At 48.6% G+C, this 71,830-nt stretch overlaps 1 protein-coding gene across 1 annotated transcript; it reads right to left on the reverse strand.

Annotated features, from left to right (window-relative positions):
• Positions 1-27,941: 27,941 nt before the first annotated feature.
• LOC149363069 (cytochrome P450 18a1-like) lies at positions 27,942-38,304 on the reverse strand. The gene is made up of 6 exons (XM_089569873.1): positions 37,750-38,304; positions 36,018-36,139; positions 34,379-34,802; positions 32,573-32,843; positions 31,642-31,814; positions 27,942-28,156 (listed from the first exon to the last, which is right to left on the reverse strand). Exons 1-6 carry the CDS (start codon positions 38,096-38,098, stop codon positions 27,942-27,944), a joined length of 1,554 nt encoding a protein of 517 aa, XP_089425999.1. The 5' UTR covers positions 38,099-38,304.
• Between the last annotated feature and the right edge of the window lie 33,526 nt (positions 38,305-71,830).

A 71,830-nucleotide genomic window follows, 5' to 3' on the forward strand; every position in this document is an offset into this window, starting at 1 on the left:
GCCCTCTTACGCTTCGTAAGAGGGCAGCCTTGTTCTAGCCCTTCAACTAGTGTTCCCAAGAATAGTTACTGAGGTGGACAGGAGCCATTTGCCAGAGCCAAATTGTTACTGAACAGCCGTTGCATTCGGTGCTTATGTGCTAGCCCTTCTGCAGGCTTGTGTGCACCCATGGGCCCTTGCTAAGCTACACTAATATTGCCCTATATATGTCTCTGGCTGATGTGGCATCATCTTTTCTTGTACTACCACTCATGAACAACTTGTATTGAATACTCTGCATTTTGCAAGCGTTGAAGTGCGGGCTAGTTGGTTGCTCATTAGAAAAACAGCGCGAAGGACACAGACGAAGAAGAGAAGACAAGACACAAACACAGCACTGACTGACAACTGATATTTATTTGCAGAAGTGTACAGATATATATACATGGCTTGATGCGCGACAGAAAAACAAAAACAGATGTGATGCGCATGCTGAAGATGAAGCAAATCATCTAGTCTTTCGCCTTGCCAAGAACGCCAGCTCTTTGTCAGATAACGCGAGGGAAGGAGTGGTAACGCAACTGTCCCCAAGCTCCAATATTCTTTTAGCTTCTAGTATCTCCCTTGTGATGCGGTCTTTGTTTCTCTTATAAGTAATACATTTATCGAAAAGCGGTTTGCATTCTATTTCGCATTCTTTAGTGCATTCAAGGCAGTGAGGAGGCAGGTTACGGTCGTTGGAATTTTCGACATCCTTATTATGCTCTCTTAATCGATCGTTAAGGCATCGTCCCGTTTGCCCTGCATACACTTTCCCGCATGAAAGAGGAATCTCATATACTAGTCCCTCAGTGCAGTCAACGAACTTATTTTTATGTCTTGTCTTGCAAGCAAGAGTTGGCTCAGTACCGGGATTACTGACGCGACCAAGCATTGACAGTTTACACTGAGCGGAGTAGGCTACTCGTACATCAGAACGTTGTGCTGTCTTCTGTAGATTGTGAGATAGGGTGTGAATGTAAGGAATGACAACTGTCTTTTTCGGCTTGTTCGAGATATCAGGTTGTCGGTTTTTTCCGTTGTTAAGTTCGTGCCTGAGCAAGCCTTCCGCAACAGAAACCAGCCCATGGATCGGGTAGCCTGCGGCAGCTAATCTAGATGCTTGCTGGGCAAAACTGATGTTGAGTAGGTGCTCACAGGATTTCTTAAGGGCATTCTTAAAACACGAGGTGACTACAGCTCTTTTCACTAGTTTGGAATGCGCCGAGTGAACTTGCAAGTAGTGGCTTCTTGGAACGGGGCTCATACGCCCAGCACACATGTTTGTCAGAAAATGTAATATTTAAGTCTAAAAACCGAATCGATCCACCTTCTGGAAGTTCGGGAGTCAAGGTTAGTGGATTAAGACACTCACGAAAAATGGTGAGTGTGTTAATAACATCACGCTCGTAAAATCCAGAGCTGATGTCTAAAACCAGTAAAAAGTCGTCTACGAATCTGAAAACTTTAAAAACACTAGATCCCTCAAGACGGTCTTGCAGAAGCCGGTCGTATTTAGCTAGTAGTAAGTCACTAAGAATAGGAGCTATGCATGAACCAATACATATGCCCTCTTTTTGAAGATAAAAGTTGTCTTTCCATTTAGCGAAAGTTGAATTAAGATAAAAAGGTAAAAGTTCTAAAAACCCACTAGCAGTTATTCCCGCGGAATTTTGAAAGGCCCCCACTCCGAGTTCATCAATGCTTTCCTCAACACACTCTAACAACTTATCTTGAGGCAAGGAGTAGTACAAATCTTTGATGTCAATTGACATTGCACTGAGACGGTTCTTGTGGCAGGCGTTCAGAAAGTTGACGACATCGTCGGCCTTCATTACCAAGAACGAATCATTCACACGCAAAAGGGCCAGTTTATCTTGCAAAAATTGGGCTATTGATTTCTGCCAGGAACCATTTTCCAAGATGATAACACACAACGGGCATTCTGGCTTGTGAGTTTTTGCGGAGAAGAACACTTCTAAATGACTTTTGTTGCTTTTTTCAATAGACTTTACAAGGTGTTCCAGGTTCAATCTGGCACATAGTTTCTTTGCTTTAGCTTTGAGCTTAGACAGGTTAACATCATCCCGGAGTTGAAAAACTTTCGAAATGACATCACCTGCTTTGGAATTAAATGAACCAAAAGATAAAACCGTGAACCCACCCTCTTTGTCCTCGGGAATAACACATAAGGAATGCTCCTTAAGAAAGTTCACGACATGTTGAACAGGAGGGCGTGACATACCAGGCTTGCATTTGACCACAGTGTCGACTCCTTGAGATATGCACCACTCCTTTTCTTCTTCCCGAACTTTACTTGAAACCTGTCTCACAAGTGACAGGAGCTCAGGCGCTGTTTTCTTCGGTTGGACAGCAAATTTCGGTCCAAGGGCAAGAACCTCAACGACGTCCTTGGGAAGCTGCAGGTTTTCAGGGTTGTGCACCTGCCCACTCACAGTATGAGTCTTCAGGGGTTGGCATGCCCTCAGGTACGCCAAGGTCTGTTGCCACAAGAATTCCTCAGTGCGGTCCGCGGTGAGCATGAACTCCCGTAGTCGACGCGTTGCGGTTGCGGGTTCCAGGTAACTGCGTAGCTGGACGGAGAGTGACGTTCTGTGCAGGCGAGCTAGTCTTTTCATTTCTTCTTTACAGTTTTCGCAATCTGCATTTTGGTTTATTAATGGTATCAAATGGAGATGCAGGGATGGTGTTTCAGGCTAGTATTGTTTGTATTCAAGACTTAGTATTATATTCAAAGCTAGGCACTGTTTGGTTTTATCTGAGGGTCCAATACCTGTTCCAACAGTGGTGTAACATCTGAGTGAGTGTAGTTCGAGTGGTCAGATCTCTCGTTCCAAAATGTCGAAAAATTGTTTAGCAGATGGCCATTATCTGTCTTCAGCGAACTTAATTCAAAGCCTAGTGGGTTGCCTTCTCCAGTTTCTAGAGAGGGTTCAATGTCCCACCATCAAAGCACGTATCTCAGAGGATTCAGGATGCTATTCACTAGCATCACCCGATGGTACTGCTCTAGGCACAGCTTATTTTCATGCGTTCTTTGACCCTTGCCTACTGTCATCACTTGAATGAAGTAGCGCATTTCATTGCTTTGATGCATTGGGATGCACAGCTAATGACATGCCTTGTTCGCTGTTGCGCTTAGGGCGCTGTTTTAATGCTTGCAGCATTGTCATGCCAGACAGGATCGATGCATGTTAATAGAATGTCAAGTAGGTTTGGACGAGTGGTTGGAGTTTGGGTGGATGCATTGCTGTATTCACATGTCCAAGAAGGCAGTGTTGATTGTTTGTATTGCACTTTGGACATTATTTGCATTATTTATTCGCATCAGTTGTCCTGTCTGGGAGTTTTATAGGCATGACATTGAATAGCTTATGAACTGGTGGTGAGTGTTAAGTTGTTGCTATGAGCTGTTATCTGCACCTTAGCTTGAGATAGGCGTCTTGGTGTTCTGTGCCTTAAGAGGCATGCTTACTGCATGATGGGGTTGCGGGGCATGTGACTGCTTGCACGGGTCACAGCAACACAGTCTGATGCAAAAAAAAATTGACACACATACCCTGTTCTCACTTTAGAATTTCCCCACATCCTGGAAGGAACAGTCAGTTGGTTCTGCAGCAAATAATTCTTGTCTGGTCAAAGAGCACCACGAGGTGCTCTAATCTTGATGCCTTGTCTTGGGCTAGACTAGACCGGACACTGACATTCTACATATGCGCACACCTGTTGCCGCAGGAGAAGCAGTTGGCAATTTTACTGTCCAAGTACATCCTCTGAAAAGTGTGAACGTCTGTGCAGGAGCTGCAAAATCGCTACTTTAAACGTCTGCAACACTGTGGGTTTCACTACAAGGCCATATTTTTAAGGCTTTGATGTTGCATTGATGCGTTTGTGGATCGAGCAGCATGCTTGGAGATTCTCAGGTGACTCTTCACGGCTGATTTTCAGCGTTATGTCTTGGGAATACAAATAGGTGATAGGTGTTCGTGATTGGACGATCCGAAGTGGTTGGGGGTTCATTCCGGCGAGAGGTCCCAATGGACCCTCTGTGTGGGATCTCCCAGGTCGCGGAACTGGCTGTCCCCCCAATTCCTGGCGTTGCTGGTCGCAAAAGTGGATGAGGTGTTCCTGCCTCTTCATCGTGGTCTGTATCCATGGGGTGGGGTGTTCTGTTGTCTCTTGGTCTACGTGCGGAGGGCGCTCCTCTTCTTCCCTTCTTGGATCCCTTTTGTCCAGGAGGCGGTTTCTTTGGATGTTGAGACCCTTCTTTATCCCTGTGGGACATACCGAACGTGCTTTGTTAGGTGGCTTCACAATTAAATCGCTTGATGTCTGAACAGTTGTTCCGGGCGGGATTGGGTGTCATTTGGTGAACACCTCAATGCCTAGAGGAATTGGTTTCCTCCATATTTTAGGGTCTGAGCGCCCGTCTCGGCTGTGGGAGGTGGGTGGTTCGAAACCCACCGCCCGGCACCCACCGGTACAAAAGGGTACAAGCGTCCCCCGGCCTGGCGCTCAGCTCTCTTTAGGGGTGTACGTTTGGGAGAAGCCTACGTTTCAGTTTGTAATGTTGAGTAATTTCCCCATATTTTGCCATGCATTCACCGCTCCCTTGCCTGAAGGAGTCCTCACTAGCCCGGTGGTAGAAACCTCGAGCTAGCTCATGAGCCGCCTCGTTTCCAGAGACCGCGGCATGCGCCGGTGTCCAGATCAATGTAATTTTCCTCGCAGTTTGTCGCTGGTAGCGAATCTTCACCGCCGTGGATGAGATTCTGCCTGCACTAAAATTTTGGATGGCAGTTTTACTGTGGCTTATGATGAAATTCGCTTCCATGCTGATGCGAGCCAATGCTACTGCAACTTCCTCCACCAGTGCAGTAAAGCGTGTCCTTAGGGAGGCTGCCATAACGTCATTGGCTATCTACTACTGCGGCTACCGCTCATTCTTGATGGCCACTCGCGGCATCTACATACGCTACCTGCTCCCTATGCATCTCTCATATACCGGAGACTAAAGGCCTCCGCTCTTTTCTCTCTTCTGACCTTATTATGCTCAGGGTGCATATTCTTAGGTAAAGGGGATGGTTAGCCACCTCCTGATTCCCTCCTTAATTTCTGCCTTCAAGGGTGAGGCCACTGTCTGGATTGATTCCTACATTAGCTAGGATAGTCCTGCCTGTATTTTTGGCGCACAATCTCTCAATCTGAGATTGAGAGAGAGACCACTTCCGCCAGTTCCACCCGCGTGTTGTGCATCCCGAGCGACAGAGGTCCCTCCGTGGATGTGCACATGCGGAGGCCCAGCGCACGTTTGACGCATCTGTCTGCGTATTAATCCGTCAATTTTCATCTTTTCCGCCGACTTCAAGTCAAGATAGGGCGTGGAATAGCGAACTCTGCTAAATATGAAAGCTTGTACCAGCCTCGTTAAATTCGTTTCTTTTAATCCCCGCCCTTTGCTCGCAAGCTGTCTAATGAGGCTCAGTGTCTGCATCGGGTGGCTTTGTTTCTAGTGATACATAGTGGATATATACACTAACAAAATAAGACAATGATATTCTGAAATCTTGTAAGAAATAAACAATTATCCAAAGACGTCGCTAAGCGTCAGGTACTGTGTCACGATACACCATCAGTCAGCATTGGGTTCATCCAGCTGTGTACCGCGGACACAAGGCTTTGCAGTTTATTTATTTATTTATTATTGATACCCTCAGGGCCAAAGGCATTTCAGAGGGGAGTGGTTACAAATTACAGAAAGTGAACAAAAACAAAAATTCAACATACAAGCGTCATGTTCCTGGTTATACAATTCAGTAAAAGAAGTAAGCATAATATGTAAGTGCAAGGTAAGAGAACAAACAAAGGAAACTAAAGTAAACAAAGGAAATGGAGAATGATAAGTACATTTGTTGTGAGCCTTAGTATACAATGTTAGCTAAATTGTTACGGAAGCGCAGGGTGTCTTGAATGCAGGCTGTCGATCCGGGAAGGTGGTTCCAATCTGCTGATGTACGGGGAATGAACGACTGAGAACAAGCTTTTGTTTCGTGCGACGTTATACCGACCTTGTGAACGTGATCTAGCCGTGGAGAGATGAAAGACGGAGGAGATATCAATTCATCGCGTAGATTGGGACAGTTGTAAAAAATTTTATGAAATAAACATAACCGTGAAAATTTTCGACGGGAGGCTAAGGGTGGGAGGTTGAGCGTATTTTTCATGGAGGTGACACTTGCAGTACGATTGAAGTTAAGTAGGATGAAACGGGAGGCGTTATTTTGTACAAGCTCGAGTGCATTAATTGAATTTGCGTAACTGGGGTCCCAAATTGCAGATGCGTATTCTAGTTTACTACGGACAAGGGTTTTATATAACATGAGTTTTAGGGAGGTAGGGGAATTGGAGAAATTCCGGCGTAGGTAGCCTAGCATGCTGTTAGCGTTGTTAATTATGACGTTAATATGGAGCGACCAATTTAGAGTGGAAGATATATGAACTCCGAGGTAGCGATATGACGTGACGGCCTCCAGTATGGTATTATTTAGACAATATGCACCTGTGGTAGATGATGTGCGGGAGACACGTAAAACTTTGCATTTAGAAGAATTAAGTTGCATTAACCATAAGTTGCACCATGCAGATATAGCAGATAGATCATTCTGTAGAGCGCATACGTCGTTAGTGTCGTTAATTTCGCGAAAAATTACGCAGTCATCAGCGAATAAGTGTATGTTAGAGGTTACGCAAGAAGGTAGGTCATTAATGTAAATAAGAAATAAAAGAGGGCCTAAGACGGATCCCTGTGGCACTCCAGAATGGACGGGGGTTGATGGAGAGGTGGCATTGTTAGCAGTTACGAACTGAGTGCGGTTGCAAAGGAAATATTCGAGCCAGGAAAAAAGCCTCGGATCAAGGTTTAGTTTGCTTAGCTTAAAAAGTAGTAATTTGTGGCATACCTTTTCGAAGGCTTTTGCGAAGTCGAGGAAGACGCAGTCAGCTGTTGAGCGGCGATCAAGGATGAGATTAAGTTTATGCGTAAATGATGCTAACTGAGTTTCGCAAGACAGTCGCTTACGAAAACCGTGCTGCATATCTGTAAAAAATGAATTTGACTCCAGGAAGTTCGCGATACCTGTGTATAATATGTGCTCCAATACTTTACATGGAATGCTTGTCAAAGATATGGGGCGGTAGTTAAGGGGTGAATTCTTGTTACCTGATTTATGGATTGGGACCACCTTCCCGACCGTCCAGTCAGCAGGCAGAGCACCGGTGTCGAGGGACTGTTGAAATATCTTGCAAAGCAGCAATGAACAGTAAGTTTGAGAACCCTTAAGAAATTTCGCGTTGATTAAGTCAGTACCTGGACTGGAGCATGGTTTAAGGGATTCAATAATCTTCTCAATACCGCAAGCTTCAATGCAAATGGGATCCATAGTTATGTAGTTGTAAGTCTGCGCTTGTGGAAAAATGGTGTTAGTACAATGAACAAAGTTATTACAGAATGTGGAGTTCAGTACCGCTGGGCATTCTGTATCTGGGATGGCAAGGCCGTTCTCGTCTAATAAGTTAATGGTATCGCTGTGGCTGGGGTTGACAATGCGCCAGAACTTTTTAGGATCAGTGGAAAGAATGCTAGGAAGTGTATTGTGAAGAAAATTATTTTTTGAGCTTTTAAGTGCAGTTACGTAAATGTCATTAGCTTCGCGGTACGCCTCCCATTTTGCGTTACTACCAGACCTTTTCGCAACTTTGTTAGCAAGAAGTTAGCAAGTTGTTAGCAAGAAGTGGCCGGATTCTTTTCGAATAAAGAAAACTGATTTATTTTAATACTTAAGGATACAAGAATGAGATAACTGGATTATTGATACGTACGAGGTTCGGCGGATCTGCAGAGTTGGGAGGGCCTTGCCGACGCGTCTCGTATCGTCGGCGCCTCTCGGTCATCTCTCCTCCCAAGCTGCAGTGGTGGGGCTTATATAGCCTGAGGAACGGTGGCCCCTCAGAACTGGCCGATCCAAAGGCAGCCCTCGACGGCAGTCCGAAAGGACCAACCAGCGACCGCGCGGGCCAACCGCTTCAAATTTTGCGGTGCTCGTTGGCGTCCGGGAGAGAAGGAAATCGGCGCCTCGCTGTCTGGCCTCTTGTGACAAGTCCAGGCGTGTTGCTTGAAGATGCTTCTCCTTAGGACTCCGCTGCCGTAAGGCGCAGCATCGTGGATTGTCAAGGGACGCTAGTAGGAGAAAGTTAGCGGCATGCAGAATTGGAATCGGGGGGGGTTTCCAGGCATGACAGCGTGTAAGTTATGTGAGTGCTAACACAGTCAACCACACAATGATACCAAAGAACAAGTGCTTCCCCTGCAGATAATGCCTCGCCATATTTAACGTCCAAAGAATCCTGGAGCTAGGATTTTCCAAACAGCGCCATCAATTGTTCCCATAGTGATGCCGTGCCATACAATTCACTGAACGTGGCAGCGCAGTGGTGTCTTTCAGAAGTTGCTGGCCCTCTGTTGATTGTCGTCACGAACAGCACTGCCTTGCTAAACAGGCCCTGATGCTGCTGTTCAGCATTGTCCACGGCTGCGCGATTCTGCATGGTTTCTGCCATCAAACGCATGTCGAGCTTTGGCCAGTCTGATTCCCGATTGGGCTTGTGACTTTTCCAGGTCGAACAAATAGCTCTGTTTCTAGTGATACGTAGTGGATATATACACTATCAAAATAAGATAAAGATATTCTCATCTCTTGTAACAAGTAAGCAATTATCCAAAGATGTCCTTTAGAGTCGGGTACTGCGTCATGGTACACAATCAGTCAGCATTGGGTTCATCCAGCTGTGTACTGCTGACACAAGACCGCAGTCGCACCGAAGCGTGGCCTTGTGGCAGAGCATCGGTCTCACATTCGGGAGGTGCTGGGTTCGATACCCAGTGCTGCTGGGTACCCACCAGTTTCTTTAATGGGTACAAGATTTCCCCTAGCCTGGTGCTCGGCTCTTCTAGGTTGAGATGCTTGGGAAAAGGGTCCTATATCAAAGTTGCCGCGACGGATCAGAGATAAGTTCCGATGCCAAGCAACCCTAAATCCGCCTCGTGCGGTGGAAGCCCAACTTGTGGCCCTTTTTATTCGCTTCTGCCCGCCACTGATGGCCACTGATGGTGGGTTGCTTAATTACAGCGCACTTTCCCAGATACAGCTTAGATGTGGGAAATGCATCCAAGCAGCAATTTAGGAGATTTTGCACTCCATCATGTTATTGGTTGTCACAGTGTGAAAAGCTCAAGGTTTCACCCTTGTGGATTTTTCTGTTTCTATGCTTTGTAGTGGATTAAACTGAGCCTGCCTGCCCTCTTACTCTTCGTGAATGTAGCCTTGTTCTAGCCCTTCAACTAGTGTTTCCAAGAATAGTTACTGAGGTGGACAGGAGCCATTTGCCAGAGCCAAATTGTTACTGAACAGCCGTCGCATTCGGTCCTGATGTGTTAGCCCTTCTGCAGGCTTGTGTGCAACCATGGGCCCTTGCTAAGCTACACTAATATTGCCCTGTATATGTCTCTGGCTGATGTGGCATCATCTTTTCTTGTACTACCACTCATGAACGACTTGTATTGAATACTCTGCATTTTGGTTTATTAATGGTATCAAATGGCAATGCACAGATGGTTTTTCAGGCTAATATTGTTTGTATTCAAAACTTAGTATTATATTCAAAGCTAGGCACTGCTTGGTTTTATCTAAGGATCCAATATCTGTTCCAACAGTGGTACAACATCTGAGTGAGTGTAGTTCGAGTGGTCAGATCTCTCGTTCCCAGTTGTGAGGTAAAGGTTTATCTTGCTCCAAAGTATTGTTCTCAAGGCATAAAGGTACGAGGCAAATGCAGGGGTCTACTTGCAGCTTCTATGAGGTGTCGAAAAGCTGCCTAAGCATCATGCTGGGAGATCCTTGTCATAGAGCTTAAAAGCTAGTTTTTTTTATATCTGTTAATGTTCCCATGTTCCTCACTCCCTATCTTTCCAGCTATCAGCAACCACTTTTCTTCCCAGTTTTCTCCAAAATGTCCAAAAATTGTTTAGCAGATGGCCATTATCTGTCTTCAGCAAACCTAATTCAAGGCCTAGTGGGTTGCCCTCTCCAGTTTCTAGAGAAGGGTTCATTGTCCCTCAATCAAAGCATGTACTTCAGAGGATTCAGTTTGCTATTCACTAGCATCACTTGACGGTACTGCTCTAGGCACAGCTTATTTTCATGCGTTCTTTGACTCTTGCCTACTGTCATCACTTGAATGAAGTAGCGCATTCCATTGCTTTGATGCATTGGGATGCACAGCTAATGACATGCCTTGTTCGCTGTTGCGCTTAGGGCGCTGTTTTAATGCTTACAGCATTGCCATGCCCGACAGGCCGCAATGCAAGTTGATAGAAAGAAGGTCAAATAGGTTTGGACGAGTGGCTGGAGTTAAGGTGGATGCATTGCTGTATTCGCATGTCCAAGAAGGCAGTGTTGATTGTTTGTATTGCGCTTTGGAGATTATTTGCATTATTTATTCGCATCAGTAGTCCTGTCTGGGATGTTTATAGCCATGACATTGAATAGCTTATGAACTGATGGTGAGTGTTAAGTTGTTGCTATGAGCTGTTATCTGCACTTTAGCTTGAGATAGGCGTCTCGGTGTTCTGTGCCTTAAGAGGCATGCTTACTGCATGATGGGGTTGCGGGGCATGTGACTGCTACTTTACTTTAAAATCGCTACTTTAAACGTCTGCAACACTGTGGATTTCACTACAAGGCCATATTTAGGCTTTGATGTTGCATTGCTGCGTTTGTTGATCGGGCAGCATGCTTGGAGATTCTCAGGTGACTCTTCACGGCTGATTTATCCATTCCAGCGTTATGTCTTGGGAATACAAAATGAGCTTTAATTAGCTAGGGTTACAAAGCTCGGTGCATGAAAGCATGTTGTTGCGGTTCCGTGTCCGAACACGGGCTGGTCGAGACCATGAAGAGTTAATATAGGTGGCATTGGTAATAATGAGATACATGCCCGAGTCTCCCCCTTTTTTTTTGTTTGCTAGGTCTGTACAATTCAGGTCTTGCATAAACGTGACATCTTTAGTTATATCTTCCAGGTTACACTATTCGCCTTCCTGTGCGCATGGTGACAACTTCACTGGGTACATTGGTATGATGCTGCTCGTGTTGGTTTCTGGAGGTGTAGTTCTCTGAGCGAAGATAGTAGTAGTCGTCAGGTGTTGTGCTACTTGACGTCCCAAAAGTCAGGTCTGACATGAAAACAGTTTCTTCTATATTGCCTGCAGTGTGCACTTCCACAGTCCGACCAAATATATAAAAGTGAAAGTGTTCACAAGCAAACACAATTGCTAGAAGTTCTTTCTATGTCTATGGGTAGTTTTTTTAGCTGATGTCAGTGATGCAGAGGCATTTGCAACTGGCTGTTTGATTTTGTAGCAGCACTGCACTGCATCCCAGTATCATGCTTCATCATTCCTTTGGAGCGCGCTGAGCTGTGCTGTTTTTGTGGATGCAGAATGAACAAACTTTACTAAAAACATGAGTTGTTGCCTTCATAGAAGTGATGGCTTGTGGCTTATCTGGATCCGGTTTCAAGCCACCTGGTGTAAGTAGATGTCCTAGGTAGGCAATGTTTAGAACAGCAGCCTTTGTCTCTGATGCGTTCAGCTTCAAGTTATGCTGTCGTGTTACCTCTAGGACTTCATGAAGCTTTACATTGTACATCTCAGTGTTCCTGGATGCATTGAGTATGTCATCAGAGTAGTGTTGAACATTCTCAATTCCTCAAATGATGCTGTCCATGGTTTGCTGAAATAGCTCTGGGGCCCTCCTAAGTCCAAAGGAAAGTTTAAGAAATCTGTACCGTCTCCAAGGTGTGATGAACATACAAAGCTTGGAGCTGCACTCATCGAGTGTTAGCTGCCCGAAAGCTTACTTAGCATCGAGCACTGTGAACACTGTTCAGTTGCTCAAGTTGGCAAGAAGCTCATCCTGGGTTAGTATGCGGTAGTACTTACATTTGATTGCATCATTTGGTTGTCTTCGATCTAAACAGAATCGCAGGGTGCCATCTTTTTTCGTGACGGTGACAAGTGGAAGAGCCCTAGGTTCCATCCTAGGTTCCAGTCTGTAATGTTAAGTACTTTCCCCATATTTTGCCATGCATTCACCGCTCCCTTGCCTGAAGGAGTCCTCACTAGCCCGGTGGTAGAAACCTCGAGCTAGCTCATGAGCCGCCTCGTTTCCAGAGACCGCGGCATGCGCCGGTGTCCAGATCAATGTAATTTTCCTCGCAGTTTGTCGCTGGTAGCGAATCTTCACCGCCGTGGATGAGATTCTGCCTGCACTAAAATTTTGGATGGCAGTTTTACTGTGGCTTATGATGAAATTCGCTTCCATGCTGATGCGAGCCAATGCTACTGCAACTTCCTCCACCAGTGCAGTAAAGCGTGTCCTTAGGGAGGCTGCCATAACGTCATTGGCTATCTACTACTGCGGCTACCGCTCATTCTTGATGGCCACTCGCAACGTCCACATACGCTACCTGCTCCCGATGCATCTCTCATATACCGGAGACTAAAGGCCTCCGCTCTTTTCTCTCTTCTGACCTTATTATGCTCAGGGTGCATATTCTTAGGTAAAGGGGATGGTTAGCCCTCCTTAATTTCTACCTTCAGGGTGAGGCCCCTGTCTGGATTGATTCCTACATTAGCTAGGATAGTCCTGCCTGTATTTTTGGCGCACAATCTCTCAATCTGAGATTGAGACGGAGAGCACTTCCGCCAGTTCCACCCACGTGTTGTGAATCCTGAGCGACAGACGTCCCTCCGTGGATGTGCACGTGCGGAGGCCCAGCGCACGTTTGACGCATCTATGTCTACGTATTAATCCGTCAATTTTCATCTTTTCCGCCGACTTCAAGTCAAGATAGGGCGTGTAATAGCTAACTCTGCTGAATATGAAAGCTTGTACGAGCCTTGTTAAATTCGTTTCTTTTAATCCCCGCCCTTTGCTCGCAAGCTGTCTAATGAGGCTCAGTGTCTGCATCGGGTGGCTTTGTTTCTAGTGATACATAGTGGATATATACGCTAACAAAATAAGACAATGATATTCTCAAATCTTGTAAGAAGTAAACAATTATCCAAAGACGTCGCTAAGCGTCAGGTACTGTGTCACGATACACCATCAGTCAGCATTGGGTTCATCCAGCTGTGTACCGCAGACACAAGTCTTTGCAGTCAACCACACAATGACACCAAAGAGCAAGTGGTTCCCCTGCAGATAGTGCCTCGCCATATTTAATGTCCAAAGAATCCTGGAGCTAGGATTTTCCAAACAGCGCCATCAGGTGTTCCTGTAGTGATACCGTGCCATTCAGTTCATCGACCGTGGCAGCGCAGTGATGTCTTTCAGAAGTTGCTGGCCCTCTGTTGATTGTCATCACGAACAGCGCTGCCTTGGTAAACAGGCTCTGATTCTGCTCTTTAGCATTGTCCATGGCTGCACGATTCTGCATAGATTCTGCCGTCAAACAACTGTCGAGCGTTGGCGAGTCTGATTCCCGGTTGGGTTTTCGACTTTTCCGGGTTGAGCAAATGGTTTTATTTCTAGTGATACATAGTAGATATATACACTAACAACATAAGACATTGATATTCTCAAATCTTGTTCGAAGTCAGCAATTATCCTAGGGTGTCGGTGAACGTCAGGTACTGTGTCATGTTATGCAATCAGTCAACATTGAGTTCATCCAGGTGTGTACCCCTGACACAAGACATTTCAGACAACCTCACAGTGATACCACAGAGTAAGTGGCTCTTCTACAGATAGTGTCTCACCTTCTTTACGTTCAAAGAATCCTGGAGCTAGGATTTTTCGAACACTGCCACCAAGTGTTCCTGTAGTGATGCCGTGCCACACATTTCTTCGAACGAGGGTGCAAAGTGATGTTCCGCAGAAGCTGCTGGCCCTCCATCGAGGCTTGTGATGAAGCGTGCTGCTTTGGTGAATGGGCCCTGGTTGTGTTCCTTAGCATTTTCTATGGCTGCACGTTTCTGCATGGGTTCTGCCGTCAAACGCCTGTCAAGCTTTGGTCAGTGTGGTTCCGATTAGGTTTTTGACTTCTCCGGGTCGAGCAAATGGTTTTATTTCTAGTGATACATAGTAGATATGTACACTAACAACATAAGACATTGATATTCTCAAATCTTGTTAGAAGTCAGCAATTATCCTAGGGTGTCGGTGAACGTCAGGTTCTGCATCATGATATGCAATCAGTCAACATTGAGTTCATCCAGGTGTGTACCCCTGACACAAGACATTTCAGACAACCTCACAGTGATACCACAGAGTAAGTGGCTCTTCTACAGATAGTGCCTCACCTTCTTTACGTTCAAAGAATCCTGGAGCTAGGATTTTTCGAACACTGCCACCAAGTGTTCCTGTAGTGATGCCGTGCCACACATTTCTTCGAACGAGGGTGCAAAGTGATGTTCCGCAGAAGCTGCTGGCCCTCCATCGAGGCTTGTGATGAAGCGTGCTGCTTTGGTGAATGGGCCCTGGTTGTGTTCCTTAGCATTTTCTATGGCTGCACGTTTCTGCATGGGTTCTGCCGTCAAACGCCTGTCAAGCTTTGGTCAGTGTGGTTCCGATTAGGTTTGTGACTTCTCCGGGTCGAGCAAATGGTTTTATTTCTAGTGATACATAGTAGATATGTACACTAACAACATAAGACATTGATATTCTCAAATCTTGTTAGAAGTCAGCAATTATCCTAGGGTGTCGGTGAACGTCAGGTACTGTGTCATGTTATGCAATCAGTCAACATTGAGTTCATCCAGGTGTGTACCCCTGACACAAGACATTTCAGACAACCTCACAGTGATACCACAGAGTAAGTGGCTCTTCTACAGATAGTGCCTCACCTTCTTTACGTTCAAAGAATCCTGGAGCTAGGATTTTTCGAACACTGCCACCAAGTGTTCCTGTAGTGATGCCGTGCCACACATTTCTTCGAACGAGGGTGCAAAGTGATGTTCCGCAGAAGCTGCTGGCCCTCCATCGAGGCTTGTGATGAAGCGTGCTGCTTTGGTGAATGGGCCCTGGTTGTGTTCCTTAGCATTTTCTATGGCTGCACGTTTCTGCATGGGTTCTGCCGTCAAACGCCTATCAAGCTTTGGTCAGTGTGGTTCCGATTAGGTTTTTGACTTCTTCGGGTCGAGCAAATGGTTTTATTTCTAGTGATACATAGTGGATATGTACACTAACAACATAAGACATTGATATTCTCAAATCTTGTTAGAAGTCAGCAATTATCCTAGGGTGTCGGTGAACGTCAGGTTCTGCATCATGATATGCAATCAGTCAACATTGAGTTCATCCAGGTGTGTACCCCTGACACAAGACATTTCAGACAACCTCACAGTGATACCACAGAGTAAGTGGCTCTTCTACAGATAGTGCCTCACCTTCTTTACGTTCAAAGAATCCTGGAGCTAGGATTTTTCGAACACTGCCACCAAGTGTTCCTGTAGTGATGCCGTGCCACACATTTCTTCGAACGAGGGTGCAAAGTGATGTTCCGCAGAAGCTGCTGGCCCTCCATCGAGGGTTGTGATGAAGCGTGCTGCTTTGGTGAATGGGCCCTGGTTGTGTTCCTTAGCATTTTCTATGGCTGCACGTTTCTGCATGGGTTCTGCCGTCAAACGCCTGTCAAGCTTTGGTCAGTGTGGTTCCGATTAGGTTTTTGACTTCTTCGGGTCGAGCAAATGGTTTTATTTCTAGTGATACATAGTGGATATGTACACTAACAACATAAGACATTGATATTCTCAAATCTTGTTAGAAGTCAGCAATTATCCTAGGGTGTCGGTGAACGTCAGGTTCTGCATCATGATATGCAATCAGTCAACATTGAGTTCATCCAGGTGTGTACCCTTGACACAAGACATTTCAGACAACCTCACAGTGATACCACAGAGTAAGTGGCTCTTCTACAGATAGTGCCTCACCTTCTTTACGTTCAAAGAATCCTGGAGCTAGGATTTTTCGAACACTGCCACCAAGTGTTCCTGTAGTGATGCCGTGCCACACATTTCTTCGAACGAGGGTGCAAAGTGATGTTCCGCAGAAGCTGCTGGCCCTCCATCGAGGGTTGTGATGAAGCGTGCTGCTTTGGTGAATGGGCCCTGGTTGTGTTCCTTAGCATTTTCTATGGCTGCACGTTTCTGCATGGGTTCTGCCGTCAAACGCCTGTCAAGCTTTGGTCAGTGTGGTTCCGATTAGGTTTTTGACTTCTCCGGGTCGAGCAAATGGTTTTATTTCTAGTGATACATAGTAGATATATACACTAACAACATAAGACATTGATATTCTCAAATCTTGTTAGAAGTCAGCAATTATCCTAGGGTGTCGGTGAACGTCAGGTTCTGCATCATGATATGCAATCAGTCAACATTGAGTTCATCCAGGTGTGTACCCCTGACACAAGACATTTCAGACAACCTCACAGTGATACCACAGAGTAAGTGGCTCTTCTACAGATAGTGCCTCACCTTCTTTACGTTCAAAGAATCCTGGAGCTAGGATTTTTCGAACACTGCCACCAAGTGTTCCTGTAGTGATGCCGTGCCACACATTTCTTCGAACGAGGGTGCAAAGTGATGTTCCGCAGAAGCTGCTGGCCCTCCATCGAGGGTTGTGATGAAGCGTGCTGCTTTAGTGAATGGGCCCTGGTTGTGTTCCTTAGCATTTTCTATGGCTGCACGTTTCTGCATGGGTTCTGCCGTCAAACGCCTATCAAGCTTTGGTCAGTGTGGTTCCGATTAGGTTTTTGACTTCTTCGGGTCGAGCAAATGGTTTTATTTCTAGTGATACATAGTGGATATGTACACTAACAACATAAGACATTGATATTCTCAAATCTTGTTAGAAGTCAGCAATTATCCTAGGGTGTCGGTGAACGTCAGGTACTGTGTCATGTTATGCAATCAGTCAACATTGAGTTCATCCAGGTGTGTACCCCTGACACAAGACATTTCAGACAACCTCACAGTGATACCACAGAGTAAGTGGCTCTTCTACAGATAGTGCCTCACCTTCTTTACGTTCAAAGAATCCTGGAGCTAGGATTTTTCGAACACTGCCACCAAGTGTTCCTGTAGTGATGCCGTGCCACACATTTCTTCGAACGAGGGTGCAAAGTGATGTTCCGCAGAAGCTGCTGGCCCTCCATCGAGGCTTGTGGTGAAGCGTGCTGCTTTGGTGAATGGGCCCTGGTTGTGTTCCTTAGCATTTTCTATGGCTGCACGTTTCTGCATGGGTTCTGCCGTCAAATGCCTGTCAAGCTTTGGTCAGTGTGGTTCCGATTAGGTTTTTGACTTCTCCGGGTCGAGCAAATGGCTTTATTTCTAGTGATACATAGTAGATATATACACTAACAACATAAGACATTGATATTCTCAAATCTTGTTAGAAGTCAGCAATTATCCTAGGGTGTCGGTGAACGTCAGGTTCTGCATCATGATATGCAATCAATCAACGTTAGCTTCATCCATGACTCAAGGCTTTGCAGTCAACCACTCAATGATACTAAAGAATAAGTGGCTTTCCTGCAGATAGTGCCTCGCTCTATTTATGTACAAAGAATCCTGGATATAGCATTTTCTAAACAGCGCCGTCAAATGTTCCCGTAGTGATGCCGTGCCATACAATTCATCGACCGTGGCAGTTCAGTGGTGTCCGGCAGAAGCTGCTGGCCCTCCATCGATTCTTGTCACAAAGTGCGCTGCCTTAGTGAACAGGCATTGTCCATGGCTGCACGATTCTGCATTTATTCTGTCATCAAACGCGTGTCGAGCTTTGGAGAGTCGGATTCTCGATTGAGTTTTCATTTTTTGCAGGTCGAGCAAATGGCTTTATTTGTTGTGCTACATAGCGGATATATACACTAACAAAATAAGACGATGATATGCGGTCACAAAATAAGACAATTATATTCTCATGTCTGGTATGAAATAAGCAATTATCTAAAGACATTATTGAGCGTCACGTACCGTGTCATGGTACGCCATCAGTCAACACCGCTCACACAATGCCTTACAGTCAACCGCGTAATGATACCAAGCAACAAATGGCTCTCCTGCAGATAGCGCCTCCCCTGTATACATCCAAAGAATCCTGGAGCTAGTATTTTCCAAGCAGCGCCACCAAGTGTTCCTGTAGTGATGCCATGCCACACATTTCATAGAACGTGGGTGCGAAGTGATGTTCCGCAGAAGCTGCTGGCCCTTCATCGAGGCTTGTGATGAAGCGTGCTGCTTTGGTGAACAGGCCCTCATTGTGTTTCTTAGCATAGTCCACAGCTGCACAATTCTGCATGGGTTCTGCCGTCAAACGCCTGTCGAGCTTTGGCCAGTCTGGTTCCCGATTGGGTTTTTGGCTTTTCCATGTCGAGCAAATGGCTTTATTTCTAGTGGTACATAGTGGATATGTACACCAACAAAATAAGACAATGGTATTCTCAAATCTTGTAAGAAGTAAGCTATTATCCAAAGATGTCGCTGAGCGTCAGGTAATGTGTCACGATACGCCATCAGTCAGCATTGGGTTTATCCAGCTGTGTACCCCTGACACAAGGCTTTGGAGTCAACCGCACAACGATACCAAAGAATAAGGGGCTCTCCTGCAGGTTGCTCCTCGCCCTATTTTCGTCCAAAGGATCCTGGAGCTAGGATTTTCCAAACAGCGCCATCAAGTGATGCCGTGCCATACAATTTGATGACCGTGGCAACGCAGTGATGTCTTTCAGAACTGCCGGCCCTCTGTTGATTCTCGTCATAACAGCGCTGCCTTGGTAAATAGGCCCTGAATTTGCTCGTAAGCATCATCCACGGCTGCACGATTCTGCACGGATTCTGCCGTCAAACACGTATTAAGCTTTGGCAAGTCTGATTCCCGATTGGGTTTTCGACTTTTTCGGATGGAGCAAATGGCGGAGGATACCCCATGTTCTAGCGAGGTTCATCGCTCCCTCCATCTGGTCACATTTGCTGCCCCAATTTCGTTCGCATAATTTAAAGGAGTAATCTGCAATTTCCTTTGTGTGACGCCAACCTTCTCCGGATGGCGCTGTTTCATTTCTTTTTGTTTAGACGTCTTTCCATGCTTTGCTTAGCCTCCTACATAAGCAGGAGGCGACTATCGGCAATCTCAGGGGCGTTTTCCCCTTCTAAGGTTTTGGTAACTTCCCCGACGTTCGATTTTAACTGTTCTACCCATTCCCTGATGTCACGAATGGGCGCCCCTTCCTGGTTGTATCTGGTTGTTCCAGATTGGTCGCTTTCGACTGTGGCCGACGCGTTTGCACTGCGCATCTTAAGGCCTGCTTTGAGGATGGATACCAGTATAGAGTGGTCACTCCCGAAATTTAACTGTGAATTGTGCCATTCGAACCTGCAGACGTTTTTGGTGAGGGTGACATCCAGGGACATATTCATACCAACGTTGTTGCCGTTCTCGGGGGGTGTTGGTGTCAATTGTAATGCAAGCCCCTGGTTGTGCATGTCCTCCCATAATTGTCTACCCTGTGGGCACTAGTACCCCCAGGCCTGATGATGCGCGTTGAAACCCCCCTGCCACGAGTGGCGGGTTGCTGCTAATTTTGAGAGCATTGCGGAGCAGGGCTCTGAACCTTACCTTCCGTTGTTTAGTCGAGCTGTATATATTCAACAGAAAGAAGCTGGGTTCCGTTTTCTTGCCCGTTAAAATTTCGACGAAGACTTTCTCGATCTTTCACAAATCAGCTCGTGTTCTTTTGCCACGATGTTCTGTTTCACTAGTGTCATGACCGTCGATTTCTCGCTCCAGTTTCTATGGAACGCCTGATATCGTCACATTTTGCCAGGTCCCCCAGTCTCCTGAAGTACAACTGTGAGTGGCGTGATGGTCAGTAGCGGAAAATGTCATTACAGAATCAGCCGCTTACGGCGAACGCCGCTACAGTTCCACTGCCAAATTTGGTTCTCAGCGAGACTGGCCGTTTTGCAGTTTGACGCAACTTGCTCCATATTTTTCTGCCATATGTTAATGGCAAGGTGATACAAAGTGCAAAAGGGACAGGGCGAACGAAGAAACCACACTGACAAGGCGCTTACTGCAACTGTAATCTTTTAATGCACGATCTTGCCTTAATAGCATGGTGCAAGGAAAAAAAACGCAACAGGCACACAATCAAAACACACGACAATTGTGACGATAGCTAATATCGGTGCACACTCTCGCCCAAGTACACAAGTTCCTTTCTTGTCAATGCCACAGAGGTAACCAGCTCGCAATGGCAACCAGCTCAGTACAATGGCAACTAGCTCGGTACGCAATATCTGGGACTGCTCGGCTTGTTTCTGAATAGCCTCCGCCTGCTTCTGGATAGCGCCCATAATGGCCTGAACGTGGGTGTTCGTGTGATTAGTGAACTCGTCTAATTGTTTTCCACTTTTATCATTCTTACTTCCATTGCCTCAATAGGGTCGGTGTCCATAATTTGTGCTTCATGGGGGTGGGAGGCTCGCCTCGGTAACCATTTTGTCCTCACTCAACAGCGGCTACAGAGCCGCGGGCAGAGGCTGAAGCGGGGAAGAGGCCAATGGCCCCTGGAGTTTCTTTAAATTTTGAATCTCTACCCTGTGAGATTCCACGATCCTGCTTAATATTTCAACCATTTTTTTTAACTAATGAATCTGTTCATCTTTCTTAGCCTGGTAGACCTCCTTTGCGAAGCTCACACACTTATGCTCCTGGCTCCTACCTTGTTTCCATGGTTTGGCCGGGTACCTGGAACTAGAAAGTCCCCTGAGCTTCCTTTTTCCCCTGAAGTTGGCCTGGGAGCCAGATCAGCGTCTGTTCCACTGGCTTCTTGGTATCCAATCTTGAGAAGGGCTCGTCTTGGACCTTGAAGTCCTTCTCCTGCTTCGGCTCTCTCGGTCGGCTCTGGCGTTTCGATGAGTCGGCCTTACCTTGTTTCCGCTCCCACCGCTTCTTTACGATGTAGGGAGTCTGGAAAATCACCCGGCATTTCTTGTTGCCCAGCATATGACCTTTGCCGCAGAGCTGGCACTTGGGCTCGCATCTGTAGTCCTTCGGTGGTCTTTCGAGACCGCACCAGCAACACCTGACGTTCTTCCGGTCGGGGCATACGTCGTCCCAATGGTCCAGGCATCCGTATGCGGCACAGGTCTCAAATTTCTTCTTATAAAGCTGGCATCTCAATGGGATGCCTCTGAAAAAGATCCATCTTCATACCATGTCCTCTTCAAATAGCAGCATCATGTCCTTCAACTCCTTGCCCAATCTTCTGACTCCCAGAATCTTGGGGTTGTCGCGGCGATCGAGTTTGATCTTGATGTCTTCTATCGTGCAGAAGAGCAGGATGTTGTGTATCACCCCCTTGCCATAATCTTCCCAGGTGGCCACGTAGGCAAAGGTTTCGACATGCTCCCCGTTGAGCATTACCTCCTTGATGCAGTGTACTTGAGCTGGCGCTTCTCGCACGTGGTCCCAATGAGAATGGAGTATTGCTTCAAGTTGGCGAGAATATATCGTTGCCTCCTTCCTTGGAATCGATCCCAGTTGCGGGTTTGATGACGTCACCCAGGTGGGCCATGCCATGTTGGGTGAGCTTCGTCAGGCCTCCGCGCGGCCTAAGCACAATCTTCACCGCCTCCATCGGTATGTGCTTCTGTCTATGCTTCTGTCTATGCTCTTTTGACTTCAGCACCATCTTCGTGCCCGTTACTTTCGTCGGGGCGCGGTTTTTGTCACTTCCCCGTGTAATACTCTCCATCGAGACAATCTTAGATTTTTGGCTGATAAACAGTTAGTTTGGTACTTCCACCTCCGCAGGTTGAATGGGCTCACCTTTAACAATGACCTCCGTATTTAAATTCTTCGACAGTGAGCGCCGATCGACCCTCGGCAGGGCCACCGCGGACTTTGTCGGCTCGGTAAGCTTAGCGCTGCGAAGCGTTCGACATGCGACGTGGATCTTGAAAAGCCGAAATTGGCGAAAAAGAGGTCCACTTGCCCAAAATTTGGTGTCTCCGTTGTCTTTGCGTATACCTCTGCTTGATTCACAGAAAATCCAGGGTGAAAACTTCAAAAAGCTGCCGAAATCACTGAAAAATCGCAGAGCCCATGTAAAAAGCCATCCACTCTCTTCGGCCTCTCGCAGCGCCCCTCCTTGAAACCAGTGAATTTTTCCTAAGGCATCACCGATGGAACTTGAACGTAGGGAGGACAATGCCTGTAACATGAACCACAAAACTAATTTTGTGGATTGTGTAAAAGATGTGGTGTACAGAATTCGCCTGATGTGCGGACATCATTGCATGGGCTAGACTTCAGAGTGCTTGAATGAGAGCCTCAGGCGGCAGCGTTGCTTGCTAGGAACCGACATTGGAAATCTAACAAAGCACTGTAGTCAATGCATAGATTGCCAGCCATTGTTCCACGTTACGGCTGTGCCAGAAGATAGTCCTAACCAGTCGGAGAGATTGGTCTTGGAAGTGGAATGCATAAGTGAATACTATGAGAAGGGCATCAGCGAATCTCCAGCTCTGCATTGTAATGCATGAATTGTGGCATGCCTTGCAAGCTGAATGTGCTACCCCGCAACTAGCAAATCTTATACAAATAGGCTATCCTTGGGGCGCAGCTGTGTACGCCTCCATGCGTCGGCTGGTACAAGGAGGCCACCACCTCAGTCCACCCAAAAGGAAAAGGCATGAGTGCACTTTGAAAATGAGGTTCAGATGCAGCTTGCAAAATGTTGCTTGTGGGGCAGATGATTTTCAGTCCTCTCAGGCAAAAACTATTCTGCACAAAATTCTTTACATGAACTCTAGGGGTCTTGTCTTGTCGGTGTGTTTTCAGGCACTTCAGGCAGATGCGCAGTTCCAGTTTCCGAAGCCTGTGTGCTGGCGTTTGAAGTGCCCTTTTCTTTTTGGTAGAAGTGCGGGTAGGCCATCCCTGTATTTTTTTTTTCTTGGGTGGCTGGAGTGCAGTAGACAGAAGCAAGAATTTTGGTCCAATATCTTACGAGAAAATAAATGGCAGGCACATGCAGATGCAAAATTATACCCTTTCAGGGGCACATTCTCTTCATTGTTTGGCTCGTCCGTGTCAATGATGCACTGCACCCTGACTGGGCGAGCCATTTTCTTCTGCTGCGCATAGTCTGCAGAGTCTGAAAAGAAAGTTAAGTTGGAGTGCCCCACTAGGAACGAATGCATAATATTAGGTCAACCACTTATCTTAATTACCCAAACTTCATGCAGGATATTGTGTAAATGCAGCCAGGGTTCAGTGCGTTTTTTATTCTGTGCTGCATTGACTGCTTGTAATGATCAAGTCGAGACACCTCATAAGGGACAATTGCATAAAGACCTTCTGCCCAAAATATTTTTAGGGGGAGCTTTCTGGCAAAAATTAAGTTCAGAGTCAAAATACATCAGGTAAAGTAGAAAAGGAGGCGGGACACTTAGTAGGCAACATATCAAAAAGATCAGACGTAATTATAATGTGCAGGTGCGGCCAAAATGCAGAACACACTTCTTCGCTTGGAACTTTTTTTGCAAGTCCTGTGAACAAAAAATATGACGGTTTTTTTTTTCCACGCGAGTGCACCTGCAGCATTTCCTGTGGAATACGTGTGAGAGGACAGAGAGCTTCATCGCCGAAGCATGCTGTGCTACATATGCGGCACGTGTATAAAGGGACTCTCCGTTTTCTACAGCGTTTGCGCAGCTGCTTTCGGAGAATTTCGCTGTTTTAATGCTGTCCAGCTGCAGCACAGGCATTCCCAATTTCTCGGGCACATCGTGTAACTGAAATGATCTTTTCCGTCGCCAGTTTGGACTCTTTGTAGAGTCGTTCCTGCAAGGCGCTGGCCTCAATCCCTACAATGGTACAGACATCGTTCCAGTTTCGGTGGTGGCATGGTTCGTTGTTTTGTCCCGTTTAGTGGTTATGGTGCTGAATGGGGAGTTTATGCAATGTCACTTGGATGCAGGATTACTTCTTTCATCCTCACTGCAAGTGTACTTTTTTAAATCGAATTATTTCAATGATTGCTATTGATCACATTGCTCAGAGTTGCATAACCATTGCCGCACACATGTTCAAATGCAGCTCCCAGCATTCCTTACTGTGGATGTCTGCGATGTCTGTCTGGCTGAGTTAGAACCGAAACTGGGCACTACAGAGTGTACTGCATCGTGGCTTAGCACACTAGAATGGCTAGCAAATTGTGAATGAAGTGAGGCCAAAGGTTCTTTTTGACCATAACGCTGCACTTTAATTGGTGAAGCTGAAGGCGTTTTGTCCCCTCGTTGTTAAACTGGTGTCTAAAGTTCACCAAAGTTGTTGAGTGCATGCATACCAGTGTTACGGGAAACCTTTTGGCAGTTGTCATTGTGCAACTTGACAGACTCGCAACTTGCGGATTTGCAGTAACAGCTTTGAAGCTGTCTTACTTTTTAACTGTAGAGCGTGCACTCTGCAGCTCTGGTTTTGCTCCACAGATCTGAGAAATGGATTAAAAACTGTTGCATAAATGAAGTCGGGCTGTGTCAGGCATGGGGCCAAAATTTTTTAACGACATCATATGACAGTCTGTTTCTCCACAGCTTGTACCTTTCGCAGAGTCAAATTGCTACCATTTTGTCTTGACTTCAATCAGAGGTGTACAAATTTATTAGGTATTACTTCATGACTGATTTTACACATAGGAAAGTTGTTTTGATGCAAAGCTGGTATTTTCAATCTTTGTTACACTTGCTTTTAATAACAGCACATCAGCATTGGGTGCAACCTTTTCAGTAGGAGTGTGTGAATTGCATTAGAAAGACCTTTTGAGGGCACTTGTCTAGGAGAGCAAGCCTGAAAGAGAGCATAGAGTATGGCAAGAATGCATTTATTAAGGCATAAATCTGCCTTAGAGCACACTCCTTTATTTGTTTCCCTTGTTTCTGTCAAGTGCAGTGTCACGAAACATGTGAAGTCATTGAATTAGGAAGCCTTTATTGTATGCATGAGCTGTGTGCAAGCTTCTGGACCATCCTGTGGCCCGAGATGTTGCTGGTCTCATTTATCATCCAAACCTGCACTTTTCTTAGCAGTGGACTGTTTATTGGGGCTTGGTAAATGTTGAGGCAGAATTTAATTGATTGTAGTGCTAAATTTTGTGTCTGTGCCTTGTATGTGAACTTGCACAAGTGCGAACTGGTGCCTGTGAATATTTGTTTGCTTTAGTGAAGCTGTGTGATGGAGTTTTTCCACCCCACTAGTTTTGTACGGTGAGGTACTCATGCAAGTGCATTACACAATAATTCTACCTGCCTGTGTGTACACTGATTTAACAGTACCGTATTTAAACACCTTTGTTGTTTGTGTTTATTTTTTTGTGGAATAATTCAGATGAAAACATTTCCATATTTAAATTTGTAGTATGCTTACTTTTATTGTGATGTTAGCTACCTTTTTGTTGTTTTGCATGGCTATTCATTATATTTCAAATTGCTTTTTGGAAAAATATCTTGTGTATGTGTGTGTGTATATGGATTGCAATACCCCCTTATTACAGTATGTCTTTTTTTTTTTATGCTTCCTTTTGTCTCTTTGCGAATAAGTGCTTTACGAGAAAACGAGTCTAGTGATCACTACCATTTAACTTTTTATAGGTGGTTTAGAATAGATCTTTCTTTCAAGTGCATATTCCTGTGGCCTGAATTATTAGTATTAAACAGACATCTCTTGATCATAATGTTTCTAAAATTGTACAATCTTGTGCAGTGGTCATTCGAGTCCGGTGTGAAAGCAATGCTCCAAAGATTTTTCGGAATTTCATATGGTCCAAAACAATATTAATATGTTGACTTTGTGGTGTCTCTGTCCAGTATAGTGCAAGCCCACTAGTATGATGCAGTGTTCTCTGTTAATGCATATAGTGGGCAAGCGTTTTGGTTGAAACACCGGTTAGGAACACAGAAACACAGATTTGGTTGAAACAAACTTTTTTTTGATCATTCTTGTACTTTACAGATGCCAGGAAAAAAGATGAAAACAAGATGGAGATGCTTTCTATGTACATTGGAAAATGGCACAATGTTTGCATAGATGTGGAATCTTGACAAAGGAGACAATGAGTGAACAATGTAACAGTTCTAACCTGTGTAAACAACTATGTACACGAGATCCTTCAGTTTGCAGAAATGTCTATGAGATCCTCATGGGACTTGCATATTGAGAGATCTGGATTCCTCTTAGACGCTGTATTGAGCAAACTGCATGAATGTGACAGAGTAGCGTTGAAAGGTTGTAGTTTTGTGGATGTCAAGCTCTGAGAATACATAAACAAAATAAACAGCACTATTGCTGAAAGCATGACGCACGACTGTTTTTTTTTTTATTGCTTGCCTGAGCTGCGTGCTGTGTTTAACAGTGAATGTATAGTTGCCATTGGTATGGCACTACCAAGCAAGCCTGTCTTGTTGAGACTGCATTGAAAAGCTTCGTATTTCAAGTTTATGTGCATTATATTTTACACCTCCTTAATCGCAGTTCGCTGTGTGTTCTTGCCTGTTCTGTGATTCACTCATTGATGAGGTATCGTGGTGGCAGATTACTGTTTCTTGCAATTGACTAGGTGACTTTTGGCAGGTAAGGGGCTACAGCTTAAACACAGTTATGTAGGCAAACAAAGGCAATGTTCTTGTGAACTTAACAGCGGAATCTGACCAAGCTCGTAATAAAAGTTACTGGTAGGCATTCACAGACTGGGGGCTTGAGGTGTATCATTTATGACTTGTGCACAAAGCTTGCAAATTCAAAACATAAGTAAGGAACAAGCCTATCTAAGCACGACCTAGCCTTTCCTGTTGTGCATTGGGTACCCTGAATTTTTGGTTTAGAGAGCACGCCTTTGAGCTGCTGTCTGATACAGCAAGTTGCAGTGATACAAATGTTCATTAAATGTGATGATTCACGGCAGAACTGGTAATTCTTTCATGTTGGTCTGTGTATGGTGAACTGATTGGACCTCTCAACCTGCTGAAGTGTTTCTTGCTTGAGAGCATTTTCATATCTAGGAATCTTGATGACAACGATCTCCTTAATAAAGCGGGACGAGCCTACTGCAGGTATCTCCATTGTTGGAGCCTGACATGTGCTGACCACATTTCCTTTCGTTGCACACATCAAGCACGTAGTCCTTCAGTACAGAACACTGGACAAGGCCTCTGTCCCATCCGTTTTTCAAGCGATGTTGCAGTGCTGTCTATGGCAAGAAGGAAATAACTATCTGCAAGCTTAATTTTGGCGACGCGGGTTGCGTGTTAGCATTTGGACTGACATCAGGATCATTGCTTCTCCTCGCTAGAAGTTGGCTTATCAGCGGCCTTTCAAGCCTGACACCGGGCTGATAACAGACGCTGTGTCTTTTGGTTATTCAGAGGCCGAAGTTTTCGGAATGGGATGGTGTCGCTTCACATTCCTGAGGGAAGCGGGCCGTACGGCGCGCCCATGCGAGCTGTGCGCGAGGACACTAGAATGCACAACACCTCATGGCATCATGCCGGCTCTGATCTGTGGGCGTCGTTAAATGGCTGGATGGGCGTAACGTTTTTGAGGAATACGTCGCTCGGGGTTGGCTGCGCATGACGTAGATAGCGACAGTTACTGTGTGCGTATTGTCCATTGCTCACAGTCACAGTCGATCACCGGTGGTCCCAGGAACAGCCATGGCCGCAGAGGCGAGCTCACGACGAGGAACTTTGGAGGCAGGTAGTGGCAGGGGGCGTTTGACTTGTATCAACCCAGGTCGCTGCATGGCTGCTCGGCCGAGGCATTCCTGGGCGTGATCTTAACCCGGAAGGGTCGGGGTGTGTGCGATACAGCAACCTGACCGTCCATGGAAGGCAGCTCTTCACCGTCGGGCAGTTCTAGCGTGTATCGCTGCAGCAGGTTGCTGAGAAAGAGGAAGACTTCGGTCTGCGTCAGGTGGTTGCCCAGGCACATGCGTCGACCTGCACAATAAAGATCTCTTCAGGATACTGGCAAAGCTGTGGCAGATTAAGTGCCTGTAGTCAAAAAAAAGATTGTCAAAAAAAGCCTGCGGATCCAAAGGTCGCCGGTTCGACCGAGTTGCATTGTGATGGAAAATCATTTGTCTACTAAATGTTTGGTGCACGTTAAAAACCTTGGCAAAATAATGTGGTGTGCCTCATGGACCTCGGAAGTGCTTCTATGAATGAACAAACGAGTAGTTTGCCATGGTTCCATTAAAGCTGTAGAACTGCATAGTTCTGGGCTCGTTGGTTCGATTCCCTTTTGTAGAGGCTAGCTTGAACGACTGTACAGACGGCAGCGGAGAAAATTTCACATCAATTGTTATGGGGTCTGCACCGACGGATATCCGTTTGGGCTGGACGCGCTACAAGCACGCCACAATGCAGTTTTGTGGGCTATAGTGTCATTTTATCAATGCCCATGACAGTCCGCCTTTTCACAAGGCCGCTCTGCACATGCGCGCATCTTCTCCTCCAGCTCCACTGGTTGAAAATTAAACGCTTGCTCCTGCTGCGCATGCGCAGTTCATGTTAGTGACAAGCGCATGCGACAGGTGGCGGCAGCAGTCTAGCACACGCATGCCACTCCGCAGGCGCAACTGGCTGCTCGTGGAGCCAGATGGTGCCTGCGCCTCCCACGTGCGTTTGTTTTCAATCAGTAGGTGACGAATTTTCGCCACTCCCTAGAAGGCGCGACATCTTGTCAAAAAGGCCGATTACTGCTCTCCACAAGATGCCGTTGTCATGCGGCCAAGAATAAGCCGGACAGACAGGCCGATGCGTAAAAGAAATAGTAGAAGAACACATGGGAAACGATTCCAGTATCGGGAAACTTGACTGCACACTGTTCGAGGTGCTCATCCTAGACGAAAATAAAGTACGGTTTTATCGTAGTCAAAACCAACTGGATGTGCGAAAGCATATGTTTAGCCTGGTTGGCTCATCATTTTACTTTGCTGGGGCGTCGGCACGTCTGGCGACGATATTAGACTCAGATTAAGCTCTGAACGAGGTTAAGCTGATCTGATCTGTTCGCGCCGCAGATGGAAGTTGATGCAGACGACGAAGTAATGCTTTCACATCCGTGAAGAAATGTTTTCACACCAAAATTCCATCTCAAGTTAACACGAACCGCATTCCTCAGAAGAGAAAGGAAAGCAGAGCCTATCACGTGGCGTGGAGCCCATGGTACGTGCGTCAACGCGCCTACCGTTGCCCTCAGCGGAAAAGGAGAATGGCCATATGATTAGAGAAGATATCGCGTGAAGCTTCCCTACACACCAGCCTTCAAGATGTTTGTTGCTTTTCGTGGCCATGTGTTTTCTGCTTAACCACGTTTCCAAAATTAATCAGTTGCTTGTCTGTGCCAGTCTCGTGTTTGTGTGTCCTTATTCTTGTTCCCGTAGCAACGCTTGTTTTGAACGTTGTAACAAAATAAGTCGCTCTGCAATTCATAGAAAAAGTTCTCTTCGCCTTTTACGGAAAAGGCTTCATATATCATCTCCTGCACTGCAGAGGACTCCTAAAAGTTTCATGTGCCAGCTGTGGACATACTATCGCAGCAAATTTTCTTTAAAGTGTCCTTTGTTATGACCTTGAGATTATTGGCTTATTACACTTCATTACAGGGTCCAATTAAAAGGACGACGACTGCACACTGGCGTGCCTGTTTCCCTCTCGAGCCTAAGTGTCCTTTGATATGACCTTGAGATTTTTGGCTTATTACACTTTATTACAGGGTCCAATTAAAAGGACGACTGCACACTGGCGTGCCTCAGTTTCCCTCTCGAGCCTTGTGCCGACAAGATCGGCGCCATCGGTTGGCGAATATATATATATATATATATATATATAATATGCCACAGGAAGCGCCGGTGGCATTGCAGATACCTTCCTTTACGGGCAGATGCTAACTTATAATTTGCTGCATAGGCCAGTTTCTCCGCTCTGGAACTCATGCAGGACAGAAGTTCTTTTTTTATTGATTTCAACGGAACAAAGGTATTAAGTGGCGCTATAGAAAATTACAATTGTTTTTTAAGGAAAATCAATGGCGCAGTAATTGTCTCACATTTTGGTGGACACGTCGTGGCTGAGTGATTAGGGCGCTCGGCTACTGAGCCGGAGTACCCGGTTCGGAAGTGGCCACAGCTCCCGCGTTTCGATGGAGACTAAACACAGAAAGGCGCCCGTGTACTGTGCGATGTCAGTGCACGTTAAAGATCTCCAGGTTTCGCTGTAGACGCACTGTTAGGTAAAACGTGCTGCAAAGCGTTACCCTTGTACAAAGTTAAAGTGCCAGCCACGGATGCACCTAAAGGAACTGTTGTCTCCAGTATTGCCTCTTGAAATACTTCTCGAGCTACCGTAAAATATCGAGCAAGTGGCCACCTAAAATTTGAAGGTAGTTCCGCGAAATACTCGGGTATGGCCGATGGCCACTTGTTAGGTCCAGACGTGAAAATCCACGTGACGGGTGGGCCCTCGCTTGGTCCGAATATGGTACGACGGCAGGTTTTAAATTCAATATGGCTGCCACCAGGCGGGAGGAGGGCAGAGGCTCGGTACCGCGTAAACGCAGAAATGTCAGAAGAATACGAACAACAATACGCCGTCAAGGCAGCGCTCGTCCAGTCTACCCCAGACTATTGCGCTAGTCGTTTTAATCAATGAATTTGTTAGGAGACATGAAAAACCGGGTGATTAAAGCGCGGCTAATCTTCGTCGCTGAATCCGTCGAACGACACTCCCTCTGCGATAAGCGTCACGGAGATAGCGAACAATGAGCGTGTGATGTATCTGTCTTTGCCGTGTTTTTTTTTTTTAATTTCTCCCGGGCGTGAGACATAATCGCGCAGTCGCTTGCTCGTTTTGTAGGAAAATTCAAAATCTCAAGGAAGAGGGTGCTGAGCGCTTACTGGAACATGAGCGGATGCTCAGTATTTTACGTGGTCAAAACTGCGCTAAAATGTACTCGGACGAACGGAGAAATTAATATACGGCACTGGCAGACATTCAACCCCTTTTAAAGTTGTTGGCTTCATGCCTCCAAGCAGCACATAGGGGCAAGGGCGTCCGCAGAACTTTTTCCAGGGGGGGGGGGGGGGGGGGGGGGGGGGGGGGAACCCGATGTCCGGGGATGTGGGGGCGGCGGTAGGTTAGCACCAAAAGGAACTAGTGCATAAAAAATATCCGTAATTCGAGGGTGGGGCAACCGCCCTCCCTTGCCCCCCCTTCCGGACGCCCATGGATATGGGTATAAAGTCATGCTTGCTGCAGAAGCCACTGTGAACGTGCATAGTACCTGTAGCTAGCCCAAGCGAACAGCGGGCGAAGCAAGCAAGAAACTACTGCGGAAACTACCGTTCTGTGTAGGCTACCCGGGCGAATGCTTAGACTGTGCCACCGTGAATGGTTTCAGCTGCATATAATTGTTAACTCACCGACTGAGAAGGGCATGAAGTAATCTGGCTTGTGGACGCGTCCGTTGACCAGGAAGCGCTCCGGCCGAAATTCTTCCGGATCCTCCCACAGATCAGCATCCATGTGGATGGCCCACAGGTTGGAGATGACGTGCGTTCCCGCCGGGATGAGATAGCCGGCCAACTCCGCGTCGCTGCACATAATACAGACCAGCCTTAAGCCTCGTCTGCGTCCTTGTTCACTTAGACCAAACAGTTTCTCCTTGTTATACGACAGAGGCTGGCTTATTGCGCACATACGAAGTGAATAAATCTGTTCCTGGACAAGACCTGGACAAGAAAAGTACTAACTTAGGCTGTTCAGTTATGATTCGCTGATCAGAGCTGCGCGAAACACAAGGAAAAGTGTAGACGGCAAGAGCCAGCGCTCGTGTTGTCTGCTGGTTGTCATCCCTGTCCCGCACATATCACGGTGACATCTCGGGAGGTTAATCGCTCCACCAGGTGTGTGATCCTTCTTTAGGCACGCCATCATGTGGGACCTCTTTCACAACCACGTCACAGGGCCAACGCGGTCCAAACTCCACGCACAACAGTCGGCGGCGGCATCGACAAAAACGCAGGTCTATTCAGCACTGTTCCACATTTTCGAACGTCTTGCTAAGTGTTGTATGTGCGGCTTATACTGAAACATGGGGTCGACCGCAGCCACCTTGCTTGCAACGTCGTGCAACGGCGTACGCTTCCGGTAGGAGACAGTGAACTTGAACTTTGCTGTCCCTTGGAACATTTCTATGCGTTGGTAGTACTAAATGGAAAGACTTGCTGCTTTCTCGCCTCACTACCGCTCTGTGGTCCCGCTCCCACTCCTCCGGCTCTCCTGTTCTTTTTTATAATTTTCTCAAAGCATGCTTGTCGCTAAATATGCCCTACGTAGTCTGTCTGGGCTCACCAGGTTGTGGCGTGGGCGTTTCCAAGCGCTATGACGTTGGCGCGTCGCAGCACCTCGAGGATGGTGGCCTGAGCGTAAGGTAGGGCGGGCAGGTCTGCCATGCTGGCGGGTCTGCCGTCTTCGTGCTCAAGGTGGGCGTCCATCTCTTCCTGGAGGCGCCTCTGGACGTGAGGATGCCGCACCAGAAAGAGGATGGCCCACTCGAGCGTTGAGGTCACGGTCTCCAGGCCAGCGCTGAAGATGTCCATCAGGACTTGCACCAACTGTTCCTCTGCGGGCCGCCACACGGGAAAGGAAAGAGTATACTACTGTGAAGGGCAGCTGTCGACACGAAGGCGACTTGTACACTGAACTCTGGCGGAAGACTCACTAGTACTATACACAGTGCAATGGGTGGCATGGGTGCTCGGCGCCGACCCTAAAAAATAGCAGTCTTTGTTGAGGCTTTCCCAGGGGCCGACGCATAACGCATGCAATTAAAACATTAAACTACCACGTGTTTTGGAAAAGAAGAAACAACGCACAAACACGGCGAAAGAAAGTATGGTACTGCTGTTCAGCGGAGTACGGCGACAACGTTGGCGGCAAAGCAGACGCGAGCGAAAGAATTAACCGCGGACGCGAAAAACAAAAATAACTGAAGAACAAATGAAATGCAAGCGAAGTTAGAGAAAATGAGCGGCTCATTTTTGGACTACATATGGGGGAATCCGGCGGTCATTAAAGCCATGGAAAGCAGAGCGGAATGTTTTTTTTTTTTAATTTTAAACTGCGGTGTTGATAAATGGCAAATTAGTGGTGGAGTGATTATTTATCGGAAAGATAACCTATTAGAAAGCAGAATAAAGGTCAATTATAAACCGCTGGTGATGGGATCCGCGAACCCGCGTCCTCCGTATGTTGCGTAATTAGCAATGTTCGCGGCAAACAGGTCGGGGGTTCAGATTCCACCGGCGGCATAGTGTTGACCTTTATTCTGCCTTCTAACAGGTCATCTTTCTGGCAAAAAAATTGTTACAGTATTAATTCTCCATTTATCAGCATCACAATTTGAAAGAAAGAATGCATTCCGCTTCGCTTTCCTTGGTTTTAAAGACTGTTGACTCCCTTCGAATAGCAACAGAGTTCCTTATCACTCCCAAAGCGTGGTCATCGCGTTTTAGAGGTCATGACTAACAATGCATGCAAGCATTAAATTTCCTTCAAATGGAATCTTCACGTCCTGGTGCTCGCCTTTCAGTTTGCCAGTTCGCGTTGCATTTGACGCTAGCAGTAGAAGAAATGTACTGCAGAAGGAAGGTTCGCTCCTTTCGTGGCATTATGCGCGCTGTTTCTTCGAATCCAAATGGTGCACCAACCCGCCCACATGAACATTTTTGTCCTGTAGAATGTATTTCAGTGGCTAGAGCGGAATTGAGCAAGACGTGCTACGAAACGGAGAAGGGCGCTATTCTGCACTAGTCAGCGATCAGGTCAAGGGACCGAGCGTGATGGGCCAGTGCCCCCTCGAAAGAAAAGACCTCTGCACTCCTCCTGTGTCGTCACGCTCCTTGCCCGGTTGACCATATCACGATGTGGATTTAGAACACCAAGCTCAAGAAGCTACAGCTGCCAAGATGTTGGCGGCCGTCGCCTCTTGAGCTTTGCGTTCTGAATGCATGCCTAGCTATAGTCACCGGACAATGCGCGTGGCGTCACAGGAAGAGTGCAGAGGCCTTTCCTTTCTTCTAGGAGGCAATGGGTAGACGCGAACCGGCTACACGAAGCTCTTGCGCATGCGGCGGCCGCAGTGGCATATTTGCTCACCGGAGAAGAACGTGTCCTCCCGCTGGATGCCCCTGGCCTTGTCCCTTCGCAGCTGGACGAGGTACGCGTCAACGATGTCGCGCACGGTGCCCTCGACGTAGGACGAGCGGTGCGCGTCGGCGATGCGCCGGAAGTAGTCGGCCGTCTGGCACCGGTTGCGCTTGATGCGCCGGTAGGCCCAGTTGGAGCCCGGGACGTAGCGCAGCGCCGGAATGAAGTTTACGGGCACGGCGAGCGTGAGGAGCCGGAAGCCTTCCTCGAACAGCGCGAGCAGCTGCTCGAACTTGGAGTCGTGCGACGAGTACGTGACGCTCATGAGGAACGAACCGAGGATGTTGCTGACGGCGCGCGCGAGCGACCGGCGCACGTGCAGCGAGCTGCCTTCGAAGGGCCCCAGCGAGGACAGGAACTCGCCGATGTGCACCTGCGATGTGGCGGATTACTCACCTAGAGGCGACTGCATGCTTACTTGCATGTACAGTATATCGAACAGCGTGCAGAATGGTCAGTGTTTAAGAAAAATCACTTTGCACTGGCCCCCTGTAGCGCGACACGTAATGATTTTTCAGCGCAACATAAGATCTTTGTCATCCCTGAGCATTCTGAGCCGGCCAGTAAAGTTCGCTGATAATTTTATTTTTGTGTGCACTGTTGTACTACTCCATCTCTGAGCCATGCAGTTAGTCGTTAAAGGGAGACCTGTCGATATGCATGGTTTTGTATCAAGAAATTACTATAGTAGGATAAACTTTAAGAAAGAGCAGTTGCTAACACGGGGCCGCGGTCCGCGGCGTCCTGTATTACTCCGCTGGCCAATCGCAACAGTAAAAGAAATCGGACTTTTAATCTTTGACTATATCAAACAATCCACGGATCAAAATGCTAGAGCTCATGTTTTTTTTTTTTTTTGTGATAAGCTTCGTTTAGCTTAGAAGAAACGTGTAAGCAGCGGACTACTTTTTTGTCGTGGGGGAATTCTGTGTACAGAGGCAGAATGGGTGCGGAGCGTCACACTGGAGATGCTGCTATAGATTCTGCGTATGTCTTCTCACAGACCTCTCGCTATTGGTTATCGTGAACGCTGACACAACGGCGTTCTATGGGATGCGTGGTAGAAGTGACAAGATGCCATGGTTATTACAGCGGTGGCTTTTTTTTTTTTTCGGGTGAAAAACGGAATGTTGACAACTGCAACGGCTAGCCCAGAGTGAACATTTTAACATGACATATATAGCAATTAATTGCGCCCGTCTCCCGTCACATGCTTCGTCGACCTCAACCACCTAGCCGCCGCAGGAAACATTAGGGAGTTATAGCATGCAGTCATCCGCGATCCGCTACCGTGATCCACTTCCGCGGGCATCAGTGAGTACGCGCTGATTGGTCCCGACGTGACAGGCGCGCACGCAGATGACGGGTACGTGACGTCATCTGGCGCCCTTATGGCGTTCTGCGCATGCGCGTTAGCGCCTCGGGAAGCGGATCACGGTAGCGGATCGCGCTAAGCTATAACCCTCTATTATGATCACGGCTATTGCGGGCAAGTAAGGTAAGGCCGCTGTCACAAACGTGCTACCTAATAGCGGTGGACGTCACGTCATCATAAGGGCGTCTAAAAATAGCAGCTCACGAGGCGTACCTGCATCTTCTGCTCCAAGGCCACACTGCCGGGTCTGCCGTGTCGAGGCACGAAGTCCCTGAACACACGGTGCAGGAAGGCGCGCTGCTCACGCCACAGTGCGCCCGCCGAGTTGATGATTCCTGCGAAACAAGAGTGGAAAAGGATCCATAAAAATTCTGTACGGGAGCAAATGGGCGCTGTAACACGTTGCAATATAGCTTTGCGACTACGAAATAAGCCGGGAGGACACATCTGATTTCCCGATAACCGTAAGGCCATCGTAATGGAAGCGAGCCACCTTGGTTGGTTCCTGAAACCCAACCCCACACGTTCTTCCTGGGAAGCTGCTCTGGCCTGCACCAACCCGCAAGAACCCAACCACCACACCCCACATCAAGCGGGCCGTGGGGGTTAATGGGGCCCTGGACTGAGGGCTCCTCTCAGGGAAGAAGATACTCGGCGAACTTGTTGTTGGCCTTACAAAAGATGGCATATAGCCACACTGGGGGATCAGCCAAGGATCGGGAGGCATAGACTGCTATTCATTTTTACGTTAATATTTCGTATTCAATTGCAGTTTTTGCTACCTTCTACTCCTTCCTGGTTCTACCCTTAGAGGTAATTGGAACGCTAGCAGATATGCCAGAATGGGGATAATCCTCTCGACCCCTTGAAGCGCTGGAAGAGATGCCGAAGACAGTGAGAGAGGGAGGAGAACATATGTTTTCGCTGGGGTTTATGAAGCGTGGGAAAGAAAGGATATACACTTAATTTCATGCCGGTTTACATCTTTGACATTTTCATGTCAAATGAAGGCGCCTAGGCCACATGAGTGCTAGTTCGAACGCATGCATCTCAGCACGAGAACACAAACGTACAGATATGAGACAGCGTGATATAATGGACGCGGAGCAAAGTGAACCTCGTTATTGGCGGCTAAGCTTAGAGATGAAGGTGAACAAGGACGACTACATACTGTGTTTTCGTCTGGTTCATGTCTTCTAAAACGCTGCAGTTAATTGTAAGAGTGGTTCAACAATCTAACTTCTTTAACATAAATTATTTCAATACCGCGAAGGTGGCTGAATGTGCACAGGAACCTCATTACAGGCAGGCTGGCTTTCCTTTCCTGACCAGAGCGCTTGTGTACGCTCATCCGTTGACATCCTTTATATATGTTCACGGAAGTTTTCGAAGCGCGGAACGCGAGCAAAGTATGCGGCCGCCAACTTAATAATCGCATGTGTGACCGGCAGTTTCTTGCTCGATTTATACACAGTGCTCTCGTCAATGTCAGGCTGCGCGGTCAGGCAACGAGACGATCCATATTTTCCGTTGCTTGCGTGCGCCGAAAAAAAAAAAAGAACAGTTGTTCGTGACACGGTCCAACATATCTACTGCGGTCACTCCGTTCTCAGCCTGCACTGCGAACTGGACGGGAAATCATGCGGCCCCATAGCGTTGCTCGGTCATTTAAGTTACGTGCCCTGTTCACGTTACCAAGACATCGTGGTCTGGCGGTGTGGTTTTGTTCATACCAGTGAGACAGCGGCTATCGGACTTGGTCACAGGGCGTCACGGGACCAAGTGCAGCATGCTCTGCTGCGATCATGGACGCGGAACAGCGGTCTCGTCCATGTCTCTCGACATCGGCAGCAGCCACGCCCCCCGCGTCAGCTCTCGCTCGCCGCCTTCCGATCGGTATCGCGCGAGGACCCCCGGCGGCGCGACGTCCAGTCCAAGTCCTCACCGTATCCCTGCAGGAGCTTGGTGAGTTCCGTGTCCGGCCTTCCGGAGAACGCGGCCTGGCTGAAGGCCTGCCGCACCAGCTTGGGGTCGCTGATGACGACGACCCGCTTGGAGCCCAGGAATATCTGGTAGATGGGTCCGTAGGTGTGGGCCAGCGCCTGCAGGGTGCGGTGGAAGTCCTTGCCCAAGAAAGGCAAAAAGCCGACCAAGGGCAGACCCCAGGGCCCTGGGGGCAGGGGCAGACCGCCTCCGGCTAAGAACCGGCGGCTCAGCAGAAACACGGCGACGAACACGGCCAGCCAGGTGGGCAGCGCGGGGGCCTCGGGCCATGGAGAGAGCAGGAGGGACATGCTCTTCGCTGTGTACGTGCTACGGCTACCGGCCTGCTTGTGCAGTTGTGCTCGGGTGCCGCTCGCTTCTGAAGACACGCGGCTGCTGCTGCTGGTCGAGCTTCCGAATGGGGAGGCGGGCCCCCTTTTATACGAGCGGGACCCCCCGTCCGAGGGGAGGGCGAGGGGGGAAGTCGATGCCCCCCTGCCCGCACACCCCCCGGGGGTCGCCCTCCCATCGCACCGGTCTCCGTCGGCGGCCGCCCGAGTGCCCGCCTTGTTTCCGTTTCTGTGCCGCCGCCTTCCGCCGCTGCAACAAGTGCCACCGGCTTTGGCAGCCCGTCTGCACGGGGGGGCGAGGGTGGTCGCCGGTCGTTCGTTGGCGGTGAGTGTGCGTCTGTGTATGCACGCGAATCTCTTGGCTCGCGCCGCTATCTGATTTCCCTCGGCGGTTCAATCGGCGCGCAGCCGTGGGAAGAGGAGAGTGGCGTTGGGTGACTCCTCCTGGTCGTCTTTGCTTTTCCTCGCAGTTGCTTTTTTTCCCGCTCTTCAGAGCGCGCACAGAGTGAGCCAGGGAAACTGCACGCACACGCCGATCATGAAACTGCATTGCGCCGCTAGATTTTTCCTTCGGAAGCATGACGTTCTATGTGGCTCTAGCTGATGAATGCACTAGACCGACTTGATGGGGACCACTGGCACAGTTCTTGAGTGCTAAGCGTGGCCTTGTGAGCCGCACTTGACCATGGTTCTCTTTCTCCAGAGAATAGTGGCAGCCAGGGGCAAGATCACGTTGGAAAGTAGTTCAGAATGTTCGAAAAATAATTTTGAAAGCGTAGGCCAAAACTTCAGATGCTGTTTTCAGTTAGGAGATTTCATGCTGTGGTTACCTCTTCTACCATGGACTGTGCACGCGCGTCGTACGTGTTTAACGGGTGTCGAGCCGCTCATTGCTCTGCTTAACATCTCTCTTGCGTCTGAGAAGCTTCAATTACGTGTGCGTATTTTGATGCTACTCACTGTTCTCTGAAAAGTAAGGCTACGAATGCAATGGCATTTCTATTCCTCCATTCAGTGGGCATAAAAGATTACCCCTTATAGCTGGAACAGGGCGCGTTCATTGTTGCAGTGCGAGGACATGAAAGCAACCAGAAGGAGCAATCGAACAGGAATCTTCAGAAGGGCATGTTCTGTCTCGACGCCGCAAATCCCTGCGCCTTGCCCAGAGCTATAGTTGACTAGTTTTATGCAAGATAGTTGGGTAACTAAAGACACTCATTCCCTTCAGTACTTTGCACAGGTGGTATTCTGCGCTGTGCTCTGTGAGGTCAAACTGTTGATACACAAGACAACGTGAACGATTTGGTTTTCTTCTGGACTGATGGCCAAATCGGCTATAGTCGGATACAAGTCAAGAAAAAACTGGCTTTTTCCCATCAAATGACTCCCTTTCAGCCAATGAGGTCGGCCTATTCTCATTAACCTGCTAACCTGACAATGTAGGGAGCGACATATGAAATGGGATAGTCAACTCCCTCCATGGTCACGCTAGTAGGTTCATGAGAATCGGCCGATGCCATTGGCTGACAGACGGTCGTTTGATGGGGAAAAGCCGCTTCGTTCTTGACTTGTATGCGACTATAGTCATAGGTTCCTGAGAAGTGGCAGCGACGATTTTTTTTTTTTTTTTTTTGCTGTGAGACGCCAGTCCGGTGAAGGATTTCGGAAGGAGCTTACCGTTGTCGTGTAGCCTCTCTTGTCAGCATCCAGTGACAAACCGCGGCTTACCTCCATAATGTCCAACAAGGGCATCCCTTCCGCGATGGTTCGTCTTGAATTTGAGCAGCTGCGAAGGTTGGGGCGGCCTGTCTGTCCACTTTCACTTGCTTTTTGGAGGGCACAAAATAAAAGTATCGACAAACGTTTGTCTGCGGGCGCGCGTGGCGGTTATCACTGTAAGGAAAATAGCCAGGATGGCTGTCCCGAGCCATTAGCATAAGTGCGGCCTAGCGCGGCTGAAGAAGTAACGTCTTGGCGCTGAAGCGTGTCACTCTTATTACGTACTGTTGGGTTTTGGGTGTCCGAGCCAGGAAACGGTCGAGGCGACGGTGAGTAAAAGGACGTTTATGTACAGTATGTACAAGGGCTTTCACATGATACAAGGGACAAGAGCACCACGGGCTAGCACAAAGAAGAAGGGCGGCCCCGGCGGCGAGCGTAGCTCCGGCGTGATGGCTCTTCTGCTGCCCGTCTGCTGCACGGGTTCAGCGCGGCTCCGTTTTTATAGCCGCTGGTAACGGTTACGGCAGCCAGCCGTTCAAATCCTCCAATCACTGGCCACCGTTCAAATTAGACCAATGGTCGAGAGCCGGCGAGCGTCGGAGGAGTTAGCACCGACGGATAGGAGGAGAGGAGGAAGGGTCCGTGTCGGCGCCGCGGCGGCGGGATGAGTCACGCTGCATGTCGCGACTTGTCCGAGAAAGTCTGGGCCTGCTTTGAGCGCCGGCGGGCGCGCAGCGCTGGTTTAGACAGGCCCGCCAGCGAAATGTGGGCTCCGGCACTACAGCACCACCGCCGCCAGACAATGCGCCACGAAGACGAGCTACTTCCGCGTGGCTCGGATGCGGGGCGCGCTCGTACGCCAGGCTCCTCCAAGTTCTCGTCCGGTGTTCAGCCGCAGGTAGCTCCAGGCTCCTTTCCATGAACAGGTCCGGCTCGTCAGGACAGGATCACTGCTCCGCAGCTTTGTCCGAGAAAGTCTGGGCCTGCTTTGAGCGCCGGCGGGCGCGCAGCGCTGGTTTAGACAGGCCCGCCAGCGAAATGTGGGCTCCGGCACTACAGTACGCCCTCCGCTTTTTCTTCACCCCGTTTTCGTCCTAGCTTTTTTTTTTTTTTACGTTCCTACCAGCAGAGCGTTTCGTACTTTGTAGGGCGCGCCGCTGCTCACCAGAGGAGTCGCTGTTGCTGCACCGGTGTCGATGCGTGAGCCTGGTCGCGTACTTCCCTGGAAAAGTACCGTGCGGCCAGTGGAAAGTAAGCCTGGCCCCGGGGAGGTGGGCGCAGCAACCTTGGAGCGACGGACGCACTTTCGTTCTCGATCCGGGCCGCCTAAAGAGCTGCGGCTGGCTGCATCCATCTCCTCTCTTCGCTTTTACTTTGTGTTGTCTTGTTTACCCCGCTGACGCCCCCGGCGCTTCCTTCCGTGCGTAGCCAGGGTGATTCCTTGTTGGGTGCTGCAGCGGCAGATCCTATCTTTGGTCCTGCTGCCGCGCGTACGCAGTCCTCGCATGGGGTGTCGTTTGAGTAGCAGATCAGTGGGTCTGGGGCATCCGCAACACTGTTCTACGAGAAGCCACCGGCCATCTGCAAGCGCTGACCTGTCGTATTCCGTTCATATGCGGGACGATGCCCTTCAAAAGGTGACTAGATTTATTTGCAGATGCCTGTCGAAGATGGGCACAGCTTTGGAATTATGAAATAGCGTTTGTGCAAGTACGTAGCAGGTGAACGAACATTTTTTTCATTACTTGTGAAGGTGTGTGCTTTGAGATAAGCTGCTGCGACATGACCTTAGAAGTCTTTCCTGGACTTCAAAGCCAATTGAGGTTTGGGGTGTGCTCATAATCATAGCGTCCCTCTTCATGCATGAAAACAGGATTAACTCAGTGATTTGTTCAGTGAATATTTATGGATATGGAATACGTTGTAAAACATAGGCAGAAAGTAAACAAATTTTTGCCAGATATCGAATTAAATGGCAGGTGAGATAATGACTCCACTGTAATCACGGTGTGCACTGAGCTTATTAATGGAGGAACGTAAAATGTAACCGAATAAAGAACTACTGACTGAACTCCAACGAACAAGCTTTAGAAGCTGTCATGTTGAGTGGTTAGATTCTATTTTACAGCGTCAGCTGGTAATGGCTTGTGCGGATATCATGTCATCTGCCTTCAATGTCTTCGTCACGTGGCCATAATCAATGACATCATTAGAAGTAGTGTGAATCATGTTCGTATTAATTGGTCATGTCACATTGTCACTGGGTCGTGGACCTTAATAAGCCCCGTACACATACATGGCCACCATGACCCCATGACCGCTGACGATGACTCATGTCACATTACGGGAACGCCCTTTCGATTTTTCGTTATTAGTATCACAGTGCGTTTCAACCTTCTTAGCCACTGTTTTGCGCAACGTTCTTAGGCCGTAGCCCTAACACAGCGTCTTGTTTCGCCATCTTCGTACTGTGCATGGTATGGCGTTCTCCTCGCTTGAAATAGTGAAGCGTGTATCGCCGGCTGTATGGTAATAGTGGACAGGCGTCTTCAACAGCTGGAAACCTTTCGATTATCGCTTGCAAACCGTGACATCAAATAACGTCGACTCTCGGCCAACCTTGCTGCACATGTGCAATTTCGATTTCCTTTCCGCGCTCCTGTTGGGACGCAAATTGTGATGATAATTACAGAGGTCTTCGACAGACTGTAATTCCGATTTCCGTACTTGGACTATATCAACTGACATCGTTGCATATGTGCAGAGCGGCCACGAAGATGTGCGCTGAGGCCGTACCGAGGCCGCGTATTTCTAGACAGTTTTAGCCGTACGACAAATACAGTAACGCGTTGGGGTTGCTACCGATGCCTGGCTTGCCTAGCCACATTTGCCGTACGATAGCAGTTGCCATAGTTACCGTGTTTACTGTACGGTGGGACTAAAACTCTGTACACCTTTAGCATACAGTATACTGCGTTACCGTTAGCGGAGTACCGTGAGCCCCCCACCCCCACCACTAGTGCGTACGCGCTGATTGGTCTCGATGCGGCTGGCCTGGGCGCAGCTGCCGGGTTCCTGGCGTCATCTTGCGCCCGGAAGATGTTCTGCGTTTGCGCACTGACGGCGTACGGCTCCTGGTACTCCGGTAGCGGTAACTCGCTAGACGGTATGCTAATGCTGTCTACTGTGTACCGTTATCTCGCTTACTGTCGGGCGGGAAGCCGCTGCAGAACTCTCTTTCGTTATATGCGACGAGCGTGCGCGAACACTTAGCGTATCTTCACGCGCCATGTATCCACGCTTGGTGTCTTGGCAACAAGTCCACAATCGATGGCGCGTTCCTCCCGGGCAGGGCGACGGCCGGTGTCGAAAGGCGGCGACCAGAGCCGCTTTGTCGGTCAGATTGGCCGCGTGCTTTCTGGAGCGCCTTTGCAGTGCGGCCTGCAACAACAACGGTGGCGCCGGTTGCAGCGCCCAGGTGCAAGGACCTGGCGCCGCCCTCCCGCGCCGCGGGGGCTCCACTGGGCCGCGGAAGGGCTTCACTGCACAAGCCGGTCTTCACACGCAGCCCGCTCCGAGCTGCTTGCTGCCGCTGGTTTTTCGGGCCCGTGTTCCCTCTTCCTTGTTTCCGGACGGAAGAGGAAATGTCGTCCGCATCGCGACCAAAGAGGGTGTGTGGTCATGATGCGGAGGGGGGGTCTGCCCGAGCATCGTTTCTTGCTTTTTGCGGCCGCGGGCTGAGGTGCGTAAGGCGCTGTGGACGCTTCTCGCTTTACTACCTCTCTCCTCACTCCTCGGTGGCTGCGCGATCAGCTGAGCGAGGAAAGGCGCGTACGGATCGGTCAATGACCCCCCGTACGTTTGCGTCTCGGCGTGTGTGTGCATAGCCGGCCGCGGCCGGCTCGATAGAAGGACGAATTTGGCTGCGTTTTTTTACGACAACGGATCAGAGCTGCGAGCCCTCTCTTTTTCGGCGTGGTGTGGCTGCAGTTAGCTGTGCTTGGTGTGAAACCACACGTGCGCCTTTTGCCGCTTGCGGAAGGGCCGTTTATTACCGGGCAGCGTCAGGCGGCAGTAAGTTTTCCTGGGTAGAGCATCAGTGCCGAAGCAGATTAGCGGGAACTACCAGGCTGCTCTGGGCAGGAACCTCTAGTTCCTGGTGTCAGCAGCGAATTTATTGCCTAATTGAATCCATCCGGTCGTGAAAAAGGCTAGGTTAGTTGATCGGAGTATATGTATTAATAGATTCAAAACTTCCCCATGTTGTAGAATTCTTAAGGCTGTAGTCTACTCTTGAAGTGAGTGAAACTTTCGCCAGGGTAGTTGTCAGCGATTGCAGTCCGTACATTCGCCCCTCGGTGGATGTTCCTCTCGTGCGTCATATGCCCTGCATTCTAGAAAGCAGACTCAATCCGGCGCATACAAAACTTGATTTTCTGGAAGCGAATGAGTAATGCCACCACAGTCCTTTCCGACCTGATGTAACTAGGGTGAGGAAAGTAGTCTATAAATAATGCTTCGTTATTGCGCATTCGTATCAGCTAAACAGTGTTCAGCCCCATTGTCTTTAAAACTTCTCCCTGGACATGGCCTGTCATCGCCCGCCACAGTTCCAGGTGGCCCACTGTTTTCTTTGCTCAGCTGCTGCTACCTCAACCAAGACAAGATCTTTGCTGGCCGAATGTATCAGAGCGCAATGTGTGTCCATCGATGCTGGAGGTCTGTTGCGCTGCGCAAAGTTATTAAGCTCGTGACCACATGAATGACCAACTCGATCGGGCCAGGGCTTCTGCAGCCTGACATGCTTCCAGGTAGACCATAGTGCGCAGTCCCAGGTAAGACCTCATCCAGAATCCGAGCTTCGGCTGCCTACATTTTCAAGCATTCCACAGTATATGTAGCGATTTGTGAAGGCTGCGGCTCCTCTTGGAAGCGCGCAATATTTACCGCCTCCAGACTGTATATTACGAGTGTGTTTTGATACCTGAAGAGGAGCAGCGCAAACGGAACAAGGACGAGCGCTCGTCCTGTTTCCTTTGTGTCTATGTCATCCTTGTTTCCTTTGCGCTGCTCCTCTCCATGATGCCTCACCGACTGGCCAACACGCAGGTACTAACTGATGATACCCGAGTTGCAGGTGGATGCGCAGGTTTTGTTGCTGAGCTGAATTTCTTCATGGAGCCGTATTTTGCGCAGTACATCTATCCGATAGCTATGAAGTTTTCAGCAAGTAGCACTTGATTCTAAGACAGGACCTCCCCTTTGGTGGCCGACTTATAATTTGCGTAAAGTTTTTCGTATGCAGTGTCCCTGAACATCAGTCATCACCTGTGAATTTTCAGCCGCTCTTCTAATTGCTTGAGAGTCTGTTAGGGGCTATACCTCAAAGACCTTACTAAGCACGAGAGATGTGCAAATCGACGTATAGGCGATGCCAGTTTGTATATAGCGTCTCTCTCTTAATACGCCGACCAGGATTTGGTTAAAACCTTTTCTGTGGTCTACGCTTCCAGCCTAGCACAGTCTTAATAAACAGCGTTCACCATTGGTCACGTCAATCCTCTGTGATGCCGGTACTGCGGAGGGAAGATAGTGCGTGTCTTCCAGCCCAGACGCATACCGAGTTCTGGATGTCCTAAACATCACACTGGCTGTCGACCTTCTGCATCTGTTGTGCGCCGCATTGCGCGTCATCCACTGTTTGCATCACGTGTCTGCAGTGTTTGCAAAGACGGGGTTGCGTTCTCTCGAAGGTTGCGTTCTCCCGGAAGGTTAAGGGTTTGGCGTAACCAGCGGCGCGATTAGCGCCGCCAAAGGACACACATGAGTCACCGCACCGCGAGGCCACGCTTCTGCTAGCGCGAACGCGGCAACTCAGCTCTGAGCGGCACCACCTCTCAGATCGATCGCGCGTGGCCCGGAGGTATGCGAAGGCGAGACTTCTGACCGCCGCTCCGCAACCTGCACTGCAGGCAGCTACTCCGCGCGCACGACCGGAGAGTGGCTGTCCCGTTAATTCCTCGCAGTTGTGTGTCCTCTGCAGTGCAGTGGGGGAGCCTGCGGCAACGTCCTTACCAGCTCCGCAGCCTAAAACAGGCCTTCCTGAAGACACACACGTGAAAGACGTGCAATAACCGATAACGCCCAGTATTACTATTCCGAACAAAATCTTCGGCGGACGTGCCCACCAAGACTGACACAAGACACCCGGCGCGACTACGATCCTCGAGATAGGTCGACAGGCAGGCACTTCGTTGAAGATCTCTTAGCAGCGAGTTGTGGCTCTACCCGCACTGCACGCAACAGGGTCTGCACCGAAGAAGGCCGTCGGCGGCGGACCCGTTAGGCGTGCTCCTTCCCCTCGCTTGTGGTGACGCAAGGAGCGGCCCGGCGGCGCACTTTCGCTTTCGCCAAGGCCGGCAGCGGGTTGAACGGTCGCCATGCGGGCCACCGGGCCGCTCGGGGCGAAGCGAGGGACCGGCGCCAACGCCGCCTCAGCCGCGGCTGCCCGGGGACGCTGACATTGGGGCTGGGGATTTTCTCTTCTCTCGCGCTTCCATCTCGATTGGCCGCATGGGTTGCCGTGTGGAGCTATATATTCAGTCGGTTGATATACAGGCGCCAGGAAGGAGGACGAAGCCGCGATTATGGAGGGGGCGAAGAGGGCACGGTGAACCCTTTCCTGCCATCGGCGCTGATGTCCCGCGGACATCACTCTGCTGCTAATCTCCCTGTTCTCCTTGAGCGCCTTGCGTGGAGTGGGCTGATGGCCGCTTGAGCACTGCGCGCATGTCACGCTGCGTACCTGGCTTTTCTGGGCGGAATAGCGGCTGCTTCTGAAAGAGCCGTCCTGATTGGCAGGGCTTAATGAGGGCGCAGTCCTTGGAGCGAGCAACTGTGCTGTAGGGTCATGAAAAAGCGCCGCTTGACGTTAACTTGCTGTGGTTCCTTTCAAACTTGTTCATCGCTTTCAGTGTTGTTTCGCGCACCGTCTCGTGGTCTACGGTGAGACAGAGGAGGGCAGCTCCTTTAGCTGGCACCTTTCCGCCTTGGTATCTGCATTCGACACTTTCGATCGTGGCAGTGCAGTAGTACCGGAGTGTTAAATTTGAGGCGGAACCCTGCTCTGACTTGTGGTGTGGTCGACCACTAAGAACTGTCTTTGCTTTTTTCCTTTCTACTGTCCCCTCACCACTTTTCTTTCACTTCTACTCTCTGCCTGCTATCCTTTATTTCGCTGCCCCAGCTCAGGTGCTTCCTGTCGCGATAGTAGATGCGGGGGCAGCAAACATTCTTTTACCTTCCGTTTTGACATGTAAATAAATAACCACTTACTACTACTATTTTTGCGCGGACCAGCGAACCGCGCGTCATGCAGCAAAGCCGCAGCCGACCACTGATTTTGTTTCTGTCTCTGTCCGCTCTATCACGGGAGGTCGCAGGCGAGGCTCAGCCAAGTACAGTCATTGCTTTTTTTATTCTTTCACTATTTTAAGCGCTCAGCGAGCGTGTGTGGTCGCTATCATTGTAACTCAAGCTTGACTTCGTAACGTCATTTTCACGGTTCGTGTGTATCGTTGGGATTCTCTATGCCAAGCAACATAGTGGGCGTGCTTGGCTAGGAGCTCCGGACATTTAGAATAGGCGAGACAGCTGATAAATGGAAACAAAAACAAGCACCTGTATTCATTCACGGGAGAGTATTTCTTATGTCTACCGCAGAGTACTAACGCCTGCCGGCGCCCAATAAAATTCGCGCTCACTTGCGCTCAAACTCATTCGAAATCGCATGGATTCGGACTCACAGAGCTACCCACCCTTCCGGACTGAGACTTGGACTTAGCCGGACTCGGAGAGACCCGTATACCCAGGTTCATTCGTGCTCAGTCTCGCCCACAGTAAGCTGTCACAGCCGTGGACTGCATGTGCTCGGACTCAATTCCCATCAGACGTACAGTACTGAGCATATGAGAGGGAACAGCGTTTAATCTGTCAATTATTGATTACTCCATAACTATGCTTGACATGCATATTGTTTTCTCTTTTCTAACAGCTTTTCCTCTTGGCGTGCAAAATCCAGAAGTCATTTTGAACTTCTGCGGAGAAATAACCACAAAATTCGCGATTTTGAGCAAAAAGTTTGTTCCCCCTCTCATATTTCTCACGAACGTGCGCGGACTGGGAGACACAGTCGCACTTGCTCGGAGTAGGCTTCGCTCGCTTGACACTAACGTGAAGTACGACGTGCACATGCATGAACTTAGACACAGCCTGTGTAATAAAATTACGGAGGGCAGTTAAGACTCCTTGAGTGTTTAGTTGGAGAAAGTGTTAATTTTTTGTTTGTATTTTTCCTTCCTTTCAGTGTCATACATACTCAATGGCACACACTCGTCAGGCAACGCATGCACTAGGTTCACCTTTATTCTCCAACAGTCAACGGGGTTTCATGGGCTATGGGTTCCGTGCTCGCCTCTCAATGTTTCGGTCCCTGGTTCAATTCCACGCACTTTCTGAACGATTTTTTCTTTCCTGATGACGTCATTGGAGGTTTTGCGGACCACTTTTCCTGGACGCCGACAGCGACGCCTGGTTTTGTTGCTAATGGGCCATATATAAGGCTTTCGCCGTTAAAGCCAAATACGCTGAAGCTCGCGTGAGAATCCAAGCAATTGTACACAAAAGTGGGCATGCAGTTGTTCAGACCATTGTGACGCAACGCTGAAACTCCTCCACCCGCTATGGAACTGCTAGAACCATAAAATGATTAAAGTAATTGGAATTTTGAGAGGCATTCGCTCGCACCAGCTCCGTCCTCCTTGGGAGACTGGATACGACTTCGCAACGATTAAAAAAAAAAGGAGACCACTTTAAGGTAATGTAGTGGTTAGTTCGCAAGGCCTCCACCAGGGCAGTCTACATTACTCTTTCATCCATAAGGCCTGCAGCGTCAATAAACTTGTGGTTAACTTACTGATTGACTTTCTGAGCAAGCTAACCTACGCTTGTCAGATATACTCTGCTCTCGGTGTCCTCCGCTGGCCTGTTTACATTAAATGCTGGCACGTGACGCAGCGTTAGTTCCCGTTAATACATTCGTTGCCATCTTGTGGGTGAGGGCGCTTATGGAGAGGTAATATGCGTGGCTGCGGGCTCCGCTTGCAGAGATCGGCGGGTGCGGTGTCGCCAAGCTGCCGGCGCGCATTACTTGCGAGTAGCGGTGCCGAATCGGAATAGAGGGGGCGAGGAGAAAGCCCGAAGAAGGTTACCAGTGCCGGGGCGGGTGCACAGCGGTTGCGGGGGCAACGGGAGACGCGGGAGAGGAGGTCCACTTGCCGCTGCTGCATTTCAAAGTTCCCCCAGTGGGCACGGCAGAGATGATTCGCGCGGAGCGGGGGCATTTCGTTTGCCTCCCGCACTGATCGATTTACATGCAGGGAGTGTCATCTCCTTGATCAGAATCTTCGCGATTGAGTTGCGTCCTATTTCACGCTCGTAGTCGGTCGTAATCTGCAAATCTGAAAGAGATTCAGGCTGTTGGGAAGGTATTTCCAGGCCGTTGCTTCTCGTGAGAGACTATTCATTGCCATTTAGGTGAGGGCATTGTTAGAGATCTCCTGTGCCCTGACCCTAACCCCCCTCCACCCCCCAAAAAAATAACAATAAAGGGGTACTTTCTGTACGCCCATCATAGCCGCATGGTGGTCCATGCTCCATGTGGACGTCGTTGGATATGACTGGTTCAGGCTGACAGTACAGCGACAAGTGAGCGTGCTTCCTGACCTTTGGCGCCGGTCACTGGTGATCACGCTGGCTCGAAACTACAGCATAAGTGACGATGAACTTGAACACCCACACTTCGTTAATATTCTTGGTGTTCCGGGGAATTCGCACCGATGAGAAGCCGATCGACTTCTCAAGCCTTGACGGTCTTGAAAAACTATCCTGGTCGCCTGGTGCAGGACATTGTACTTTGTAGGTCATGAGCTATCGCCGAGCTGTTCAGATCCTGTGGTAACTACATTTTTTTTTTTTCAATTTGGAGCCAAACATGGCTTCTAACCACCATCGGTACAACGCCGCTCTCGAAACTCGAGGACGGCCGCTCCGGGAGCTCATGTACCGCCTCAGCGAAAGAGAGGGGGTGGCTACGCAGCCGCAGGGGAAACAGCAACAGCGTCGGCCAGGTGATGTGCGCGCGGTCGTCGACCCCAGCGCGGAGGCCGGGAGTGGGTCATGGCTCCAAAGGAGTAGCGGCGGGCACCCCTTCCGGTGGCCAGGAAATCCCGGCCTTCCTCGCCCGAGCCTCGTTCCACTTGCGCGACGCCGCTGCTTCGGCGTTTTCTCTCGCGTAGACGATCGACGACGGCCGGCCGAGGTCAACGAACCTTCGGGCGCGCTGCGGCCGGCCGCCGATACCGCGTAGCGTGCCCTACAGCGCGCCTGCCTGCTCCGCGCGGCACTGCATGCCGACGCTGCGGAGGGGGCGCCTACGCTATGGGCCGCGCGTGTGCGCTCGCTTTGCGCTGTGTAACATGTCGGACAGCGCACTGTTTGCTGCGCAAATACAAAACGCCTTCACAGGTGCGGCTTTTATTTATCTATAGTCAAATGAAACCAAAAATTTTATATGAAGGAATTTCCCCTTGATGTCGTGAGGAAAGAGCTAATTCGATTAATAGATCACCAAGTCTCGTTCATGTTGACTGCGCGGTGCGAATAAACGCCCGTCCTGTCATTCTGTCTCGTGTCCTCCCGTGTTAGACGCCTGTCGCTCTATGTCACTCGACCTCGCGTGTAATGCGCCCGGCCCCTGCTGCTCTGTCTCCTCATCATCTTGTATTAGGCGCCCATCCCTGTGGCTCTATGGCTCTTGACCTCATGTATATGCCGTTCCTGTCGCTCTTTGCCACTCGTACTCGTGTACTAGCTGTCCGTCCCTGTCGCTTTGTCTCCCGTCCTCGCGTATAAGCGTCCGTCCCTGTTGCTCTAATGTCAGTCGTTCTCGTGTATTAGGAGCCTGTCCCTTTTGCTCGGTCTTCCTCGTATATTAGGAGCCCGTTCCTGTAGCTCTTTGCCACTCGTACTCGTGTATTAGCTGTCCGTCCCTGTCGCTTTGTCTCCCGTCCTCGCGTATAAGCGTCCGTCCCTGTCGCTCTTATGTCTGTCGTTCTCGTATATTAGGAGCCTGTCGCTCTGTCTCTTGTCTTCGAGTACTAGGCGCCCGTCCCTTTTGCCCTGTGTCTGTCCTCCTGCTGTGTTTCGCGCCGCGCAGTCAACATGTTCGTTTAATAGACCGCGAATAAGTGAGGCAAATTTACTAATTACGTAAGAATGGTTTTAAGTGTAGTTAACAAAAAAGCGGTTTGTTTTATTAGGCCGTCGTTTGACAACAATTACGGAAAAACACATGCAGACAACTTAGTTGCTGCTATCCCATTCAGCATAATAGCGAATGGCCATTCTGTGTAGAATACGCTCATCTGTATCACACTACCTGGGAATGCCAAAAAAAAATACGGCAGTCCCATTCCGATCCTACCCTCTCCAAATGGGACACCGTGCTGCTCAGCTCTACTGGACGAACGGTGACAACTGGTTCTTAAACTTGAAACCATTTCGAATTCAGTAAAATTTATTACTCCTCTTCCTACTACTACTACTACTACTACTACTACTACTACTACTACTACTACTACTACTACTACTACTATTACTACTACTATTACTACTACTCCTACTACTCTACTACTACTAACCGACGCGCTACAAATGTCAAAAGAGAGCACGAACTTCCTGAAGTGCTTCTGGATGACAAGCTAAAAAGCTCCCAGACTACTGAAAGTTTTATCCCATCTCCCTGCGGCTGTTGTCGTGGCGCTAGGGAGGTCGCCTTCCTGGTGGGTTGTTGTGGAGGAGGGGTTGCCTGCCTCTGTGGTTTCTTTACGTTTTGGACTTCGGACCGTTGCGATTCGACTATCTCCGTTAATTTTTCGACCATTTGCTTTAATTTCTCAGTTTCCTCGTCCCGTTTATCTCTGTGAATACTTTCCTCGGAGACCTTCCCCGCAAAATTCGAACCCTTACGCTCATTGCGTTAACTCCACCATCCTTCATTAAAGTAATGAAGGCAAACATACTTAAAAGACATTCGTAACTTCTATGAATCACCTGATTGATTACTGGGAAATATTTTCATGGAGGAGTCAAGATGACGCCATCTGAGAATACACGACTAATTTCTTAACGACGTTGTTGAACTTGTAATGTGATCAGTTTTGTACAGTTGTTTGAAAGCCCACGGTTGTGTCCTGTGTTGCCATGGTCCCAGTTTTAATGATACCAGAACAACTCACACTAACACAAGCATTCCAACCATACATCATTCTTATGGCAGCGCACAACATGTGCAAACAGAAAATAGTGGATTCTATTTAAAGCCTCACTAAGGATAATGTTGGCGTTGTGTTCAACAAAGCTGCCAAGAAAACCATTTTGGACGCAGAAACGTTCATTGTCTCTGCCTGTATTCACATGGACTGAAGATGGCACTTAGCTTGGTTCCTGGTCACGGCAATGTAGTTGATAAAAAGATGGCTGATCGCAGTGCTTCACGAGTAGCTCTTGGAAGCATCCTTATATTGAGCATGTGGCGTTGCAGGACCCAAACCGCACATACGGGGAAAACTCAAGGTGCAATGACAGGATCAGTATCAAGAAGAGAAAACGAATGGCACACCGCCAAATCACTGAACCGAACGTAGAGACGCAGAATTAAACAGCAACACATGCATAAACAAGTGCACAGCAGGCAGGACACGGGGCGTACAAACTCACCACAAACACTCCTTAGCTCATGCGAGAACCCCATGTTCTAATTGCGGAGTCCTCTTTTTTGTTTTTCACGTCCTATCCAAATTCTGCTCAGACAAAAACACAGACGACATTTCCACGAGATTCAGAGAAACCACATTTCAGCGCACTGCACGTTCTCTTTAGTGGATCGTCCAGTGTTTAGCTGAATGCTTTGTATGTCCGGCAAATCTACTACCTACAATTTCTTATCTCTGGTAATCACTTTTACGTAATAGCATAAAAGCCCCATGTCCCTACTCCCACAGGCGGTGTCACACTTGGCCACCTGCCATATGGCTGGAGACCCAGGTAATAAACGAGTGAACCACGTTTGGCAGGTGAGAGCGGAGATGGTGAGGAAAAACCCCGTCTCCACTTGTGTGGGATGTGTGGTCGTGTATAGCAGCTCACAAAGAGGTTCTTATGCTCTCACATTGTCACGTCTAATGAGAATAAGGTGTCCTACAAATGTTTCTGACCTACATGCTACCAACCATCCCTGACATCAGCCTGTCCGTGAGCGCTTTGCGTAACGGTTGAGTAAGCACGTGACTAGGGAGTCAGCTCTTGCGACAGCAGCGTGCGCGGTGACAAGCAGTGTAAGAAGACTTACTCATACCATGCCAATGCTTGTACGCCAGTATCTGATATAATCCTTACTTTCATTAGTATCAACGTTAACGACACTTAGGGTACAGGAAAGCGTAGCAGGGGGCGGCAGAAAGTTAGGTGGGCGGATGAGATTAATAAGTTTGAGGGGATACGGTGGCCACAACTTCCAAAGGACAGGGTTAATCGGAGAGACGTGGGAGAGGCCTTTGCCCTGCAGTGGGCGTAGTCAGGCTGATGATGATGATGATGAGGGGACAGTGCTCCAGGAACCGTCGTTACACTTTTTATAATGGGCAACCTGCTTTGAACTCACATTGAGCCTTACATTTATTTTAACTTCTGAGGATCGAGCGTTCACCATTTAACCCTGCGAACGGCGTTCTTTGGCTCTTACCGTAGGGTCTTGAAAGCCGCACCTCGTTATTTATCAATTAAACACGTTGGTATGTGGTGCTAATTAGAATTCCGTGGGCGTCTTCATGCGGAGCGTCCTCCAGGGGTCTTTTTTGTTGAAATTATATGCATGCATTATATGGATGCCCCAGACACCCCCAGCTTAACAATGTTTTCACGGTTCCAAGACTGCCGGCAGCGTTAATTTCGGCTGGAAAGAACTCGTTTCTTTTTTTTTTCCAACATGAAAAGAATACACGAGGTACTTGTCTATATAAAAGTATACCGCAGAGCGTCTGCCTTGCCAGCCAGGGAATTTGCGAAATACGCGTCATAGATAACAGATTAATGCTAGTGATACAGCCACATCCGAAGTAAAAAAACCCCAAAGAGTTGCGATTATAGATCATGAACGAGTAGGTTTAGGTTTGTACATACAAAGATGCTGCAGCCCGCACGGCATGCGACTGTAGCAGACAATAGATTGGATGATACGCAAGATGATAGATGGCGCTACTTTGCTAAGATAACTTAGCGCGTTTCCGTTCCATTAATTGTAGAGCCCCGCGGTATACGCTTAAGCTGCGGCTGGCTGCGTCGCCTAGCGGCAAAAAAAAAAAAAAAGATATTTGAAGACAGGTAAGAACACGATTAGTGATCCTTTACATCAGTGCAATGAACTAGGTGAATTTTTGAACACTTGACACAGCAGCAGTTTGAATTCTCTTAGTCAAACATTTCTATGCACGGCTTACCCTAATTAAGACCCTGAGTGTGTGCTACCTTTTAGGTTGTATTCTGAGATGCTATTCAGCCAAACCCGCTGTTTAAAAAGCGCGAGAAGAGCAGGAAAACGGAAACCATGAAGTTGAAGTTTTGTAGCATTGGCAGAACGGTGTTGTGCGAAGACATAGCAAGACGAAGACGCAGCCATTGGTGGTGGACATGGAGGAAGGAAAATTAACTTTAAGGTGGTGGACGCTCTCGTGCTCTTGATTAGCTTCTCTACTGCTCCGAATCTTCTGACTTCGGAGCACGTCCCTGCGTATGGTCAGATAGTGTGCTATCAGGGGATCGCCACGCACGCACCTGAAGATCCGGAAATCGGGAAATTCCTGTTCCCGGAATGATCACGAACGCCTTGTGCATCGCAGTGTGAGTAGCAACGCCTTGTTCGATCGCGGCATGCATTTATTTATCTGAAGGGAACAGATCTGCTTACTGTCATTCTGCAGCACCGACAGAATATCTTTGTGATGAGTTGAATCCTGGGTACTGTAGAGGGCGCTGGTTCAGCCCTATAAATAGACGCTGGCGACAATAAAGGGTCTTTGGCTTCTGGTCTTGAGAGTGTTCATTGCTGCGGCTCCGTCCGTTAGCATGGGTCCAGGCTAGGCCTAGTAGCCGGCCCAACTCTGCAACCCTGCCATCTTGGCAATCTCTACAGGTACCAGCATGGATGGTGCGTCGTAGTCTCTGCAGCAAAATATAGCAGCCGGTGACGCGGGTCATTGCCCTTGGCGCTGGAGCCTCGAACGCTTGCTACGCGGCCTTAGCACTGAGCGCTCCTGCTCCGTGGATGTGTTCACAGGACCTTCTGCTTGGACTTGGAATTCTGGTCGATGTCCTTGATGGCCCAACACACAGCCCTGCCTAAGGAAGGTTTCGTTGGACACCTCTCGACTGACCTTCAAGGCTGCTCAGAAGCTGACTGTCCTGATTTCCTAGTGCAAGAGAAGCTTGGTTGAGTTGCACATTATGAGCACCGAAAACACTTCCGACGCAGTCTTTGGTGTGCTTGTGTATATGGTAGCCAACGATATCTTCCCATCAAAGATGAATGTCTTATGCTTTGAATGGGCCGATGTGGCGCGGGCTAGTGCAGTCATGGATGATGCTAAGGAGCGCAACCAGGACATGCTCACAAAGGCAGTGCGGTTCCTGATTAGAATCGACGGAGGGCCAGCAGCTTCTACCGGACTTTCGCGAATGACATTGCTTTCCTAAGTCACTCTGGTGGTGAATTCCAAAGCATGATCAATGACTCAGGCAGAGCAGAATGGTGGCTCTAAAGAATTAATAAGCAGAAAACCAAATCAATGTTGAACAGTCTCGCAAGAATACAACAGACTACAAATTGTAGCGAGGCACTGGAAGTGGTAATGGAATGCTTCTAAATAGGGCGCTGCGCTGCCGCATTCGACGAATTGTGTGGCACGGCATCGCTACGGTGGCGCTGTTGGGGAAAACCATGCTCCAGGTGTCCATGTATAGTCAAAGAGAGCGAGGTGCTATCTGCAGGAGAGCTACTTTGCTAGTGTTGCGCGGTTGACTGCAACGCCCGGTGACAGTGGCACACAGTTGGATGTACTACCCAATGTTACGGCTGATATACCATAAAGCATCGCCTGAGGCTCAGCAATGCAATTCGATAATGGCTTGTTAACGAAACATTGAAATACCGTTGTCCTGTATTTATTGGGTACATAGATGCTCTGCATAGGTAGAGCTAAACATAAGTAACGGTGCGTATAAAAAGTAATTCAGGAGGCACTTTGACTGTCTAAAGTGCGTAGAGGCGAAAGCGTTTTCTGCAGCACTTTGCCTCTGCGGCACTGATGACATCACCACTGGATGGCGTCACACATAATGACTAATTACTAAGTATTGACAATTAGTAATTGGTGGCTAATTACTGATTAATGACTGGATACTAAATAACTGCTAATTAATGACGCTTAAGCTTCGCCTGTAGGAGTGGAACGCGACAGCGTGCTGTAGCGCTGCCAGGGTGTCCACGGAACGCCAGCACCCGTTCGGCGCGATACCTTGCCCTTTGAACGCAACGCTTTTTGAGGACAGAAAATGGGGCGGAATTCACGTGCCTCGAATTCCTTTGTAAATAAAGTTTTCTCTCTCTCTCTCTGTCACTTCGGTGGACACCTGAACCGCACCGTACAGGACGGGAGGAAGTGGGAGTGAAAGAATAAATAGAAAGAGGGGCTGTAATGAAGAAAATTAAAATTGTATTTGAGGAAAGGAATCACGCAGTAAATGTCTTTCACATATCTCGGTTGACACCCGTCATCCGTTTGTAGAGGAAGGGAGGAAGTGGGCGTGAACGAGAACGAGAGGCCGTAATGAAGAAAATATTGCATTTCAGGACAAGAAATTACGCAGCAACTGTCTCACATATCTCGGTGGACACCCGTCAAAAGCTTGACACCTCTGCGGACAAACTTCTGCTGACAACCTTCTGTCGACAACGATGAGGCATTGCTTTCGCCTTAAAGTAATAAATACTTAAAACTGAATATTCTTAGATTACGCGTGCTTTGATTACGTTTGTCTGGTGGCTCATGGGGCAGCGCTTGGCGACCAGGGGCCGAATTCCGAGTCGCTCTCAATTTTGAGAGCGTGTCGTCAAGAAGACGACATCGCGAGAGGCTGACCGCGGAATAAACCAATTAGGAGCAAGGTTGCGGTGGCTAGTAGCAGGGCTCCGCCCCGGAAGCATTTACCTGCACAATAAGGAACTGTAGGCTAGCGTTTTGCTGTAAACACGCCGTGAATAAAATTATCAATGTTTTATTTTGCTAACAAACCATATTTTAAACTCAACAACTCCAAGCAAAACAAGAAGCGTCCTCAGTTTTACAATTAAGTTTGCTCTTCAGTCACTTTTGCTGCCGCGAGGAAACGCTGATCACGGAAAAGCGTCGGCTAGGTGGCGTCAACTGCCGTCCGATTCAAAGGCCTTATCCATCCATCGTGAACATAGCAGCCAGAAAAAAAAAGAAAACACCTGATTCCACGGCTCTGCTGCTTTTTTATAGACCAGATTCTTTTACCCTCACACGCAGGCTGCTGGCGCGCCCCTACTCTCGACACCAGTCGCCATCTGTCGGCGCGCGCGGACCGATGGACTGCGGGTCGCGCCGGCGCAGCGCGTAGAATGCATGTTTACGTGTTCGCTTCTGTCGTTGTAGTGCTTCATCATAACGTATGAGGGTGTGTGCTGTGCGTCACTACTCACATTTTCCCTCTACCAGACAGTACTGCGGTTATCTTGCGCGCAGTTAGTCGTTAACGTGACATCTCCGAGTTTTTTTTCCGTTCATTTGGATGTGAGTAAGTGCGGCGAGGCAGTGCGCGTCTGTCTCGTTGTTTGTGCCCACCATGATGATATTGATATTGATGATTAGCGCTCGTGTCCTGTCTTCACCTTTTCTGTGTCTCGTTTTTCGCGCTACGTTTTTCAATGATGATATTCTGCTGGCTCAGAATTCTAAACGCTGGCACCGCAGCGGCGACGCTGCTCGAAGGAGCCGCTGGTGCGGTGGCGCTGCTCAGGTAAATTCTGGAATAGTATTGCAAACAGCAAGGATTTTTCCCGCGGAGTAGTCGGCCAGGTAGCGTACGGACTGGAAACTGGCACTTCTAAGCAGATTTCTGCGCTGGCGTGTCGTTTGTTGCCGTCTTTTACGTGCGCTAGCATCTATGATAATTTTAGGCGCAGGAGTGTGGATTTATTGATTTGAATCAGTGGTGTAGTAACTGGATAGGCGAGGTGCAGACTGAAGGTTGTCCCGACGAAGCGCGTGTTTTCGATCACCTCCTTGCGCTGAGCTTGCTCTAGTTCCCATTGAACACATTTCATGCACATGATTGTAAGCACGACCGCTACCGATTTCAGTTGCTCTTTCCGCACGCATGTCATAGGGATCAAGTGGGGTAAAGAGTTTACCGTAGTGTCTTCCTGCTTTTGCTATCTACCTTAATCATAGGAAAATATGCGCGATTTTAATACATTCATTCACACTTAGCCAAACGCCTACGCAACGCTGTCAAACGCGGCGAGAGCTACCGAATAAAATGAACGCGACTTCGGACCTCACAATTCGTGAAAGCTGGATTCGCTGCTAATATCTATTCAAGCTTTGATAAGTTGAGCAAAAGTACGTTTTTATGCACCAGGTTGCATAAACCATGACAAATTTAGTTTTTTGTTGGCGCTGCGACTCAGTTAAGCTCACAGCGGTAATTTGTTGATAAACTGGCGCACCACGCATGCGACAAGAAAGCCCTGTTTGCGGGTGGTACTTTATGGCCGAAGGATTAAGAGTGCATTGAAATTGGTACTGCGTGCTAGCCGCACACCTAATACTTGATATTGAACAAAAAGTTTTTTTTTGTTTGCTGTGGAGCACCAAGACGGTAGCGATATAAGCACGAGCGCGTTCTACGCGTCAGCACAATTCACGTGAATGTCAAACTAAATGTCATTAAAACTCATCAATGTGCTCCCTTTAATAACGTGAATACTTGCTGCAACACAGCCACGCAGCGGAAGTATGCTCGGCAATGTTTTTTTAGCGCCCGAAGCGCGGCTATATGCAGGCGCGGCCGCGGAGCTGCCGCAGCCCCGCAGTCCCCAAAGAAACGCCCGCACCGCGGCGCACCAGTCGGCGGAAAATGGCCGCGCCCAAGAGCGGCTCTGGATTCTGGTCTATAGGTCGTCCAGAATCAAGGTACTGTGCGAACGTGTTTAGTGCGCTAAAAAATCTTTTGAACGGGTAGCTACGGGGCTGACGAGATGAACACGCAAGGAGCGCTTGTCTCGAAAATCGACGAAGACAGCTTTAGCCCGTGTTCTCGGTCGGCGCCTACTATCGATGACAAATGTGCTCTAAGGGTGACGTGTGGTTCTGTTTATTTTTAATACCAGACGGCCATGAATCATCAATGGCAACCGAGAAAATTAGAGATCATATGTGGTGCGACTTTGCTAATGCGACTTATCGCGATTCCGTTCTGTCAAGGTTATTCTGTTTAGGCAACGTCACCTAGCATGGAAATTTGAGATAATTCATGACAACTAATAAGAGCACACTTAAAATTAACCACCGTGCCAACCGGTGAAAATTCACTTGCGCTGGACTTTTTGAACGCAGTCATTTTTCTCGTACACCATTTCATCATCATCATCAGCCTGACTACACCCACTGCTGGGCAAAGGCCTCTCCCATGTCTCTCCAATTAACCCTGTCCTTAGTCACTTGCCGCCACCGTATCCCCGCAAACTTCTTAATCTCATCCGCCCACCTAACTTTCTGCCGTCCCTGCTACGTTTGCTTTCTCATGGAATCTACTCCGTTACCCTTAAGGACCAGCGGTTATCTTGCCTTCGCATTACATGCCCTGCCCAAGCCCATTTCTTCCTCTTGATTTCAACTAAGATGTCATTAACCCGCGTTTGTTCCCTCACTCACTCCGCCCTCTTCCGATCTCTTAACGTTACACCTATCATTTTCCTTTCCATAGCTCGCTGCGTTGTTCTTAACTTAAAAATGTGGAACGCTTCACGATTCTGCGTGTCATCCATATCCAGGCAAATAATTTAACATTCCCTTTGAATGTCTGCTACATTTTGGGTTGTATTCTGCGATTCTAATCGGTCAAAACCGGTGTTTAGAGAAGCTGTGAGATGAGCATGAAAGCGGAACCGGAACTTGCAGTTTTGTACCATTGAGAAAACCGAAAACCGAGTTGCGCGAAGACATAACATAGACGAAGACGCAGCCAGAGCTCATTGGAGGTAGACGCTCTCGAGTTCGAAAAGTGTCGGCTGCGGTAGCTTGGCTGATCTTACGAAACCTCCGATTTCGGAGAACGCCTCCGCGTGAGATCAGATATAGTGTGATGTCAGGAGACCGGCGCTGACGCACCTGAAGACCTAGAAATTAGGGCACAAAGCAACGGTTCCTGTTCCCAGAATGACCTCGACCGCCCTGTGCATCGCAGCGTGAGTACCAACCCATTGTTCGAAAGCTGCATAGATACCTCTTGAGAAACCAGACCTGGTTCCTCTGGTATTGCTGCTCAAAAGAGAATTTTTTTGTGAGAATCCTGGATACCAGCATGGATCATGGTCCCTGCAGCATAAAATAGCAGCGGTTTACGCAGGCCATTGCTCTTGGCGCTGGAGCCTTGAACGCTTGCTACGTGGCCTTAGCACCGAGTACTCCTGCTCCGTGGACGCGCTCACAGGACGCTGGCTAACCGACAAGCTTGCCTCGTGGAACAAGGCTTTGAGGGCGACGAGGCTGGTGTTTCGAGCTCGGCAAGCTGCGTCTGCCCTCACGACAGAGATGACTACAGGGCCAGGTACCATGGTGGCTGCTGTGAAAACGAAGACGCTTCCCTTGTGGCTTGGTTGCGCGGACAGTACCAATGCATCAACGGTCAGAATGTACGGCCGAACGCACATTGGGTATTCATCGATGGACCGGCGGCCAACCTGCGACGCGTCGTGCTGCGGCCCTGCTACCGCCGTGAGAATGAGAGCGGTATTCGCAAAGCATCTGGCCCGCCGCGTTGCCTGGGGGACCTTGACCTCACCAACATTTGTGGCGATTGTTCTCTTGAAGTCAGCAAGTTGTTTTGGGGTCTTCCTGAGGACTACGACTCTGAGAAGCCTCATTCTGCTGGCGGTCAGAAGCATATAGCGTTACACTGGAGGGAAATCCCACCCTTGAGCTGCTGAGGCTCGAGTTTCATGGCGGCGTTCGGTTTCTGTGTTTGTGGATAGCCGTCGTCCGTGTCTGCAGTCGAGGGCCTCGAATGCAGTGCCGAGGTGACGACCTGCGACTTGGGATTTGTCGGCCACAATCTGCGCACGCTGTATTCCTCATGGGTCCATGCAAGGTAGTGCAGCCATGGACGGTGCTAAAGAGCACAACCAGGACCTGTTCACTATGGCACCACGGTTCGTGATGAGCCTCGACGGAAGGCCAGCAGCATCTGCCGAACGTCGCTGCGCCACTGCATTCGACGAATTGTGTGGCACGGCATGGCTACGGGGACACTTGGTGGTACTGTGGTGGTGGTGTACTGGTGGTGGGGAAATCCATGCTCTAGCTGTCCATGGACCTAAAGAGGCCAAGGTGTTATCTGCAGGAGAACCACCTGTACTTTGCTGGCGTTGTGCTGCTGTGTACTAAGTCTTGTGACAGTGGCACAGAGCTGGATGGACACAATGTTGACTGATTGCGTTTCATGACGCAGTACCTGATGCTGAATGACTTGATTCGGTAATTGGTTTTTATTGTACTAATTCGAATATCACTGTCTTGTTTTCTTAGCCGCTATGCATGACTAGAGCCAAACATGTTTAACCGTACGTATGAAAACGGTAATAAATGCAAAAAAGGACCCTTCTCTTAACCACTCTTGGCTTTTAGTACGCTTGTCTGATGGCTCATTGACTGTGCTTTGCTACCGGGACCGCGCGGACGATTAGCAGCGGAATCTGCCTCGAATTCCCAGATAGTTATTTCTTACTCGCATTCAAGATAGTTATTTCCTAAACTATTCCTAGTTATAGCGTTCTGCATCATGCACTGCCCCTTTGAATCTTTCCTTTCCAGCAGTGTGCCTCTTGCTCGAAGCAAATTAGTCTAGATCCTACTCTAGTCATATCCGCACTTAGACCATGGTGCCAGAAGTGGCCTGGGCCCTGCGCTGTATTGGAGGAAGGAAAGGCGAATAGCTTGCTCACTTTATTATATATATATATATATATATATATATATATATATATATATATATATATATATATATATATATATATATCAGAAGACTGGCCTGAGGGGCGAGTTGGTGCATGATGAAATGAACGGCGGCGCAACAAGAAGAACACAACAAGAGAGGGGAGGGGACACCACATGCGCACACGACACCACAGTGCGCATGTGGTGTCCCCTCTCTTGTTGTGTTCTTCTTGTTGTGCCGCCGTTCATTTCTTCATATATATATATATATATATATATATATATATATATATTAGCCTACAGTATATTAAAGCGCGCAGTGAGGGAATCGGACCCTTCGCCCAAACGCATAGTTTGGACTCCAGGCCATCAGGGCGTTAGAGGTAATGAGGCTGCGGACGCGGCTGCCCGAGCGCTTACCTACCGGGCACCTCACCCAGGCTCTTCCGGCTCGGAGATTGTGCAACCGCTTCTGCGGTTCAGAGAAATTCTGGACGACTATTGCGAACGCCATCGGCTTTTCCCGGTCCCTGCTAAGGGCCTGAGTAAAGCTGATGAGCGAACTCTGAGGCGCTTGAAGACCAACACTCTGTTGTGTCCTGCAATAGTGAAACATTTCGACCCCAAAATTGATGGGCGCTGCCCTCACTGTGGGGAAGTTTCCGATACCTTCCACATGGTTTGGGCCTGTCAAAAGAATCCTTCCCTTCCCCCCAATCCTTCCTCTTCCCGAGAGGCATGGGAGGCAGCCCTGCTCAGCTGCTCGGGGCTGGAGTCTCAAAGGGCTCTAGTCCAACGGGCGCGAGTAGCGGCCTCGTCCAGCGGGATCCCGGACTAAGGACTCCACCTATGTAAAGGGCCATTTTTGGTCTGCAAACTCTCCTGTTGTTTATTAAAAAGTTTTCACCACCACCAGGTGGGGGCGACTTCCTGGGCACACGAAATGAGTGCCAGGTGGATGCTCTTGTCTGGCCTTCTGAGGAGCTGGTTCCATCCTTCTTCGGAGGGAGCTGGCAGTAAGGTTCAAGGGAGCGGATTTCCCGCGCAACCCCAGAGGGTGTGTGCCTGGGTGGCGATTTCTCCCTGGTAACAATTTTGGCAGACGGGGTCGTATTCCCCGTCTGTGATGAATGGCTAAGGATGGAGTGTGACTGCAACCTGCGGAGCAAGGTGGCTTGCGCTCGATTCATGTCGGGGTGGGGAGGTGGGAACTGGCGTCTCATCTCTCTGTGGAGGTTGGTAATTTCGGCAAAGGTCTGGGGAGCCTCGGCAAGAGCGTCCGGGTCCGTGGGGCCGGCCTTCCGGTTGGTTAGTCCTCGGGCTAGTCGGTCGACCCCTTCGTTTCCAGAGTTTCCCGCGTGGGCGGGTACCCAGACCAGGTTGATCTTATGGTCGGGAGTGCAGCCGCGAAGGATGCGTGCAGCGGGGTGGCAGATAAAACCTGCCGAGTAATTTTGTATCGCTCTTTTGGAGTCGCTGAGGACTGTGCGCGTACGTGGGTCAGCGATGGCCAGCGCGATGGCGGTTTCTTCTGCCGCTGTCGGAGAGTGAGCTACTACTGCGGCGGCGGTGACGAGAGTAGATTGTGGCGTGGTTGCACAAGCCACGTATGTGTTTGCACTTTGCCGTGCAGCATCTACGTATATTGCGTGTTCGTCGGCAAGGTATGTGGCATCTAGTGCTTGGGCTTTCAGCTGACGGCGCGTATCATGGCGGCCAGGTATTATGCTTTTGGGGATTGGTTTTATAACTAGGCGGCTATAGACCCCTATCGGAATGGGCGTCCTGGGGTGGACGTCGCCTATGGGGTTGATGTTGAGACGGTCAAGTATGAGCCGCCCGTGTTTAGTACGGGAGAGGCGCTGGATTTGGGCGGTCTTGTATGCCTCTGAGTTCTGCGAGCGTGTTGTAGATGCCGAGTTGGAGGAGGTGCTGTGTGCTGGCGTACTGAGGTAGCCCCAGTGCCGCTTTGTACGCTGAACCTATAATGCTGTTCACAGCTTCCTCGTCCTTCCGGCGGAGGTGATAGTAGGGGTAGGAGTAGACTATCCTGGTAATGAGGAAAGCTTGCATGAGTCGACAGAGGTCATCCTCCTTCATACCTCTGCGGCGGGTGCTGATGCGGCGGATAAGGCCGTTGATCTGATTGGCTGTGGTGCGGAGGCGCTGGATGGCCTCCGAGTTTTGCGTGTTGTTCTGTATTAACATACCCAGAACGCGGATGGTGCGGACCGGAGGTATGGGATGTGTGTCGACTTGAAGCACAATAGGTTCTTGCGGGTCGGGGACGGGCAGGCGAACTCGTCTGTCTAGTAATTCGGACTTCGTGGAGGAGCATGTGAGCCCGTTCGCCTGTACAAAGGAGTGTACTTTATCGATTGCTGTTTGGAGGGAGTTCTGGATTTCCCCGTCAGAGCCAGAGTTGGTCCACAGGGTAATGTCGTCGGCATATATTGAGTGTTTAATGTGAGGTATCTCTTCCAGGAGCGGAGGGAGGCTTCCCATTGTAGTGTTGAAAAGGAACGGAGATAGGACTGCTCCTTGTGGTGTTCCTCGGGTGCCTAGTGTGATCTTCTCGCTGTGGAGGTCTGCAATGTGAAGTTCTGCTGTACGCTTATGAAGAAAGTCGGCGATGTAGTTGTAAGTGCGAGTGCCTACATTCATTTGTGAGAGGTTTGCCAGGATGGAAGCATGTGACACGTTGTCGAAAGCCTTGCTGACATCTAGGCTTAGGATGGTTCGTGTAGCTCGGATGGGTCTCGGATCGAGGATGTCGTGTTGGATTTGCCACATAATTAATGTCTAGAGTGGAGAGGCCGGTCCTGAAGCCATCATAGTGGGGGAAAAAAGGTCCTCTTGGTCTACGTGAGTGTGGAGTCTATTGAGTATGACGTGTTCCATGACCTTTCCCAGGCAGGACGTGAGCGAGATGGGCCTAAGGTTGCCCAGCTCGAGTCGTTTGCCTGGCTTAGGTATGAAAATCACTTTGGCGTGCTTCCAAGTGTCTGGAAGGCGACCCTCATGCCAGTGTTGGTTGAAGAGGTCCGTGAGTGCCTCGACGGACTGATCTTCGAGGTTACGAAGCACCTTGTTGGTTATGTGGTCGTCTCCAGCGGCCGCGGTGGTTTTAATCTGGTTGAGGGCGGCGCGGACTTCTCCTGCCGTGATGTCGGCGTCCATGTTGGTGTTCTAAGCACCCGTGTATCCTGAAGGGATGGGAATTTCAGTGGAAGTATTGATGTATTTGTCTTTCAGGGTAGCCAGGAGTTCCTCATTTGTTCCCTGAAAAGCGTGTATGACACGGGTGAGGTTCTTGTGAGGTGTGGATTTGGTGTGAGTTGTGTCCAGTAGATGTCTGAGCAAAGAGGTGCGCTCAGAAATGACAGAGTGGGAAGGGAGTGAGCTTCCCTCTGGCGCATTCCATTGTATTAAAGAAAGAGGGCAACCTACTCTCTCTGCTTTTACTCCCATATAAATTGGTAAATTGGTTTTTGAGGAAAGGAAATGGCTCAGTATGTCTCACATCTCTCGGCGGACACCTGAACCGCGCCGTAAGGGAAGGGAGGAAGGTGGGAGTGAAAGAAGAAAGAGAGAAAGGGGTGCCGTAGTGGAGGTCTCCGGAATAATTTCGACCACCGGGGGATCTTTAACGTGCACTGACATCGCACAGCACACGGGCGCCTCTTGCGTTTCGCCTCCATCAAAACGCGGCTGCCGCGGTCGGGTTCGAACCCGGGTACTCCGGCTCGGTAGACGAGCGCCTTACCGCTGAGCCACCGAGTGTAGAGTGTAGCTTTTATTCGTCGATGCTATGCCGCCAAATCCAGTGTTTAAAAAAATTAGGCAGTGGCTTAGCTCTGGTTGTACAAGCGAAAAGCTGCAGTTACGCTTGGTTTGACGTCATGGCTGTCGCAGTTCGTGCACAATGCACTGGGAGCACCACGATAACGGTGGAGGCGTCCGGCCGTCTACACACTGCCTGTGCGGAGGCGGAGGAGGAGACGGTAATCGGCACGGTTAAAATTCAGGGGGCACTTATTTATCTATTTATTTATTTGTTTGTTTGTTTATTTATTAATTTATTTATGAATACTGTCTACCCTCATTTGAGGGTCATTAGAGGGAGGGAAAATGAAGGGAAAAATGCATATATCACCAAGAATGAACATCCTTCTTCGAGCATACAATACAAGAGAGCATAGAAACGCAACACAATTTACGCCACTGTAGAGCCACCTGCTATACAAAAAGGAATATTTGACAATAAGTTACGCGCACATCTACAGGAATCCCATGCCTAGACAGAATCCCCAAGTGCATTCAGGAATGCCGCTACACCTGTAGACTCAGCAATGTGAGCGGGCAGTTTATTCCAGTGCTCAATAGCATCCGGAAAGAATGAGCAGCGAAAGACGTTAGTTCGGGTCAAGTATGGCCGAATCGCTTTGTGGTGATTAAGGCCGGAGCTCAGTCTACCTGGAGGCTGCAGATATTTTTCTTTATGATCTTAATTTCATCGTGAATGATTTGGTAAAGTAATTTAATCTCTGATTTTTACGTCTTTTTTTGTAATGTTTCTAGACTGCATGAGTTTAACATCTCCGTTACCGAATATGTTTTCCTATATTTTGAGCAAATATATTTCGCCGCACGTCTTTGAACCTTTTCTATTTCCGCTGAAAGAATCTTTTGCTGAGGAGACCATATTACAGATGCATATTCTAGGGAAGGCCGTATGATAGAATTGTATGCTAAAAGTTTGACATCTTTCGTTGCTCTCCCCAACATTTCCTCTTAGTAAACAGTTTTCTATATGCCACCGCACACACATTTTCGAGTACTACAAGGCGAAAGCGTTTCCTGCCAGTTTTTTTGTGTTTCTCATATTTGTTTTTTTTTCATTCTTTTTGTTCCTTTTCTTATTTTATTGTTTTTAATTATTTTATTTTTCATATTTCTTTTTCATTTCATTTTTATTTTCGTTTCTTTCCTTATCTTTATTATTCACATTTTATTTTTTATTTGTTTCTTTTCTTATTGTTATTGTTTTTTAATCTCCCTTCACTTACTTTTATTTTTCTTTTATTATTTTTACTTTTTCATTGCTTTTGTTTTATTTATGAAACCCATGCATTTACTAGATGTGCCTTTATTCAGGCTCAAACCTTGAGCCTTATGTATACATATCCTTTCCGTACAAAATCATGTAAATAATACCATGAAAGAAAAAAAAGAGCCTTCGTGGCGGAGAGGTAGCGTCACCGCTTCAAATGCCGAAGGCCCTGGTTGGATTCCCAGCCTCGACGCAGCTTCTTTTTTGAAGCGAAAAGCTTCACTACGCTAGTCAACACCGCGCTGCGCGTTAGCCGACGTATGTCGGAGCATGAGTGACGTCACGCACGGCGCAGGCTACTGCGCATGTGCGCCGCCGCTTCTCCTCCTCGCCACCGTCAGACCTTTCGCCGAAGCCGTGCGCAGTGCGCATTTGAAAGGAGGGGTATGTAAGGCGCGCTTGTCCATAGAGAAGGCGCACGCTGCCGCGCGCTATGCGTCATCGTTCGACGTTCGCCGCAAGCGCGTGTTTATCGCGGAGGCCGGCTATATAACCGCTTGCCAGAGGATAAGCGTGCGCGTTCAAAGGGTGATACTACCGATACAGAAGTGCTAAGCATCACCGCAGCTTTTCGCTTCGAGATGTCCTGGCTTAACCTTAGCTAAGCCATAGCCAATTTTTTTAAGTAGTGACGAGTCGGCGGCGACGGCTGCGGCCACTTGAGCCGTGCGTGGCGTGTCTCGGTTTCGCGCATGCGCAGAAGTGGCAAATCTGGGCTCCGGCTCACGCGAAGCGCGGTGTTGACTAGCCTAGTGAAGCTTTTCGCTTCAAAAGCTGCGATAAGAAAAGCAAAAAGCGCGAAGGCATGGCAAAGCCGAAGACGCAGCCAGAGCCCATTTGCGGTGGACGCTGTCGCGTTCGAAATTGTAAGCTTCGTTAGCGTGGTTTGTACGTCCAAAGGTTCCTGTAGTCTCCGCAGCATCGTTGCAGCTGGGATCAGGCGAGACGATAGATGGCGCTACATTGCCAAGATGGCTTAGCGGATTACATTCTCTCAAATCTAGAGTCCCACAGTTACCGTTTAAGAAGCGTCGCCCAGCGGCAAATAGAAGATAAATTGGTAAATTGGTTTTTGAGGAAAGGAAATGGCGCAGTATCTGTCTCGCATATATCGGCGGACACCTGAACCGCGCCGTAAGGGAAGGGAGGAAGGTAGGAGGAGACTTTTCATGAAAACGGACAATTAGCTTTGAATATGACTAGCGTTCTATAGGACAACGCTTTTTTTGCGCAGTAATTCTAAAATTTTGCTACGTAAAAGCTTGCGCCCGCAAGTGTAGGTTAAAGAGGCTGAACTTATTCCTGTGGAAGCGTCTCACTGTGTGCGTTCAACTCCTTCAACTATGTCTTGATTTCACAAATCAAACAAGATTTCGCATTTTCGCATTAGTCATTTTCTTGTCATCAGGTATTTCGCCCTTAATAGAAAATATGAAGTTGTCATCTTCATCCGGTATTGACAATATTAACCCCAAGCTCCTGAAGAATACCAGGGATATTTCTGCTGAATTTTTATGCTTACTTTTCTCACAGTCACTCTCATCAGGACGAATGCCAGATGACTGGAAAAGTGGTAAGGTCGTTCCAGTCTTCAAATCGGGCAAGAAAGATTCACCTCTTAATTACCGACCGATTTCTCTTACAAGCGTACCCTGCAAACTCATGGAACACGTCATTTACACAAACATCATGACCTTCCTCGACTCTAACAACTTTTTTCATCCGTCACAACACGGTTTTAGAAAAGGTCTCTCATGTGAAACACAGCTGGCTATTTTTCTTCATGATTTGCATGCTAATCTTGACACTAACCTGCAGACCGATGCCATCTTCCTAGATTATGCAAAAGCGTTCGACAAGGTACCACACAAACGATGACTACTAAAACTGTCATACTTGAACTTGCCTACTGATATTTTAAAATGGATAGAAGAATTCCTCGCTAATCGCATGCAGTTTGTCACTATTAACGATCACAATTCTAACTCCATTCCTGTAACATCTGGTGTCCGTCAAGGCTCTGTACTCGGTCCACTTCTGTTTTTAATTTATATTAATGACCTGCCAGGCAACTTCAATTCTAAAATTCGCATGTTCGCAGATGACTGCGTCAATTACCGTTCAGTTACTACCATTAATGACCAAAATTCTCTCCAGGAAGACCTTAACCGCATTCAGGAATGGTGTGACGTTTGGTTAATGGAACTTAACCCTCATAAGTGTAAACGTATGTCTTTTCACCGCCGCCATAATCCGCTTGATTTCCCATACGTAATTAGTAACGTCCCTGTACAGACTTGTCTATCGTATAAGTATTTAGGTGTCACCTTGTGTAACGACTTGTCCTGGAGTGCCCACATCACTAATATTATCTCATCCGCTAATAGAACACTAGGTTTTTTACGACGTCATCTCCGCCATGCCCCCGATCATGTAAAATTACTAGCATACAAAACACTTGTCAGATCAAAATTAGAATATGACTCACCTATTTGGAGCCCGCATCATGCTTACCTTGTCAACGCACTTGAAGCAGTACAAAACAGAGCAGCCAGATTCATTCATTCTTCATATTCCTACGACATCAGTGTGTCTGGGTTGAAAGATAAATCCGGGTTATCACTCCTCTCAGTTCGTCGTCGCATCGCCAGCCTTTGCTTATTCTACAAATTTTACCACAGTTCACTTTCCTGCGCACCCTACATCGTCCCGCCAACCCGCATATCTCATCGCACTTCTCATCTTTTCCAAGTTTCTCGACCACGTGCCCGCACGGTTACTTTTGCAGCCTCATTTTTCCCCCGTACCATTGTGGACTGGAACGACCTTCCCAGCGACATTGCAGCCATCATGTGCTCCGCGACCTTCGCTGATAATCTTCATGCTCATTTGTCATCGTGTTCACACTTGCCGCCAACTAATATTGTACCCACCCCTTATGTAATGCCCCTCACCGGGCCTTTAAGGAAAATAAATGAAATGAAATGAAAAAGCCAACACGCGTGATGAGAAATGTGACATTAAAGTCTATGCCGCATGTTAGAAGCTCTGCTACACGTAATAGGTAAAGCATTTGCCTAGTGTCCTGTACTGTAGAAGGACTCAAAAGTCCGTCTTAAAAAACGTATTTCTGTCAATACGTTCAGTCAATACGTCAAGGTTAATTCTGAACTCTAAAACAAAATATACATTTTATACAAAATATTTCAATCGTTTATATTCGTGAAGTTTTGTCATGTATGGGTTGAGACAACACCAGCTCGAATCCTCTGAGTCAAAGATTTTTTGATCGACTTTTTTCCTTGCACCAATTACATGGAGATAATTAAAAAAAATCGAGGTTTTTACTACATTGTAAGTTGCGTTCTGAGGTGCTGTTCAGCAGAAACCGCTTTTCAGAAGCTGTGAGACGAGCAGGAAAGCGCAACGGGGAGTTGGGATTTTGTACCATTCACTAAACGGAATTGCGCGAAGACAGCAAAGACGAAGCCAAAACCAATGTGTGAGGTGACCATGGAGGTGCCTTTCGAGATTCAGCTCAGAGTATCATGGGAAAGTCGTCTGCTACCGCTACTTCCGCTTCAAAATTTCTTCCCCTGCTCAATTTCTCCATGGCAGTCGCTGTGTTAGGATCGCTTCTAACACGGACACAGGTACGACAGGACATATGCTGCAAGTTAATCGACAGCAGCATATGTCCTGTCGTACCTGTGTCTATTCTGTCCCCGTTTTTTTGTGCTGCTACGTTTTCAAGATGGTGGTGGTGGTGGTGGTGGTGAAAAACTTTAATCAAAGAGAGCTTGAGGGTTAAAAAAAAAACCCTGCTGCATGGTCGGTATCCTTAGTCCGGGACACCGCATGACGAGGCCCCGTCTCGCGCCCGCTTGACCAGAGCCCTTTGGGACTCCAGTGTGGAGCAGTTGAGGAGGGCAGTCTCCCATGCCTCTCGGGTGGGGGTGGGGGAGGGGGGAAGGTGAGGATTCTGAGTACATGCCCACACCATGTGAAAGATATCACAGACCTCTCCACAGTGCGGGCAGCGCCCATCTGTGTTCGGATCGAAGTGTTTTGCTATTGCAGGACAGAGAAGGGTTCCTGTCTGCAGGCGCCGCAGAGTTCGCTCCTCCGCCTTACTCAACCCCTTGGCAGGTGCCGGGTAGAGACGGTGGCTGTCGCAATAATAAATTAGGATTTCGCGGAACCGCAGAAGCGGTTTATGAGCTTCTGAGCCATGAGAGCTAGGATGAGGAGCCCGGTGTGTGAGCGCTCGGGCGGCCGCATCAGCGGCCTCATTGCCTCGTAGACCCTGGTGGCCAGGAGCCCAGATCACTTTTGTGCGAGTTGGATCGGCGAGAGCGCGTCTTAGAATTTGCGAGGCAAGAGGTGATATTTCGCCTGCAAGATAATGTTCACAGGCCCGGCGAGAGTCTGTGATAACCGTTTTCG

Source organism: Amblyomma mixtum, chromosome 2, assembly GCF_055824585.1.
Source record: "Amblyomma mixtum isolate Tamu chromosome 2, ASM5582458v1, whole genome shotgun sequence".
Taxonomy (NCBI): Eukaryota; Metazoa; Arthropoda; class Arachnida; order Ixodida; family Ixodidae; genus Amblyomma; species Amblyomma mixtum.

Excerpts from the sequence above, each read along its gene's own strand:
- LOC149363069 (XM_089569873.1), bottom strand. The coding sequence starts at position 38,098 with ATGTCCCTCCTGCTCTCTCCATGGCCCGAGGCCCCCGCGCTGCCCACC. Across the intron at positions 36,140-37,749 it reads CAAGCTCCTGCAGGGATACG|GAATCATCAACTCGGCGGGC; the intron begins GTGAGGACTTGG and ends CTTGTTTCGCAG. Across the intron at positions 34,803-36,017 it reads CCTTGGAGCAGAAGATGCAG|GTGCACATCGGCGAGTTCCT; the intron begins GTACGCCTCGTG and ends GCCACATCGCAG.